The 71,235-nt window shown below is 49.6% G+C and overlaps 1 protein-coding gene across 2 annotated transcripts; it reads right to left on the reverse strand.

Annotated features, from left to right (window-relative positions):
* Positions 1 to 14,303: 14,303 nt before the first annotated feature.
* Positions 14,304 to 46,053, reverse strand: PMP22 (peripheral myelin protein 22). Of its 2 annotated transcripts, XM_053211646.1 has the most exons (6): positions 45,870 to 46,053; positions 42,818 to 42,966; positions 40,967 to 41,078; positions 39,510 to 39,609; positions 23,050 to 23,190; positions 14,304 to 14,548 (listed from the first exon to the last, which is right to left on the reverse strand). In XM_053211646.1, exons 3-6 carry the CDS (start codon positions 41,042 to 41,044, stop codon positions 14,385 to 14,387), a joined length of 483 nt encoding a protein of 160 aa, XP_053067621.1. In that variant the 5' UTR covers positions 41,045 to 41,078; positions 42,818 to 42,966; positions 45,870 to 46,053; the 3' UTR covers positions 14,304 to 14,384. The 2 variants fall into 2 exon arrangements, with proteins under 2 accessions (XP_053067621.1, XP_026903045.1); XM_027047244.2 differs by lacking the exon at positions 42,818 to 42,966.
* Positions 46,054 to 71,235: the final 25,182 nt, after the last annotated feature.

A 71,235-nucleotide genomic window follows, 5' to 3' on the forward strand; every position in this document is an offset into this window, starting at 1 on the left:
AGCGCTCATAGAATGCTCCCACCCCGGAGACAATGGATGAGCCCCAAGCTCGCACCTTCTTGCTGGTCCACACCTGGGATCCATCCTGCCCTTGACTTTACTCCTCTGAGGCTTTATCTGAAAACTGCATGGTAATTAAGAAGGTTTGGATGAATGTGATTCCAAGGTACATGCCAACCACCCATTCAAAGCCTCTTAACGGGTTAATAATATGTATGTATCTTTCAACTGCAAAATGAGTACAGTAAGCCCCCAGGACAGATGGACGGCGCTCAAATATTCGATGCTTTGTGGTCAATCACCAGGCACCAAAGCCAGGGTCCGGAATTGGTCCAATCCCAGGTTGGGGGATTCCTGCCCTGGGATCTAGACAAAGAATCAGTAATTTGGTTCCTTTCAAAGATAAAACAAATCTTGCGGTTAACGTACAAATAGACCCGAGGGGTGGAAAAATATGAAAATGAATTCTACCCTAAGTCTTTACTTTGTGAATTTTGATGAAGGTGACAGGGACAAGGATAGAAATGGTCCCCCCATTGTATTACCCGAGCAAGGGCTCCCTCTACTGGAAATCTATTTTGAAACCCGTGAATTGTAATTGACTCCTTGAAATGCCTATTTTGTGGTAGAAAAAGCACCCATAATTTAAACTTTTGAGACTGACGTCACCTGTCTACCTGGGTAATGATAGCTTTTCAAAATACTTTTGAAGCTAAGGCGCTGATTTAGTAAAGTAAAGAATATTCATTTGATTTAGGATGAACATAATGACTATAGGAAGACGCTCTAAGTCTTGGGAAAATGCTCCCGAAGAATGCCTTTTTGTTGTTGCTATCCTTAATTTGGCAGAGCTATAAAATTATCCCGGGAAATACTTTATGGAACTCAAAGTAGTTAAAAAGAGTGAAGGGCATGAGTTTTCACTCAACACCCTGATGGCTCGGCTGCCATCCATCTGAGATGTGGGCTCACTGACTTTTTCTCAGAGATTTAGATCTTGACTAAATGTGTAGGCATCCCAAGGTGGTCACCCTACCTCTCCAACTCTTAAACCTACATGCCTGCCCAACCTGGATCTGCACACTGAAGATTTTGTATTCTAAATCTATGACGTAGTGATAAAGGTTGGGCGTTTTAAAATCTTATATTGCCTTCCTCTGGGCTCCATTTGTAATTTAAAAAAAAAAGAAAGAGGGGCGCCTGGGTGGCGCAGTCGGTTAAGCGTCCGACTTCAGCCAGGTCACGAACTCGCGGTCCGGGAGTTCGAGCCCCGCGTCAGGCTCTGGGCTGATGGCTCAGAGCCTGGAGCCTGTTTCCGATTCTGTGTCTCCCTCTCTCTCTGCCCCTCCCCCATTCATGCTCTATCTCTCTCTGTCCCAAAAATAAAAAAAAAAAAAAAGAAAGAAAGACTGATATAAACTCCAGACAATGTCCACTTGAAATGCTAAACAGGTAGAGTGACATTTTGGAATCCACAGAATAGAATGTGAATGATTGCGTCTAAAAGACATTATCAATTATGTCAAACCAATAGGTCGATCAACCGTGAATTGTCTTACAATTCCCAGCAGTCAGGTGCACAGAAGTGTAGAAAGCCAGTCTTCCCATTTGTGTGGCCAACAAAACAAACTGACATTCTCTCTATACAGACTGAATTCATACCACATTTCCATCCTCAACTCACACACACACACACACACACACGCACACGCTAATAATACTCATGTAATCTAACCAGTTGAAAGCAAAGGGTCACAATTCAATTCAACAACATTCACTGAGAACTTTCTGTCAATTCCATGAGAAATTTGTTAGCAGGAGCGATGTCTAAAAGGCAATGAAAAGGACAGAGGGTGAGATGTGTCCACAAGTAAATAACATTTTTGAGTGTGAGTTAAGGAGTTCCTCATTTTCACGTTGACCTGGAGATCCATGACTCTATGAACACTTTGAGATTTTTGTTATGAACCAGTTTTGTGGCAGAGAAGTGTTCTCCCTCACAAAGAATATAGCCTTATTCCCGTAAATCTATTATAATGTAGTAGATAATCGGGGTGCCTGGGTGGCCCAGTCGGTTAAGCGTCTGACTTCAGCTCAGGTCATGATCTCCGGGTTCATGGGTTCGAGCCCCACAGCAGGCTGTCTTCTGACAGATCAGAGCTTAAAGCCTGCTTCGGATTCTGTGTCTCCCTCTCTCTCTGCCCCTCCCCGCCTTGTGCTCTCCCTCTCTCTCTCAAATATGCATAAAGCATTTAAAAAATATATAGTAGATAATCAATAAAAATGTGTAAAATTGAAATGAGCAGAATTACATTAAAATGGTGTTTTATAACCAGCTTTCTCCTTTTTACAATGCATTCTGATTATATGTCCGTTTTTATAAATATTCTTCTACATTTCATTTTTAATGGCTGTCTGGTAGTCCTTTTATGGGTGTATCATAATTTATTGAAACAGTTTATTATTGTTTCCAAGTTTTCTATTATAAACAAGTCTGACATTAATATCTTTGAAGCTAAATCTTTTCACACAGCTCTGATTACTTACTCTCTTAGAGTAAAACCCAAAATGTAGAATTGCTAAGGCAAAGGATATTTTCACATGTAATAATTTTGATATATGTTAACAAATTGCCCCTCCGTAGAGGTTATACCAACTCATAATTCTACACTAACTTTTTTGTTTTCCAATTCGGCAGACCACAAAAAAGGATCTTGCTTTAATCTTTATTTTTTGATTCATGTTTAGCACCTTTTATGATTTTTTATAATCACAAATTGCCTGCTTTTAACATTCAACCATTTTTCCACTGGTATGTTTGTTATTTTTTATTTATTAGCAAGACATTTTTACAGGCAGCATTGAAAATAAGAACCCTTTGGGGTGCCTAGGTGGCTCAGTCGGTTAAACATCTGACTTTGGCTCAAGTCATGTTCTCACGGTCCGTGAGTTCGAGCCCCGCATCGGGCTCTGTGCTGACAGCTCAGAGCCTGGAGCCTGCTTCCAATTCTGTGTCTCCCTCTCTCTCTGCCCCTCCCCTGCTCATGCTCTGTCTCTCTCTCAAAAATAAATAAAGGTTCCAAAAAAAAAGAAAAAGGAAAAACATGCAAAATTAACAAAAATAATATTTTTCCAGAAAATAGGAGAGGGAAACCACCACCATGGCTCATCAAGAAAAAGGAAGCACAGATGTGCAAAATTAAGAACAAGAAAGTTGATATGGAGGGTTTAAAAGTATAATTAGAAACGCCTGTATAACTTTAAAAAGTAAGTTAGAAAACCTGAAGAAAGTGGATGATGTCCTAGAAAAATATAGAAATCATCAAAGTAAATTAAGAGTCCAAACACTTCCATAGGAAACAAATTGTGAAACAGAAAACTGAGGAAGATACCAGGGCTGTTCCAAAGCTCGTAGGATCACTCTGCTAGAGCCAGAGAATTTCCATTGCTGACCCAATAATACTTGTATTTACAGAAGTCCCGTAACGAAACATAACAAACAGAGCTGTCTCCACTCCTGTGACAGCCTGTATAGAACCCTGAGACTAAAACGTACTAAGAAACCACACCAGAAACTTCAAAATCAATCTAGTTTATAAATATAAGCACCAAAAAAGCCTCAATAAACTACTAAAAATAACCCAACAATTCGTCAAAAGAATAATGGCCCCATGAAAAGGTAGCTTTTAGCTCGCTAGCAAAATGGATAAGTCGATACTAAGAAAAATGTGGATAGGATTTCCCGTCAGAGCTGATTGAAAAGAAAAGAAAAAAAAAAACTGGGTTCTTGATAAAGACTGGAAAAACTTGGTCACATTTAATATAACTTCTTAGAAATTAATTAATTAATTAATTAATTCTTGGTCAAAATTCCTATCGAGAATCAAGAAATACATACTTGTTGGGGTGCCTGGGTGGCTCGGTTGGTTAAGCAACCAACTCTTGATTTTGGCTCGGGTCATGATCTCATAGTTCGTGGGTTCGAGGCCCGCGTCGGGCTCTGGGCTGACAGCTCAGAGCCTGCTTCGGATTCTGTGTCTCCCTCTCTCTCTGCCCCTCCCCCACTTGTGTTGTCTCTGTCTCTCCCAAAATAAATAAACTTTAAAAAATAATAATAATAGGGGCACCTGGGTGGCTCAGCCAGTTAAGGATCCCACTTGGCTCAGGTCATGATCTCACAGTTCATGGGTCCGAGCCCCGCGTCGGGCTCTGTGCTGACAGCTGGGAGCCCGGAGCCTGCTTCGAATTCTGTGTGTGTGTCTCTCCCTCTCTCTCTCTCTGCCCCTCCCCCACTCGTGCTCTCTCTCTCTCTCTCTCTCTCTCTCTCTCTCCCTCTCTCTCTGCCCCTCCCCTACTCATGCCGTCTCTGTCTCTCCCAAAATAAACAAATAAACTGAAAAAAAAAAAAGAAACAAAAATTCAGACGAGACAGGTTAACAACAGAAGAAAAAGCCAAAGTTTTAGTACAACGGCATAGAGGCCCAATAACAAAATGGAGACCCAAAGAAATGACAGAGGCAGGCAGGTTTTACGCCTTCTGGACAAGGAGACATTAAATTTGTGAGAACTTTACAGGATCAGGAGAATGGGTGTTTGGGAGTTTTAATGACTAAGGAATTCTAAAGCAAAACTTGGGCTGAGTTAGTAGGTTAAAAAAAGTAACAAGGTTTGTTTGTACAGCTTTCTCAGCTTTAAAGTCCCTGTCTCTGGTGTCTTTTTTTTTTTTTTAAGTGTATTTATTTATTTTGAGAGAGAGAGAACGAGCAGGGAAGGGGCAGAGAGAGAGGGAGAGAGAGACTCCCAAGCAGGCTCTGCATAAGTGCGGAGACCAGTGAAGGGCTCGATCCCACAAATGGCGAGATCATGACCTGAGCTGAAACCAAGAATCGGATGCTTAACCAACTGAGCCCCCCAGGCGCACCCTCTTTTTACTTTGCAATATAGGGAGGATGTTTCCACGTGGGAGATTTATGTCCTGTTTTCAGGGGGAAGCAGAGGGTCCGAACGCCATTCCTGCATGGGCTGTCTCTTAAATAACTTTCATTTAATATAATCAACGTGACAAAGTGGCACATTTTGGGGCAGGCCGGGCTTGACCCCTCCAACCCACAAGGGAAGATACGGGTTTGTTTTTTTTTTTCCGAATAAAATCTATGAAGTTAACATAAACCCTTTCAAAGTAAATAAAGAATTTTTGTTTTCAAATTAAAAGGGGCTTCTTGTACAGCAGCTTGTAGCAGATAAATTCTCCTGGCTGAGAACCGTGAAAACAATCGGATCAAACTTCTCCAAATCTGTTTGAGAACATCATTTTGACACTAAGACCACCAGGATTTGCATCAGTAGATCAGAGAAAAGGAAACCCACTGCGATGAGCCCACCACCAATTCCGAATTTCCCCAAAGCAGCAGACCAAAGGGGGGCACTTGGGTGGCTCAGTCGGTTAAGCATCCAACTTCAGCTCAGGGCATGATCTCACTGGTTTGTGAGTTCAAGCCCTGCCTCTGGCTCTGTGCTGATGGCTCAGAGCTTGGAGCCTGCTTCCGATCCCGTGTCTCCTTCTGTCTCTGCCCCTCCCCTGCTGGTGCTCTGTCTCCCTCTCTCTCAAAAATAAATAAAGATGAAAAAAAATTTTTTTTTGAGAGTAATAAGCAGCAAACCAAGAGCTTGCAAAGCTGTCTAGAAGCAGATGGTAAGGGCAGAAAGACTAAGGCCGTTTTCAGGCCCTTGAAGACTCGCAGACAAAATTGGAGTTTAGGGTTTACTGAGACACGAGGGTACAAAATCCTGGAGAGAAAAGAAAATGGAAGAAAGCATGCCTGACGCCCTGAGCTGCTCCTTTCCTCCATCCATTTGCCATTTTGTAAACAGGACACTCCCCGAGTCTGAACGCCCGGCAGAAGGCGGCTGCTAAGAGGGCGGTTTCTAATCAAAACTCCATTTGTATAAATTCCTGACATTGAACTATTTCTCAGATGAGCTCCAGGATGGAAAATAAATGTCATCAAAACAGTCCCCTGGGAAAACCCAAGATTCTTAATTTTTTTTTTAATGTTTTATTTATTTTTGAGACAGAGAGAGACAGAGCATGAGCAGGAGAGGGGCAGAGAGAGAGAGGGAGACACAGAATCGGAAACGAACTCCAGGCTCCGAGCTGTCAGCACAGAGCCCGACCCAGGGCTCGAACCCACAAACCGTGAGATCATGACCTGAGCCAAAGTCAGACAGACACTCAACCGACTGAGCTACCCAGGCGCCCCCGAAAACCCAAGATTCTGTTAGTGAAGAAATACGTAAGCTGTTCATCTTCAATATCCTGCCTTGCTTTTTATTGCTTAGAAGAAATAAGAATCTTGTCCCTTTTGGATGGGGGGGGGGGGGGTGGCACCTGGGTGGCTCAGTCGGTTGAGCGTCTGACTTCGGCTCAGGTCACGATCAGGGCTGACAGCTCGGAGCCTGGAGCCTGCTTCGGATTCTGTGTCTCCCTCTCTCTCTGCCCCTTCTCCCCCCCCCCCAAAGATAAATAAAAATTTAAAAAATTAAAAACAAAAAAAGAATCTTGTCCCTTTAGGAGAAAAAATAACCCAAACCACAAAAATAAAAGGCGGATTACTTTTCAAACAGAAAGAACAGACTTAATGAGAGAACAAGGAACAGCGGGAACAGACAACCGTCTCTTTTCTTTCTTTTTATTAACAGCTTTATTGACATATAATTATCCTAGTACACAACTGACCTATTTAAAGGATACAATTCACTGGCTTTTAGTATATTCATTTCCAGGAGAAGATATGTAACCATTACGACAGTCAATTTTAGAACATTTTTATCACCTCCAAAGGAAACATGGTACCTGTGAGCTATTACAACACTGCGTTCCCAGCCCCGCTTCCCAGCCTTAAGTCGTCACTGATCTAATTTCTGTCGCTGTAGAGTTCCCCACTCTGGACTTCCAAGGAAACTGACTTATACGATATGCAGCCTTTTGCAACTGACTTCTTTCATTTAGCATAAGGTTTCCAAGTTTCACCCACGTTGACCACATATCCCGGCATTGGGATCTATGACGTTTTATTTATGCATTCTTCAGTCAATGGACATTTGGGTTGTTTCCACCTTTGGGCTGGTACCAATAACACGGCCATAAACATCCCTGTACCAGCTTCTGTGTTTTGTGTGTTTGTGTCTCTCAGGTATATTCCCAGGACAGGAATTGCTAGGTCATACGGTAGCTCTATGTTTAATTCTTTGAGGAACCGACAATGTTTTCCCAACGAGTGGTGCTGTTTACATTCCCACCATCAGTGTATGGGGGCTACAAATTGTCTACGTCCTCACCAACATGTGTAATCAATTGTCTGACTTTCTGATTCTAGCTAACCTAGTGGGGTATGAACTAACATCTCCTTCTGGTTTTCATTTTCATTTCCTTGATGACTCCCAATGCTGAGCATTTTGGCGGGGAGGAGGGTATTTACTTGCCATTTATATTTATTCCTTGGACCAATGTCTACTGAAGTCCTTCACCCCTGCTTTAATTGGGTCACTCATCTTTTTTATTATTGAATATAAACGTTTTTTTAAATTTTATTTTAATGTTTATTTATTTGTGAAGGAGAGACAGAGAGAGACAGAGAGTGAGTGGGAGGGGGGAGCAGAGAGAGGGAGACACGAAATCCGAAGCAGGCTCCAGGCCCTGAGCTGTCAGCACAGAGCCCGATGCGGGGCTCGAACCCATGAACCGTGAGATCATGACCTGAGCCGGAGTCGGACGCTTAACCAACTGAGCCACCCAGGTGCCCCTAAGGATTCTTTACAAATATATTCTAGATGTAGGTTCCTCATCACATATATGATTGGCAAGTACTTTCTTCTATTCAGTGGTTTGTCTTTTCACTCTCTGGATGGTGTTCTTTGAAATACAATAGCTTTTAATTTTGATGATGTCCAATGTATTGATTTTTTTCTTTTGTTGCTGATGCTTTTGGTGTTATAGCTACGACGCTTTGCCAAACCCAAGGTCACAAAGATGATGCCTAAGGTTTCAACAGTTTTATACTTTTAGCTCTTAAATTTGGGTCCTTGATCCATGTTGAGTTAATTTTTGCATATACTGTTAAATAAAAGTCCAATTTATTTTTTTTGTTGCATGTGGATGTTTAGCTATTCCAGCCCTATCTGTTGAAAGGACTATTTTTCCCCATTAGATGGTCTTCGCACCTTTGTGAAGACCCAGTTGATGGTATTTTATGATCATAGAATTCAATCAAATATATGTGGGTTTATGATATATGATCATAGACATATGGGTTTACCTCTACCCTTTCAACCCTATTCCACTCATCTATATCTCTGTTGTTGGGCCAATACCACACCGTCTTGATTACCATTGCTTTGCATAGTAAGTTTTGAAATCCAGAAATAAGGGTCCTCTACTTCGTTCCTTTGCCAGATCGTGTTGGCTATTTTGGGTCTCTTACCATCCCATTTGAGTTTTAGAAACAGCTTGTGAATTTCTCATAAAGAAGGCAGCTGGGATTCCGATGGAAATTGCCTTGAATCTGTAGAACAATTTAGGAGCATTTTCCTTCTTAACAATGGTAAAGTTTCCAATCCATGAACATAGACTATCTTCCCAATTACTTAGATTTTCTTTAATGTCTTCATCAATGTTCTATAATTTTCACACAGTAAGTTTTTCACTTTTTTGTTACATTTATTCCTAAGGTTTTTTTTTTTTTTGGATGCTATTCTAAGTGGGATTACTTTCTCAATTTCATTTTTTAATTGTTCATTGCAAATATAGAAATACAACTGATTTTTGTATGTTCATATTGTGCCCTGCCTCTTTGCTGAATCCATTTATTAGTTCTAAACGTTTTTGTGTTTTTTTTTTTGGATTACTTAGGATTTTCTGTATACAAGATCATTTACCTGTGAATACAGATAGTTTCAGTCTTCCATTTTAATCTTGATGACTTCTGTTTGTTTCATCTAATTTGCCGAATTGCCCTAGCTGGAACCTCCAAGTTAATGTTAAATAGAGACAGACACACTTGTCTTCTTCCCAATTTTAGAGGGAAAGCACTCACTATTTTACCAATACATATGATGTTAGGTGAGGGCTTTTTTTTTATAGATGGACTTCATTAGGTTGTGGATATTCTCTTTCATTCCTAGTTTGTTGGCTGTTTTTATCATAAAAGAATGTCAGGGCCCCCAGGTGGCTCAGTCGGTGGAGCGTCCAGCTTCAGCTCAGGTCATGATCTCACAGCTCCTGAGTTTGAGCCCTGCGTCAGGTTCTGTGCTGACAGCTGGGAGCCTGGAGCCTGCTTTGGATTCTGTGTCTCCCTCTCTCTCTGCCCCTCACCCGCTCACGCTTTATCTCCCTCTCTCTCTCAAAAATAAATAAATATAAAAAAAATTTTTTGGGGGGGGGTGCCTGGGTGGCTCAGTCGGTTAAGCATCCGACTTTGGCTCAGGTCACGATCTCACAGTCCATGAGTTCAAGCCCCGCGTCAGGCTCTGGGCTGACAGCTCAGAGCCTGGAGCCTGCTTCAGATTCTGTGTCTCCCTCTCTCTCTGACCCTCCCCTGTTCATGCTCTGTCTCTCTCTGTCTCAAAAATAAACATTTAAAAAAATTTTTTTTTAATTAAAAAAAAATTTTTTTTTAAATTTTTTTTTGTCAACGTTTTTTATTATTTATTTTTGGGACAGAGAGAGACAGAGCATGAACGGGGGAGGGTCAGAGAGAGGGAGACACAGAATCCGAAACAGGCTCCAGGCTCTGAGCTGTCAGCCCAGAGCCTGACGCGGGGCTCGAACTCACGGACCGCGAGATCGTGACCTGGCTGAAGTCGGACGCTTAACCGACTGCGCCACCCAGGTGCCCCTAAAAAAAATTTTTTTAAGAGCGTCGGGGGGCACCTGGGTGGCTCAGTCGGTGGAGCGTCCGTCTTCGGCTCAGGTCATGATCTCGCGGTTCACGAGTTCGAGCCCTGCCTCGGGCTCTGTGCTGACAGCTGGAGTCTGGAGCCTGCTTCGGATTCTGTGTCTCCCTCTCTCTCTGCCCCTCCCCTGCTCATGCACGGTCTCTCTCTGTCGCAAAAATAAGTAAAACATTAAAAAAAAACAACAACAACTAATTTACTGCCAAAAAAAAAAAATGCTATCGTCTGAGATTTTAGCAAGGCACCATCCCTGGTCACAGATCACCGTAACAAATGTAATACTGAAGAAGAACGGACATATCGCAAAAACTCCCAAAACCTGACACAGAGGCACAGAGTGACCAAATGCTGACGGGAAAGCAGCATGGGGAGACTCGCTCAACGCAGGCGCCACAAACCTGCAATTTGTAAACGACGCAAGATCTTCGAAGTGCGATGAAACAAGGTATGCTTGTATTTAGTAACCGACTGGATTATTTTGGTGAGGTCTCTCTCCTCCGCACAGTGTTCAGCCTCTGATGTTCCTTGGGAGGGGGGGGGTTGGGGGGGGGTTAGGGACGCTTTGGAATGTTCACCGTGACAGGGGATTCATAGGGCTCTCTTGCTCTCTTTCCCAGACCACATCCCGTTGTTAGACGCCATTCATTTACTGCCGGTTTCTCTGCTGTTTTCAGCAACGCCTTGGGTCATCAACCGGTCTACGAGTTCATCCAGTCAAACTTTAACTCCTTTGAAGGAACAGTTTCTCAAGTCAGGGTCTGATTACTTGCTCTGACCCCAGGAGGCTTCCTCCTACCGTTAGTATCCACATGTTCCGGCCTGCAAACCAGTGGCCTATAATGCAGCCTGGGCCTTCAGCGTCCTCCCAGCTGCCCTCTCCGAGCACTGCCACCGTTCTTGGGCGCACTCCGAGGCTTGAACTTCACTCTCCAGGGCAGCTGAGGTCTGCTCCTCGGAAAGAGAGTAGCAGCTACCCGTTTTGTGGATGCGTCTCCACCCAGGCAAAAAGCGCTGAGCCAGGGCTTAGGGAGGCTTGACGAAATCGATGCAGAAGCTGGCGAGAAATCCGGAGCTCGTTGAAAAGCATGAGGTCTGTGCTGAGGTAGAAAGATCTCCAATTTGGATCATTAAATGAAAAGAACAGCTTGGTGCAAAACAGTGCGGGTAGTCTGATCCCTTTCAGGTACACGTTTTATTGATTTCTTAAGTTTTTTTCCTGCTTATTTATTTTTGAGAGAGACGGAGCGCGAGCGGGGGAGGGGCAGAGGGAGGGGGAGACACAGAATCCGAAGCAGGCTCCGGGCTCCGAGCTGTCAGCACAGAGCCCGACCCGGGGCTCGAACTCACGGACCGCGAGATCATGCCCTGAGCCAAAGTCGGATGCTCAACCGACTGAGCCACCCAGGCGTCCCTTGATGTGCACTTTTTAAATAAATGGATGGATGTGTCTATGTTGGCATCGCCTTTTTCTCCCGGAAGACATCATAAGCTATGTCTTACGTTAGCTTTGACAAGAGACTATGGGGAGGTGAAAAAGAGGCTTTCACGTGTCACTTTTCCCTCCAGATGCCTTTAGGATGTTATGTTCCTTGATATATATTACTTTTTTTTTTTTAATGCCAAAAACATTACCTAGGCGGGAAGATTTGGACCACTTTTGGTTTTCTTCTTTGATCTCACATATAGGCATGTTCAACTTTTAGGCAAATATTATAAAAACAAGTTTGTGACATGCAAGCCGACTTTTCCAAGTACAAGTTGGTGAGGTTCCCAGTGTTCCCAACCACCTACGTCTCCCGGGCATAGGAATGGCCGTCTGTACCACCTGACCCGTTCTACCCAAGTCACAAGCAGAGTTAGCTGGTCACTACTGAAAACCTGGGAAGGGGGACGCCCTCCTATCACCGGGGTTCAGGGACAAAAGAGTATGACGTGCCTAAAGGTGGTTTCATTGTGGCCCTCGCTACTTAAAGCATGGTCCGGGGTACCTGGTCCCGGGGCGTCAGCATCACTTAGGCAGGAACTGGAAATGCAGAATGGAAGTCCTCACCCCAGACCTCCAGAACCAGGATCTGCATTTGATAAGCTTCCCAGGTGATTCATCGGCACACTGAAGTCTGGAAAGACCCGTAGAGTCTTTCAGATCCATCAAGGCAGGTGGGGGCCAACACAGACAGAAGGAATCCAAATCTCTGGGGCGGCCCCCCGCTTGGGAGATTCTCGCGTTGGGCCTGAGATTGACAATCCCTCAGAAGAATCGAGATCTCCTCTCGGTTACACCCCTATCGTCACATCTGTGATAATCACTGATGTGCTTTCGAATTACCGATCACTGTGCTAAGCACGTTACACATTTCATCTTTTTCCTGTCTACCATCCCATAAACTTGGCCTTGGCATCATCTTTCAGGTGAGGATGTGGGATCCTAGAGTCGTAATAACCTGTCCAGCTTCCTACAGCAGGTAAGGGGCAAAGGGCAGGTTCAAACCTAAGGTGCCTAATCTGTATGCTCTTTGCTGCCGTATGCCTGTCTGCATACGCCTCTTCGCGAAACCATCACCCTTTGCGATTAAGAAGTATGCGATCCTTTCTTGATCCCTGGTGCCCAGTTTCACACAGATGCTCAATGAGAACTGGGAAAATATGGAACGCGCCGGGAGCTTGATGTATCGCGAACGCGCAATAACACGTCAACGGGTAAACATGGCTATGAGCGAGACGCAGCCCAGAAACCTAGAGCTAGAAGGCACGGTTGGCCCTTTCCCTCCCTCAGGACCACACACAGAGCGGGAGCTCTGTTGGTGCTAACATCTCACCTGAAAGACCAGTCTCAAGTCACCAACTTGTCGCCTTTCCACTATTAACACATCTCCCCTCCTTGTACAGGTTACGGTCTGTGCCACTCACGCCAACATTCCCTGAACGTTAGGTTGACACAGACGTGACACGTCCCCTGGTCCCCGTGCGGGTCACCAGAGGACAGCACGAGACAGAGAGGGGGAGCTGAGCTAAATGAACACGCAAGCCCCTTCCGGTCCATGTGGTTTCTGTTTCAGCTGCAATTCCTGTTCTTCCTCAGTCAGGAGACATCTGCACGGGCTTACGGAAGGCACACTGTGCTCCCTGTGGCCTGTTAGGGAGCCCAGACCACGAGCTCAGCCTTGCTCTCTGCTACGGCTCTAAAGTGCAGCCCCCCCCGCGCGCCGAGGTCCCCACAAAATCCCAAGAGAGATCGTTGAGTTACTCTGATGTTTATTTGAATGCATCTTAGTCCACACTTGGTATAAAATCAGAAAAAGCAAAGCCAAAAAAAAAAAAGAAAAGAAAAGAAAAGAAAAGAAGAAAAAAAAACAGGTCTGGAGTCTTAGCATCAGAAGGGCACCTTATATACAGGTACAGTCGGTGGCCAACACAAGTCATTGCCAGACAGTCCTTGGAGGCGGAGAACAGTCTAGACCCAGAGGAGTCCTGGGAATGCACGGTCCCGAGGGGTCTAGAGGCTGGTCCCGATGCTCCGACCGTAAGAAAAATGTGGGAGCAGTAAACGCTGTGTTTATTATTTATTTATTATTGTCATAACTGCAGCCTCGCTAGGTACAAAAGCAGTTATAAACCATTTATATGACACAGAATTACTCAGGTGTCCATTCTACTTTATGTCGTAAAACCGTTAATTGAATTTCCAGTGAGTAGTTTAGACGATTAGTGATAATAAGGAATGGTAAATCCATAGCACCATTTCATAGGTTTGCTGTCACCGATTTCTCATCTAGACGTGCGGCTGAGACACTCACGGCCAAGGGCAAGTGTTCCAAAGCCGAGGGCTCCAGTTTGGGGGTTCTGTCCATGGCTTCGCATGGAGGTGTGGGCAGGACCTGTCTCTGTGCGACGCACCAGGTCGCCCACCAAGTAAAAGGGCTTCTGGCCAGTCGGGGCTCCCACCCACGCTTTGGTTTTCTGAATGAGGTGGAGCGAAGGGAGGTATCTACTTTCCGATAAAAGGGAAGGGGCAAGATGGGAAGTATTTTACGTCCGGGCCAAACAAAAAGAACAACAAAACAGAACAAAAGAACAGAGCTCGGTTATACGGTTAGGAGGTAAAAATTCCTTAGCTACTTCTTTAAGATTCAACACAAGGCTGATGGTCAACATAAAAAGCGAACGATACTATGTACATATATGTAAAAAGTGTTATAAATAGGTTTTATAAACCATAGATATTATATACATCTTCAGTCAACACGAACCCCCCCCCTCAACTGCTTTCTGTTTGATTTGGTTTGAGTTTGGGTTTTTTTGGCTAGCTCTTTTGTTTGGTTGGTTGCTTTGGGTTGGGTTTTTTTCTTTCTTTCTTTCTTTTTTTTTTTTTCTGGTTTCCTTCCTCCCTTCCCCCGATGTACGCTCAGTGCCTCAGACCAAACCGTCTGGGCACCTCATTCGCGTTTCCGCAAGATCACGTAGATGACGCCGCTGAGAAGGGCCAGAGGGAAGGCCACCCAGGCCAGGATGTAGGCGAAGCCGTAGGAGTAGTCAGAGTTGAGATGCCACTCTGGGTGCCTCACCGTGTAGATGGACGCTGCACTCATCACACACAGACCTGGGGAAAGACAGGGACAGGTAGGGGGAGGGAGGCGGGGAGGGGCCCCCCTGTCCACCTCCCCGATGCAGATTCCACAGGACTCCGGACACCTGCCCACACCATTTCCTCTCTCTTGACACACACACACACACACACACACATACATACACACACATACCAGGAAGAAGGTCACCCAATCTTCCGCAGATAACGCTGTGCTCAAAGAGCATGTCTGAGGGGCGCCTGGGGAGCTCAGCCAGTTAAGCAATCAATCGACTCTTGATTTCAGCTCAGGTCACAATCTCGCGCGGTTCAGGGGTTCAAGCCCCGAGTCAGGCTCTGCGTTGATGGCATGGAGCCTGCTTGGGATTCCGTCTCCTTCTTCCTCTGCCCCTCCCCCCTCTCGCTCTCTGTATCTTTCTCAAAATAAATAAATAAGTAAGTAAATAAACTTAAAAAAAAAAAAAGAAGAAGAAAAGGGGCACTTGGGCGGCTCAGTCAGTTGGACGTCTGACTCCAGCTCAGGTCATGATCTCACAGTTCGTGGGTTCAAGCACTGTGTTGGGCTCTGTGCTGACAGCTCAGAGCCTGGAGCCTGCTTCGGATTCTGTACCTCCCTCTCTCCCCGCCCCTCCCAAAACGCACACTCTGTCTCTCTCAAAAATAAAGATTTAAAAAATTAAAAGAAGGAGAAGGAGAAGGAGACAAGCATGTCTGATTCTGGATCTCGCAGCAGAGGAAGGGTCTCGAAGATACAGAAACAGGGGAAAGAATCTGCTCTCTGCTTCTGATCGAGGGGACCCAGACCAGCATCTCCAAGGTCGCTTGTCATCTTTTCTGCCCTATTTCTCTTCCTCGGACTGTCGCCAATGCCTCGTCAACAGAAGGATGTGGCCAGCAAGAATTCGACTCGCAAGATAAACCCACCTAGCGCTCTCCAGGGAGGGTTGGGCATGGGAGCACCCGGAAACCCGTAAAGCGCTGTTCAAATGGGTGGTGATGTCATCTGAACCAGTAAAGCGAAGGGGCACTTGGCCACAATCTGAATTGTGCCAGGGCAAGAGCACTGGGGTCCAGGCAGACCCCAGAGCCCCTTGGCAGGACTTCCACTCAGGAGACCAAGCAAGCAATGCCAACGGGCACCGTTAGGCAGACAGAGGATACAGAGAGAGGAAAAAGAAGAGGGGGGATAGGATATGAGTGGGAAGCCGAGAGAGGAATCTATCAAGCTCCATCACACTCGGTCCCTTCTAACAGTTCCTGGTGCCCTCAAGGTCGGGTCTGAAGCCCCAAGAGTGCAAGATTATTGGGTCCAGAGATAAATCAGGTGGCCCTTCCCCTGCCCACCTCTGCAGCCCTTTGGTGTGGGACTCTTGAAGCAGGCAAGTTCAAGAGCGATGGTCCGCGCCCACAGTGACAGTCAGCATCCCCGTGCAGGGAGGGGTCCCGCGATGTCAGCACCCCAGCCTGGCGCCCCACAAAGCCCGCTCTGTTCCCTCTGTTCCCTCCTGAAAACAGGGTCTTTGAGAGGCTCTGAGTGACTCTATTATAAACCCAGCGTGCTATGTGGGATTCCTGTGGTTCCAAAGCTCCCAATGTCCCAGACCACCTACATCTAACCTCCCTGCTATTTCGCTGGACACTGTAAACTTTGTTTGAACAAAGCACGTAAGTGGGAATATACTACATTCGCCACCCTGATAAGACCGTCCTTCTCCCAGCCAGAGGAGAAAGCTCCCACTTGAGTGGCCCCTGTTGAGAAGGCCACACAATAGTCCTGCAGCTCCCGCGGGATCGGATCCAGGACCCGCTACCTACAGAAAGTTAGGGGGACAGCGCGGATGCCCGGGGTAGAGGGAAAACCAAGGGCCGGCAAACTGCCATTCAAGGGCTCTGCTGGGAACGCGCTTTATTTGCCCTGGCGTCCACGATCCCCGATTATCTTCCCCAACGGCTCCGTGGCTGACCTCCACAAGGTGCAAATTCTGGTCTTCAAGAAATACTTGAACTTCAAGAATACTGAAGTTGTCGATACCCAGCTACCTCCTGGGGGCAGGGCTATAGAAAGACAAGTGTGACCCAGGGAACAGAGTGCCAAAAGGCCAGGCCCATGCTCGTCAAGCTGGCGAGGCTTCCGAATGGGGCCCGCGTCTACCCAGCACGGGCAGGAACAAAGCCGCGGTGGCTGTGCAGACCAGCTGTGCCCAGATTTCACCGGCAGAGAGCACACGTTCCGTCGGCGACCACGGGGGACAGGGGGAGGTGGGACACGCAAGTGCGGTGACTCACTAGATGGCCTTGTCTGTAGGGTATCCGCCGAGGAGTATCTCGGGGGTAAAATGACCTTGAGCTTCGCTGCCACGAGCCACCGGCCGAGACGCTTGCAAAGCCAAAGAGCGGATACGCGCTTCATAATTACGGTTGTCGGGAGACTGATGCTTTAGGGTATACGCAACGACGAGGCGGTCTGCGTGTAATGCCATAACGGTGCCCTGGAACACGGGGAGTTAATGCCATACGACAGACCTCCCAATGTCACACAGGTGTTCCCATAAATGGGCGGTCCCCATAAAGTCGCTTTCTCAATGACCTGTAGGTGGGGGCGTGGTGATGAAGGTCCTCCCCACCCCCCCACCTCGTGGGGAAGGTGAGGGAGGTTGCGGTCACACCAGCAGTGTCCTGCCTTCTCCAAGGACGAGCGGCGTGTGCCCTGGCAGTGACAGGGATGCCCTGGGAGGGGCCTGAGTCTGGGAGGGCAGGCAGCTGTGAGTGGGGGACTCTGACCCTCTCCAGACAACACAGAAGAGCTGGCCACTCAAGAGTTTATCCCCATCACGGGGCGCCTGGGTGGCTCAGTCAGTAAGTGTCCGCCTCTGGGTTTCGGCTCAGGTCACAATCTCATGGCTTTGTGGGTTCGAGCCCCACGGAGGGCTCTGTGCTGACAGCGTGGAGCCTGCTCGGGATTCTCTCTCTCTCTCTGCCCCTCCCCTGCTCGTGTGTTCTCTCTCTCTCTCTCTCAAAATAAATAAACTAACTTAAAATAGAGAGAGAGAGCGTGTGGACATCAGTGACCTCAGTGGAAGCTGTTCATTGGAGGGCCTGGAGCGGAAGCCTGAGAGAAGTTGCTAGAAAGCAGCGGTGGGGGGGGGGGGGGGGTTGCCTTGTGGCGATGGCTGGATGAGTGAACACCTGTGAGTCACGTCCTCCCCCCCCTCCTGAGGGTGACAAAACGTCACGGGAAGAGGCTAGAAGGTCCACTCCTCTGAAAGTGTTGGGCTCTCTGTCGGACCCACACAGAGCCTTCTCTGCATTGCCGGGCCGGTTTCTGCTTTTGGCCCCCAAATGCTGCTTAGAAAATCACCCCCACAGCATTACTGGCTTCTGACCTGGGCATGGCTGGAGCAGCATCTGGAACAGTTCATCCCTTTTTTTTTAAATTTATTTGTTTTGGGGGTGGGGGGAAAGAGAGAAAGAAAGAGCACAAGCAGGGGAGGGACAGGGAGAGAGAAAGAATCCCAAGCAGGTTCTGAGCTGTCTGCACAGAGCCCAACGTGGGGCTCAATCCCACGGACCGCGAGATCATGACCGGAGCGGAAATCAAGAGTCGGCCGCTTCACCGACTGAGTCACCCAGGCGCCCCTGGTTTAGTTCATTCCTAAGGGGGGGGGGTTCTTTTTTTTCAGCGTTTATTTTTTTTATTTTTGGGACAGAGAGAGACAGAGCATGAACGGGGGAGGGGCAGAGAGAGAGGGAGACACAGAATCGCAAACAGGCTCCAGGCTCTGAGCCATCCACCCAGAGCCTGACGCGGGGCTCGAACTCACGGACCGCGAGATCGTGACCTGGCTGAAGTCGGACGCTTAACCGACTGCGCCACCCAGGTGCCCCATAAGGGGGGGGTTCTAAATGTGGTGTCTGACCACAGCTGCCTTTGAGCCCCTGGGAACAGGGAGGGCATCGTGCTTTTATGCATCCCCAAAATCCTTTCGTTCTAAAGCCCTAGATCTCTATCAATCTGTTTGATGAAACAAACAGAACAAATGGAAACCCTCCCTCGGGAGTCTCCTTTGACCGGGTTTTCTGTTCCTCTTAATCACAATAAATAGTAAGCTATACACACGTGACCCGAGTTCGCGGCAAGGGAACACAATTATCCAGTAATCCAACAAGCGGGTTATTCAGGGTCTTCTATGGAGCCTTCGATGCACGGAGCTCGGTGCAGGGCATCAAGTAACGAAATCAGTCAAAACGTGGATCTGTCTTTCGGGTCTGTACTTCTGCGAATTTCTTGATGTTCTCCCATCGAGGGCAACCCAGCCCAACAGAGCTAGGGCCAGGGTAAGCGCTGTCTGAGAACAGACGGCTGCAGGTTCTGGAAATAAAAAGGACTCCGAAGTCCAGACACTGATTCAGAATGGCTCTTCTCTAAGAACGGGGTTTGGAACAATCTATGGCTCCTGAGTGGGAAGAGTCATCAGCAGAGAAAGTCCAATAAGACCAGACCGAGGGATTACAAAGAGCTCGATGGCCACACCAGTGGTTCCTAAGCCCTGATCAAGAGTCACCCAGGGAGCAGCCCCTCCCAAGAGCTCTCCAGGGACAAAGGCTGAGCACTGGAATTTTCTAAAAGCACCTTCTTTATTCGGGGCACCTGGGCGGCTCAGTCGGTTATGTGCCCGACTCTTGATTTCAGCTCAGGTCATGATCTCACATAGTTCATGAGTTCAAGCCCCACATTGGGCTCCAGGCTGACGGCTTGGAGCCTGGAGCCTGCTTCGGATTCTGCATCTCCCTCTCTCTCTCTCTCTCTCTCTCTCTCTCTGCCCCTCCCCCGATTGTGCTCTTTCTCTCTCTCTCAAAAATAAATAAACGTTAAAAAAATTTAAAAAGATGGGGTGCCTAGGTGGCTCTGTTATTAAAAAAAAAAAAAAACCCTGGGGCGCCTGGGTGGCTTAATCAGTTAAGCATTCAACTTCGGCTCAGGTCATGATCTCATGGTTTGTGAGTTCGAGCCCCGCATCGGGTCTTGTGCTGACAGCTCGGAGCCTGGAGCCTGCTTCGGATTCTGCGTCTCCCTCTCCCTCTGCCCCTCCCCTGCTTGTGCTCTGTCTCTCTCTCTCAAAAATAAACATCAAAAAACATGTTTTTAATATAAAAAAAAAAAGCAATGAACTAGATGAAGACACCTGTTGCTATATCCCCCAAAAGCAGCCAACCTGCGAGGTATGTAATCAAGGGAAGACAACTCGTAAATGTTAAAACCTGCTAATTACGACACGTGGAAGGGAATCAGGCGGCAGACCAGGCAGACCAATAAGCACACACAGACGTGTAATCTGGAGAAAGGCAGAGACGGTTCCCTACATCGACAGTCAGCCCCGAGAGCCCCCCACACCTTTCATCCGCCTTTCCTGCACCCTCATGCGTGTGATCTATGAAGACCACAGCTGGATCCTTCCAAGGGAAGCGAGGCAGAGGCAGCGCAGAAAGTATTGGGAGACTCAGAAAATATTCCAAGGGCTTCCGCTTAAAACGCCTCAGTGCTTTGCAGAAGCACGGAAATCTTCAAGTGAAGCCTCTTCTCCTTGAAGTTTTCAACCTGAGTGGGAGGACCCTGTAGATCAAGTTCGAATGCAACGTTCGGGGGGTGGGGCGGGGAACCTGTGGCTCCCAGACCACCTGCTTTCAGCTCCCGATAACTGGGGTGAACAGTTCAGAACAGAACATTCCTTAGGGCTGGTAGATTACAACCGCTCCTGTGGCTTGACTTTTCTCATCCAACACCACTTTCTATTCAAACCGGGGCCGCTAGGCTGATGAACTGATAACTGAACGTTGGATCCCATGATAGATAAGAAGCTACATTGGAAGGGGAGAAATGAAGAACGAATCATGTGCTTTTAGACATAGAGGGTTTTTTTTAAATTTCTTTTTTACATTTATTTATTTTTGAGAGACAGAGAGAGAGCGCCAGTGGGGGAGGGGGAGAGAGAGAGGGAGACACAGAATCCAAAGCAGGCTCCAGGCTCTGAGTTGTCAGCACAGAGCCCGATGCGGGGCTCGAACTCACGAACCGTGAGATCATGACCTGAGCCAGAGTTGGATGCTTAACTGATTAAGCCACCCAGGCGCCCCAAGCGTTTGTTTTTTTGTTTTTTTGTTTTTAAATAGCAGCATTCTAAAAGGCTTGTATCGAGTTCAGAGGCGATTCAAAACAGAGAAGTGAGGGTGCATGAGGAACTATATTTTGGAAAAAGTGGAGTGTCCGCCCTGCATTTTCCGTTCTGTAGCAATTCGGGCGGATTCCGTTGTCTCTAACCATAAGGAGGTTGCTAACTATATCGAGTCCGCGTGGTGTCGGAGGAAGTGTGGGCTTCTGGTTGTTCCTGCTTGAGCTGGGTGACCTTGGCTATTCATTATCCTCTCCTGATCTCAGTTTATCAGTAAAATAACACCCTTATATAGGTCTCATATATATATACACACACATATACATGCATATATATATGCACACACACATATATGTATATATATACACACACATACACACACACACATATATATGCATATACACACACACATATACACGCACACATATATATGCATATATATGTGTGTGCGTGTATATGTGTGTGTGTATATATATATACATATGTGTGTGTGCATATATATATGCATATGGGTGTGTGTGTGTATGTGTGTGTATATATATATATTTTATGAAAGTTCTGGTTCCTAAGTCTGTATTATTCTCTCTTGAGGACAGATCCACTGATGCAACAGCTATGATCATCAGTCGACTTGATATCGAACTGTAAATGGTAAGCCAAAAAAAAGAAATCCCCAGACCATGTTCCAGTTTTGTGTATTACTTTCAGAAACGGGAATGACTAATTGATAACTCTTCTTCTAACATACCTAGGAATGATACCGTACCGCATAATTAGTAACTCAATAAAACCAGCACCACTCTAGGAGCTTGGCTTGCTTGGTCTAACTAAACCTATGCAAGCAGCAAAGCCCTATCTGGTTTTCACATCCTAAAACTGCACGTACCGGAATGCCGTATTGAAGTATTTCATGAGAAGTAGCTGTCCAATTTCCCTCCTTTTTCCAGGGAAGGTGGGGGGGAGGGGTACTCTCTGGCTTCTAGAAAAGATCATCAACATCTAACCTCAGCCCGTGTCTTACCGTACTGCCGTGGGTAAGCCGTTACATCTGCACTCACCAAAGACGTGTGGGCTGTTATCAACCCTCCAATGACTGCCGCTGAGCACAAGGTGGTGATTCAGCACCACGGACATTCTGACAACCAACTAAAAGAAGAGAGGACAGCCTAGCCCTCCGCCTACTCAGCCAGCCGGCATCTAGAACATCTCACAGTACATAGATGCTCTCTGGTGCACCGGGAGCGTGTGACTTGTTAACACGGATTATAGGATCCACCACCACATCTCTTAATTCTCTCCAGTGCCTTCTGACTCAGTCAACTGGCAGTCAATAGACAGGAAGAGAAGAGTCAGTGAAGGAAGACACTGGCCAGAATCTAGAGACAAAGTCGGAAGCTGTCACCCTCTATAAGAGAAGTTGCTCGGACTCTGCGCATCGTACATACAGATAACCTATCCAGTGGGGGAACTGGAAGGTGGTTTAAGGAGGAGAGGAATAGGGTGGCTCAGTCGGTAAGCGTCCGACGTCAGCTCGGGTCCTGATCTCACGGTTCGTGAGTTCGAGCCCCGCGTCGGGCTCTGTGCTGACAGCTGAGAGCCTGGATCCTGCTTCCGATTCTGTGTCTCCCTCTCTCTCTGCTCCTCCCCCACTCGCGCTCTGTCTCCCTCTCAAAAATAAATAAACATTAGAAAATTTTTTTAAAAAAAGGAGGAGAGGAACGAGACCTCTCGCGTGTTGTCACGGCCCCATGTTAGGAAATGATGCCGTGTGGGGGGTGCCAAAGTGAAGACACCTACGAAGGACAACAGTAAGCCAAAGCCCAGTGGAGCCCCGGAGCTGGAGTAAAGGAGAGCAAGAATGTGCCGTGGCTTCACCACTGCTTGGAGGTGGGAGACACGTATCCGAAAACAACCTCAGCCGCCCACTGGGGCCACTTTCCACGCTGAAGGAAGGATGGTTCCTTGGGGCTTCGCGCAACGTGCAGGGATACAACCCTCAAGCGTGGCCTTTGCTCTACTCCTGTCCTTATTAACATTCACCTCCGATGATGTGTCCAGACCGTGGCTCCGTCCCCGGTATTAGGTCTGGCTGGGTTATGGACCTTTGTTCTCGAGTCCTTAAGTCCTATTTCCCATCTACCCTGTTCCCTGGGGAGGTAGAGAGTTCTCAAATTCTAAGGTGCATGCGTAGGTACACACACACACACACACACACACACACACACGCACACACGCACCCATGTGCTTTATAAAAACCACCCAGTGTGCAGACTCACAAACATCAGTCACTCCCCAGCCTTGGAGACCCGGGAACAGCTTCCCCCATGGAGTCTGTCATCCCCAACTCACCGGCAAGGATCTGGAAGACTCCGGTGATGTAAAACCGGCCCCCTTTGGTGAGAGTGAAGAGCTGGCAGAAGAACAGGAACAGGGACAGAACGCTGAAGATGATCGACAGGATCATGGTGGCCTGGACAGACTGCAGCCATTCTGGAAGGGGAGAGGCACCGGGGTTAGGAGAAGTCAGCCTGAACTCAGACGATCCACTTGTGGGACACCTGCTTACTTGTGGCCGTTTTAAGAAAGGGCTGCAAGAAAATACTAGCGTCCCGGAACGAGGAGCTAAACTCCAGTTAAAATCTACTGAACGCCTTCCCAGTCTTTTCGCCAAGGGTCTAAGCCCCACCCACCGCCTCTGAGCCCCGCCCACCGTCAGCTCTCTTCTTGCCCTCAGGGGCTTGCCAATTGGAACCCCTGTCTTCCAAGCACAGTTCAAAACCACCGTTCAAAATATCAGTAACCCCCCCCCCCCCAAGGAGAGGTGGAGATCGTGGGGTTGGCTGGGAAGAACAAACAGTGCTGGTCAGAGCCAAAGCCAATTCTGCAGGAAACAGGAAGAAAATGCTGATGGAGAAGACCCTGCAGCGAAAACCCATTTGCTCAGCCGAGCTGGATCTTGGCCGATCTCGATCCTACTCATGAACCTCAGCGCAGAGCAGCCCGTGCTCCGACAGGTCACCGGGTGGGACGCTGGATGACAGTTCCACATCTTTGTTGAATGCCTGACCCGCCCCCCCCCCACCAAGCCTCGGATCAAATCTCCATGCTTCCGACTAAACTTCAGGCAGAAAAGAGAATTCTGTAGTTCACCATCTATGGTAAAATAGTGCCATTTCCGGAAGGAAGGGAGAGGAGACGGCCTGGGTTCAGCCTACGGAGGGAGCCTACGGTGTCCTACTCGAAGACCCGCATTTGGCATTGCCCGCCTGTCACCCGCGTCCCTTCTTCCAAGTGCCAAAGAAATCACCGGGGTGGGTGCTCCTCTACACAAGGCAAAGCAACTGGAGAAGCCACAGGGCCTTATCTTCTCCACTCAGTAACTGGCTACTTCGTAAAGGCTTAGAAAAACACACACTGGTGCTTAACGCGGTACTCAACGCTACGAAAGCTGCATGATTTATAGTCAGTCACTGAATGAGATGAACTTGGTTTGAGTTACCAAGAGATCATGGCAGAATCTTAAGGGTGTTGGCTGGGTTAACAGTCACCAGAGTTTCAGCATAAGATTTTTCCAGACACGGTTGGAAGAAGTGTCGGATCCGGATCAACTAATCCAGCTCCTTCGTACGGAAAGAGATTTCCGGAGATGTTTGGATGGGCCCAACTGGGCACGATCAAACCTGAGAGGCCCTGGATTCCAGTCTAGCATCCTTTTCACCGTGACAGAACATAGGCTTCTTTTGTGTTTTCAGTCTCTGTGTCAACTCAGGTAAGAAAAAGATGTCCCGGGTTGGGTGCCATCTTTCTCCAGCACATTTAGTCCCTCTAGGTGAGCCTGCCATGAAGTTAATGCTGCCGGAATACTGTCTTTTCGAGAGTAAGCCAATTATCCGGGACTCTGGTAGGTGAGTCTGGAAACACAAAGATACGTGAGACCCAAATCCAGAACTGAAAACAGTGATTCAGTTCTTCAGTTTCCCTCCCAGGGAGCATGGCTGATGCAAACAGTACTCTGGATTTCCTCCCCCAGTTCTGAAATCTTTACCCCCCACCAACCCCTAACAACAGACCTCACACTTCGAGTAGACCTCAAATCTTTGACATTAAATCTACACGAAGAGAAAAGATCCCTTAGAATTAAAAAGGGAACTTAAAGCCTTCCTGAGAACTTCTTTTACCAATAATTTGAGTGTTAGTCCCAATCCCATTACAATGGGGGGCTTTTGCCATATGTGGTCAAATCAGATCAGAATCCAGGGGTCAAGGAAGGTGTTATTCGATGAGCATTTGTTGAACATCTATTGCTGCGAGCCCAGCTCTCAGGTTGGCTCTGGGAGATACAGAGTTGAAGAAGAAGCTTTTCAATCATAAGTACAATAAATAAATCACATACATGAAGATAGTCCAGTCAAATCACCGATCACAATACACGTGAATGGGTTCGAGTCCCTCGTTGACACAGAATTTCACCTTGAATTACATTAATTCCTGTCTATAGTCTGAGACAAGAGATACATCTCAAACAAACAATGGTAGAAAAATCAAAAGATTTTTAAAAGAGGCTCCAGGCAAATATTAACAAAAAGAAAGCAATTATAGTAATCATAGCAGCAGAAAAAACAAACAGAATTTAAATTGAAAAAGATGAGGGGTGCCTGGGTATCTCAGTTGAAGCGTCCGGCTCTTGATTTCTGCTCAGGTCATGATCTCACGGTTCACGAGTTCAAGCCTTACATCGGGCTCCACACACTGACAGTACGGAACCTGCTTGGGATTCTCTTTCTCCCCGACTCTCTCTGTCCCTTCCCCGCTTGTGCAGGCACACACGCATTCTCTCTCTCTCTCTCAAATAAATAAACTTTAATAAATAAGTAAGTTGAAAAAGATGAAAGGGGCCAAAGAGAGATACTTCCTAGTGAAGAAAGATCCAGTTTACCATAAGGAAATGGCAGTCATAAACCTTTATGCATATAATAACACATCCTGGAAAATGTATAAAGCAAAAGATAATTGGAATACGAGAAGATATTGACAAAGTCAAAATCACGGTGAAAGACTTTGGCACACTTCTGTCGGAATAGATAAATCAACTAGCAAAAAACAAAAACAAAAACACAGAAGCAGAGAGATTATTCATAACAGGGCTAACAAATTCAACTTAGTAGATATATAGGAAATTTGCATCCAGATAACAAAGACCGTGAATTATTTTCAAACGCACGAGGAACAGTCTTACACACTCCGTATCAGGCATCAAAAAAAATCTCAATAAATTTCAAAGGAAGCAGAAGTCATACCGGCACAACTTGAGGCAAACACAAAGTAGAAATTAAAAACAAACTGGCCAAGATAACGTTGGAAATTTAAAAAATGGTATCTGGACAGAGAAATCGAGACAAAAACCAAAACTTTCTTCAGCAAGGATTGCCGCTGTACCACGTGACAAATCTATAGGCGGGTGGCCCAAGCAATACTTAGCATTTAATAGACACCCTTAGAACAATTACTGAACAATAAAAAATAATGACAAAGAATGAACTTTCAACTCAAGAAATTAGAAAAGGAATAATGAATCCAGAATCAATGGACTCATTACTGAGAAGGGCAGAGATGAATAGAATTTAAAAATGACAAAAATACAATTGATTAAAGAATCATGCTCTTTGGGGAATCCAAAGAACATGGGGAATCCATGTTCTATTGGAATCAATAAGGCAGACAAATTTTACTAAATCACACAGAAGACGTGCTGAAGACACAGAAACATATTATGTCCCCAGACAGAAACACTCCAAGTCATAAAGATGCCGCTTTTCCCCAAAGCAATCTACAAGTTCAATATTATCCTAAATAATATCCCAGCCAGAACGTGACACGTGCTTTAACAACTTACCTAAAGGACAATAGAGCAACAAGAGCCAAAACATGTTGAACCAAACACAAAAACAACAGGAAAAAACAAAACGAGACAAACAAAAACAATGAGGCAGAACATCACCTACCAAATATCAAACATATATTATATATATGTATATACAACATATATACATGTATTATTATATATGTATACATAGTATGATTATAACCATAAATTATATAATATATATTTTTATGTTACTATATTTATATTAGATTACACTATATAGTTTATGCTACAAGCTTATATTACACTTATATTATAAAGTTTTAGCAGCTCAAACAATGTGGTATTAGCCATGAAAGAAAAATAAAACAACAGGACAGAATTAAGACTTTGAGAGTACACCTGTGAATTTAGTATATAATAAACACAACATACAACTCAGTAGGGAAAGGATACAACAGATACCAAGCGGTGTTGGCCATCCATTTGTCAAAACACCCAAGTAGATCTCTAGCTCACATCATCCACAAAATTCAATTCCAGAGGCATCAAAAGGCTCAGTGTAGAATTATAAAGCCACAGAGACACGCGATTCACAAAAGAGAAATACGAACAGCCAATAAACATATTTGATGGTGCTCAACTTCATTAGCAACCAGGAAAACACAAGTGAAATCCAGAAGGGATGGGATGCCAATGTTTACCTATCACACTGGCTGAAATCAAGACGATTGATCATGTCAACAGAGTGCATGTATGAGAGATACGTCTGTGTACCGTTCAGAGGGATGATAATATAATAATTGTTCTGTGCCCAGCAATTTGGCAGAATCCATTTGAATTTTTAAATGTCAGGGTGCCTGGGTGGCTCAGTCGGTTGAGCGTCCGACTCTTGATTTTGGCTCAGGTCATGATCTCACTGTTTGTGGGACTGAGCCCTGAATTGGGGGCTGATCGTGTGCTGGTAGTGTGGACGGAGCCTACTTGGGATTTTCTCTCTCCCCCTCTGTATGCCCCTCCCCGATGCGTGCCCCCCCCCAAAGTAAATAAATAAACATTTAAAAAAATAATAAAAAAATAAAACTTTAAATGCCAATACCACGACCCCACGGTTTAATCACTACACCCCGGATAAACATTTAAACATAGGCTCCAAGAGAAATGAATAAGGATGCTCACTGTGGTACCACTCTTCGGAGTGGAAATAAATTAAGGTAAATCCTTGCAATGGAATGTTTTGCAACAGTTAAAAAATCATGAGTTAGAAAATGAATAACCACTGAAAAGCCCTCAAGACAACGAAAAGACTCAGGTATATACACGACGTGATGTCATTGTGTAAATACACACCAAAACACTATATATGCGTAAATGCGCATGCACATGCGTGAATGTGTGTGTGTGTGTTTGTGTGTGTGTGTGTGTGTGTTCATTGAAAAAAGAGCCAAGGACGTGCCAGATTGATATCAATGATTGCCCCCAGGAACTAGGGCTGGAATGGAGAAGAGTCTGGTCTTCTGTCAAGGTCTGTACCGTTTTGGGGGCGCCCGGGTGGTTCAGTAGGTTAGACGTCCGACTTCAGCTCAGGTCACGATCTCACGGTTCATGAGTTCGAGCCCCATGTCGGGCTCTGAGCTGTAGAATTAGCTCAGAATCTGTCAGCAGGTAGCCTACTTCATATCTTCTGTACCCTTCTCTCTCTGTCCCTCCCCCACTTGTGCTCTGTCTCTTTCTCTCTCTCAAAAATAAATAACCATTAAAGCTATTTTTTAAATGATCTCTATCAGTTGGTTTATTTTTAATACGAGAGAATACTCTCATGTAATCTTTGAATAAACTGAAACTAATTTAAAAGATCAGAAGGGGGGCGCCTGGGTGGCGCAGTCAGTTAAGCGTCCGACTTCAGCCAGGTCACGATCTCGCGCGGTCCGTGAGTTCGAGCCCCGCGTCGGGCTCTGGGCTGATGGCTCGGAGCCTGGAGCCTGTTTCTGATTCTGTGTCTCCCTCTCTCTCTGCCCCTCCCCCGTTCATGCTCTGTCTCTCTCTGTCCCAAAAATACATAAAAAACGTTGGGAAAAAAAAAATTTGTTTAAAAAAAAGAAAAAAATAAAATAAAATAAAATAAAAAGATCAGAAGGTAAAGAAAACCTCGCAGGCCCCAATAAGTGAGGATTCCGAAACTCAAAGAATGGCTGGAATCTGGACAGGACCGGTTTTCCACCTGCGAAGAGTAAAGGGACTTCACCTTTCTTCAAATGCCATCAAATCAGAAGCCACATGTTGACAGAAGGGAAAAACCAGCGCTGAGCCAGGAGGGAGAAGTTTGCGTTCCAGCCCCAAACAGGCCGGCTGAAGGTTCGAGAGCCCTGTCAGTATTGTTCCAAAGGAAGCCAACGATGTCCTGAGGGGATTCTGAAGTACACAGGACATTGGTCCAGAGCCAGAACCCTTCATCTGGACTGAACTAGACCCACGGCGGACAGTAATGGAGAGCAGGTATCTATGCATGGCAGGTGTTCGATCCTCTATGAGGATATATGAAGCCTGACCACCCAGCGGTCATTCAGTCCAGTTACAGAGGCCCAGGGGATGGCTCTGTCACCCGCTTCTGCTGACCGCCCCCTTCACTACCACTTGCCATGTTTGGGGCTCTGAATTTCTCTTCTCTAACATGATGTACAATCTCGTAGAGCGGTCGCAAGGATCAAACAAACTGATATAAAAGATCTGTCACAGGACGATACAAATAACCCGATTTAAAAAGCCGATGTTGGGGTGCCTGAGTGGCTCAGTCAGTTAAGCATCTGACTCTTGATCTCGGCTCAGGTCATGATCTCATGGTTTATGAGTTCAAGCCCCATGTCAGGCTTTGTGCTGGCAGCACAGAACCTGCTTAGAATTCTCTCTCCCTCTGTTTCTGCCCCTACCCTACTCATGCTGTCTCTGGCCCCTCCCCTACTCATGCTCTCTCTGTCCCCACCCTACTCATGCTCTCTCTGCCCCTACCCTACTCACACTCTCTCTGCCCCTACCCTACTCATGCTCTCTCTGGCCCCTACCCAACTCATGCTCTCTCTCGCTCTGTCTCAAAATAAATATATAAACTTTAAAAAAAAAAAAAAAAAAAAGCTGATGTTGAAGATCAGGGTAAGTAAGCATTTACAGACTGTTCCAGGGTTCTGGGGGTACCTCCATCCGGGTGAATCCAGTCACGATAAGGGGAGGACCACAGGGCTCACACCAGCCATTTTATTAGGGGACCAACCAGAACTCCAAAGTATCCTGGAACAACGTTGACATCACTCCAGAATATGTCACTTTCAGCTCAGAGTTCCGCAGACTATTTGTAAAGAGTCAGACGGTCGATATTGTTGGCTTTGCAGGTCACACGTACGGTCTCGGCAGCAACCATCGGGCTCTGCCATCTCAGCACCAAATCGGTCTTGGCCAATGTGTACGTTTCATCTGACGAGGCCTTACATACAAAATCTGGGAGCGGTGGGCCAGGTCCGGCCCACAGCCTCTACGTGGCCAAGCTCTGCTATCGCAAAGCCAATCAGACGTACAGGAAATCATGCTTAGGGTGGAGGGACGTTTGGTATAAGGCACAGAGCTATCGATGACAGATCGATGTCAGACAGAAAGCCTGATTTATACGGAGCACGCCTAACGTGAGGCCAACAGGCCAAGTGACAGATCCGCACCCCCATCCCGGCCCCAGCGCGGGGACACGCTGTCTCTCAAACTGCAAGTTGAGCCCACGTTGGGCACCCACGGTCTTCCTCACTCGGTGGCTGGCCCCCAAGCAGACACCCGGTAAATCCTGGCAGAACTCCGGCGACAGCGTTTGGGGCAGAGCACAGGGATTTAAAGCCCTAAAAACTCTTTGGAGACCTGGTTCTAATGAGAGTGCCGCGTCCAAGAGCTTTTGGACAGGTTGCGGATGTGGGCCGTGGAGGCAGGCCGACCCAGCGTCCCCGGCAGAGAAGGGCAAGCTTGAGTTACTCCGCGATCAAAGCTCGCTTCAAGGTCAGATTCCTGCTGCCGGGGCAGCTAAGCAATGAAGGAAATACATCTGCCCCCGCAGCTGTATTCTTAGCCGGGGCCTGGAGTCCAGTGAGTTACGGGCTCAGAAAGGATGAGGCGCTTTTCAAAGCACCAGATCATCTGGGCCTTTCTGCGGCTTTCATTACCGGCACAGAGTCAGTCCCCTGCCCCTCTCGTCCCCTGCCCCCCCCCCCCCCGGGGTCCCTCTCTGAGCGAGGCACAAACACTTTCTGTTTCCATCGAGAGAACAGGTTTTCTTGGCAGGGAGAGGACAGACAGCTGAGGGAAAGTCAGAGCACACACCGGGGAGGCCGTGAAAGAAACAAAGCCTCCAAGGAAGAGGCCACCAGAGGGGCTAGATCCCAAATGCAAGAGGTAAGACAGGCACGTGCACACCTGGGCATAAGGCTGGGCTGTTCGCAACAGCACGTGACCAACAAGGCCGGGCTCTGCGCCCTCAGACCGCCCCGCCCACGGCCACCACACAAATTGCCATTGTCGTCGTTGGTCACTAAGAATGCCACTCCAGGAATCGCTGACACGCCGAGGGGCCTCTATCCTGAACAACGTGGCCTTTGCCCTTAAGGCTTCACCCACCCGCTGGAGCACCTGCACGGCCCCCCGCGTGGGTCTACACCCTGGCGGGTGGGGGGGGGGTCTACACCCACACACAAGAGGATACAGAACCGCCCAATACGGAATCGTGGGGCCTGTTAATTAGAAAAAACTAGCGAACACGCCCATGTCAAGCAGGTGGAAAGAAACTTTGGGTCAAGGTGTTCCTGCTTAAGCCTCATTAACTGGCTCAGGGGTGGACAGAGGAACCACTCAAACTGGGGTCTGAGACCACAGTTTCATTCTGCTAACGAGACCTTGGGCTCCAAAAGGGAACGTAATATGGCACACAGGATACCCGCAAACACTTAAGGCGGCTTAGGTTTCCTTTGGAAAATGCTCCGACTGGAAAAGTCTGGAAACTACGGGATCAGGTGAGGCTAGGCTCTGTCCCTCGAAGATTTATTGTGCTCTCTCTCCCCATCTCTCCGTCTGCCTCTCCCCCCTCTCAAAATAAATAAATAAATATTAAAAGGAAAAAAAAAGAGAATTGTTGTGGGACCACTTACCCACCGGTTGACTAAAAAAACAGAAACAAGGGACGGGTTCCACGATCAGGTACGTTAATCTCCCCCCTCGGATGTTAATTACAACCTACAACGAAACGTTAAAGGCTAAGAGAATTCTTGCCATCAAAGAAGCAGCCCTTAGCTTTTAGTGTTTCTCCGATTTTGCCAATGGACTTATCAGAAAAAAAATGTTTTTTTTTTTTTAGAGCGGACCACTTGGAAATGTTGGGTTTGGCCAGAGAAAATGGCAGCAGGGGGACAGAAAGGCATTGTGCGCGAGCTGTAGTCTCCGATTAGCCAGGAGTGTGTAAGGGGTGAGGGGGATGCCCGGGTTGTTTGCAGGATCTTTGGGTCTGAAAGGCTTTCTCTGCAAAATAATAGCCAGAAGCCCCCTCTCCTTTTGATTCCTAAAGCCTTTTCGAAAAGGCCAAGCATCGTGGCGGTCAAGAGCTAGAACAGAGCCCGTACCCCATCAATCGCGGTGATGGCCCTCCGTCACCTAGCACGACGTCCTTCTCTCCCCTGCACGCCTACTGAAATTCTCCCCAACGTCCAAGGCCCAGCTCAAAGGTCACCTCCACTCTGGACACTCCCCCACCATGTCACAAGTGTACCCGGAACGTGAAGACGCTCTGGGACACGACGTGGTAGCTGCCTTTCCATGCTCACTCTATTCGGCACCCAGGGCACCTGCCCCGGATTCCCAGTTGGTCAGAGGCAGGCCCGGTGCAGACAAAAGGCAAGATGCCCAGGCTACTGGGTTTTCAACTTGGACACACACGGGGAGGGGTGCGGAGAGGGTCAATGGCGTGTTTGAACTCTCTCTCGCGATTTAAATGATCCTACGGCCTTTCTGTAGGTTTAAATTCACGGAAGCTGGACAGGGAAGAGGGAGCACAGTGTGAGCTTCCCCGACTCTCTGCCCGCCCACCTGGCAAGCCCACGCACTGCCCCAGCTCCAGAGGGACAAGGAGAGGCTGGGTGCCTGCCCTCTACAGGCGGTACTTGACGAATCTTCCAGCCCGGCCCTCTGCCATGAGCTACAGACTTCTGGATCCCAGTGCCTGGCCGCCAATCCCTACTCTCAACCTAACGGCCAGCCTGAGCCCTCGAAACAAATCGAATCCCGCCCCTCTTCTGCTTAAGATCTTTCAATGGTGTCTCACTTGTCCTTCTCAGTCTGTGGCCTCTGGGGCCCCCCAAGCCCCTCTCCCCCATCACCTCACTCCCCTTCGTCCAGCCAGCACGCTCAGTCACGCCGGACTCCTCCCCGCCTCAGGGTCTCGCCCCCTTGCCATGACCTCCTGGAATATTCTCCCTGTGGTCCTTCACGTGACAGGTCCCTCCGGTCTTGAAGTCTGTCCATGAGAGGGCAAGAAAGAGGCCTTTCCGTAACCAGCCTCCCCCACCGTGGGTGACTTTCGAGGCCACCATCCCGTCTCCTACAGGGTCCTTTCCACTCCCCGCCCTCGTTTATTATCTATTCTGTGCCTCCCCCAAGGACCCGTGCGCCCCACTAAAACAGAGACGTGGTCTTTCTGGTTCGGTCTGTGGGGCTGGTTTGTGGAACAGTGCGTGATACACAGGATGTGCTCGGTATGTTCAAAAACTAAATGAAAGGATGCTGCTGTCAGCGCTTGGAAAATCCAAGAGGTTCTCTTGAAAGGTAGTGAGTTCCCCATCACGGGCAGGAGGCGCGCGTGGCGGGCGTACTGGAGTGGGGCCTGAAGTGAGGTGCGGCGGGAGAGGGGCGGGCTTGATCTCCCAAGTCCTGCCCAACACTGGGAGTGCCCGTGCGTGCCCACGATGGATGACACGCCCCGGAGGCTTCTCGCCAGACATCCTTCTCTCGGGCACCGAAAACCCACGCCCACAACCTCGCGCCACAGTACGGCCAGGCCCTGCTCCCCAGATGCAAGAGAGACGCCTTGTCGACCCTGCGGAAATCCTGGGAACGCAACTTAAATTTTTTTTTCCAGAAGCGAAGACTGTGAGCGTCAAGGGCCACGTGGCTCAGGCACGGGTTTGCACACGCATTCGGAATTAACTCCTGGATGCTGGCGGCCGACAGGGAGCTCCGGGGGCTGAAACATCAGCATTACGGCACCACCTCCCCACCTCCCCCCACCCCCGGCCGCTCCCTGTCCCACCAGGGCCTTGGCAACAACCCACACGGGCCTGTAAAAGCGAGAGCCATTACTTGGGCAGAGACTGTGGGTTGGTCCACGGAGCCACAAAGATTTTAAATTGTAAAACACGACCCCGTAAGGGCAGAGGGCCTCTGGTGTCCTCTAAAATCTGCCCAAGCACCGAGCCACAGACGAGGAAATGCTCTGATGCCCTCGCTGGAATGACGATGCCACCAGATGGATAGGTCTGGAACCGTCGAAAAGACCCAGAGAACGAGTGCCCCCGAGAGGCTCAGGCTGGGGGGGCCTCGGAGACTGGCGAGGCTTAGATTGTTCTAATTCTCAACGCAAAGCATCCATCGAATGCCGCCCACGAGCTTGACTGCCACGAATTTATTGTGGCCGTCGTTGCTTGGCAGGGAAAGGAAAAGCATCGAGGGCTCATTTTCTTAGCTTGCGATCCTGGCCCCAGCCCACACTCTGGTGCAGGAGGCCAGCCTGGGGTCACTGGCAAATGGGGGCACCTGTGTGCGGCGTCCTTCCTTATACACCGGAGGGGACGACGGAGGCTCCGGGGGACAGACTGCAGGAGGGCCTGACTTTTTGCCTTCATGCTTTCGTGTCGACCATGGGCCCCTTCTTTCAAACTGCACACACACGGGGCACCCGGGTGGCTCAGTCGGTTACGCGTCTGACTCTTGGTTTCGGCTCAGGTCACGGTCTCACGGCTCGTGAGTTCGAGCCCCGCGTCGGGCTCTGTGCTGACAGCTCGGAGCCTGGAGCCTGTTTCGGATTCTATGTCTCCCTCTCTCTCTCTCTGCCCCTCCCCTGCTCATGCCCTGCCTGTCTGTCTCTCTCTCTCTCAAAAAAAAAAATAAATAAACATCAAAAAAAAAATTTACAAATGCACTTATAGGCGCCAAACTGTTTATTAGGCTCTAGAAGGACCAGATAGGCCTGCCCTCTGTCCCTCAATGCTGCCAGGCCCCTTTCCTACACGACATGGTCCCCTCTGCCTCGAATCGGCCCCAGATGCTCCTGTGGCTGACTCCCGGTCACCCCAAGGGGTCACGCCCGCATGACGCCTCCCTTCCCTCGTTACACATTACCCTGTTTTCCTTCTCGTTGTAGTTCCCATCCCTGCCCCCAAATTTATTCATGCTTATTGGCTGTTTTGCCCAGTAAAATGCAAGCTTTTGTTCATTCTTACATCCTTGCTGTCTACAACAGTATCTGGTATATGGCAGGCAGCCAGGGAGTAGCTGCACACGAAAAAACAGGGGAGGGGAGAAAGGCGGGGGGGGGGGGGGGTGGAGGTGGGAAGTTCATGATCAAGGAACTAAGAGAAGGCAGAAAATTCCAGGAGATGAGGTTTCAAGGGAATGGGTCCATTCAGGTAGATTCCTATGGGATTTAGTAAAGATTTCCATCTGAAGTTTAAGGCCAAGGACGGGCCCTCTGAAAGGCTTGAGATCGAGAGTGACAGGGCCGGCTTTGTATTTTTTTTAAATATCACCCTGGATTGGGTGTGAAAACTGAGTTATAAAGAAATAAGCAAGGTGACGGGTTAGGGGGCAGCCTCAGTGGCTCTGATAAGTCCTGCAGGCGTGGCGACCCGCAAGGAAACAGCCAGCGCCCGGGGTGGGGGGGGGGGCAGGCTGAGGAACCTGAAGGAAATACATCCACACGGACTGCAGACATTAGCAGCATTCTCTAAAATACTAGGAATTGTCCAAGAGGTAGATTTGGTGGAAGAGAATGGAGACTGACTGGTTTGGGGATGCCCCTGAGACATCCCAGTGGAACCGTCTAGAAGGAGGCTGCATAGGCAGATCTGGAAGGTCAGGAGAGGAGTCCAGGCTGGAAGGAAACACAGATCCGAGAGACATGATGAAACGAGGAGACTTAGGGACTGGAGGTGGGGAGAACAAGAGGAAAGCCCAAAGGTCGCACGCTTTCCAATATGGATCTCTCTGAGAACGGCCGGTGCGGCTCTTAGAGCCCAGGATACAGGAAGGAGGAAATATTTGAATAATCCTAAAATAACGGGGCTCTGCCCAGAAACTGCCTAGGACCCAGCGGAGCTATGGTGAAGAGTATGACGGGGTACAGAGGGGGGAAAGGTCAAAGCCCCGGAGAGAAGTGTTTCAAGCCAGGCTTACAGGAAGTGCTTGCTGTTAAATTTCTAGGAATCGAGAAGCCGTGCTTCCCATGAGGCCAAGTGACTTGGCCTCCCTGGTAACTAGGTGTGGCTGTGTGACTAAGTTCCTGTAAAAGAACACACACAGCAGTGTGAGTGAGGTCTCTCTGGAGACATTTCATGGAAAGGGAAGGGTGCACATTCTCCTCCTCCTTTCTCCGCCCTATCGCTTGAAGCCTGGATGAGATGGCTGGAGCATCGGCAGCCCTTGCGACCATGAGGATGAGGACCACATTCAAGAGAGAGCAAAGGAAAGAGCTAGAAAGTGCCTGGGTCTCTGACAACCTCACGAAAGCGCCATAGCTCTCTCTTCTCAGGCCGCCGACTTCCCAAGAGAAAGGAAACTGTCTTACGGAAGCCACGGCCACTTGAAGAGGTGCTGTTACATTGCAGTCAATTTTAATCCTCATCCGAATACTAGCCGACAGATCCAACACGTCCCCTGCACTGCTGTCCCCTTGCTGCGGGTCACGTCATTGCCTCGGTAGGGATATCCTCCTCCTTGCCTGTATTTATTTAAATCCTGCCCATCCTCTGGAGGATGGATCAGATTCCACCTCCCACACGAGACTTCCTCCCTTGAACTCTGGCGCTGTCTGCCTGCCCCCACTCTTTGGGCATCTGGCCTATGCTGCCTTCCCAGTGATTCACGCCCCCCCCCCCCCCCCACACTTATCTGCTGGCTCCTCAGAGAGGCTCAGGCCCCTCAAGGGCAAGGTCCACCATTTCCAAGTGCTCGTATTCCCTGGGCCCAGGGAGGCCGTCAATACAAGGTCATGATGAACAGGCCCCCCCTAAGGTTCTTCCCGCCCCCCACCTGCAGCCAAGTTAAGGATGGACCCAGAAGGTATGGAAACGAATTCAGAAAATGAGAAGGCAGGTAAGACAGTTAAAACCACTTCTCATAGCAAGAGGTAGCTTGACGGAAAGATCTAAGACTTCTCCCTCAGACTATACAACCCAGCTGGTTGACCTCCATGAGGTTCACGCGGCAGGGGGCACCATTCACACAGAAAACGAGGGGCAGATGTCATGCCCCGGGCCCCGCACGTACAGACTCAAGTCCCTTCGGTAAAAGCCAGCCAGTCAGGTCAACCGACACGTTTTCACCTAACGCGCCTGTAACATACTTCGCGATCTGTCGCTCTCGGTAACAAATCACTTTGGAGGACCTCATCCCAGAGGATGTTTGGAACAGCCTGAGCACAAACGCACACCTCAGTTCATTCGTCAAGGCAGTCTAATGTTTGTAACTGCAGATTTTTGCGTCTGTGGCTTGCCTCGGAAATTGTTAAACTCGATCGGCAAAGCACATGAGGCCCAGAGGATCCCCCGCCCCTGGTCAGAGCTGAAGTCGTAACACAGGCTGACCGGCCGGGGAGCCGTCAGCGGAGATAACAACTACTGGGGAAGCTTCCATGGAAACGTCTAACTTCGAAGAAGCCCAAATCCCTCAAAACATCTGAGAAGGCAGGCGCAGGGGAGAAGGCAGCCTCCCGGGTGACCCTCGGAAAGCGACCACGTGGACTTGGAACCCATGCGAAAGACGCCAAAGCTGTCGTGAACGGACCCAAGAGGCGAGCTTGGCACATCAGGAGCCAAATGAGAGACGAGAAGGGGCCTGCTGAAAATAACACGAGATGGGCTGCTGGCCGGAGATGACAGCCATTCACAACCAGGTCAAGTGCAGCACCCGGGGTCAGTAACCGGTCCCGAGGTGAAGGCTGCCCTCCTTCCCATGCACGGCTGGAGCGCAGTCTAGACAGCTGAGCCTCTGCCCCCGTCCGGACGTCAGAGTCCAGGATTTCACGCCAACCCCGAGTGGCATTTGACACCTGGGGAGGCCTGGGGAAAAACCACTCTCTGGGGCCGCGTCACCACTGGTGACCACCAGGTGTCAGTAGTGAGCGGGGGCGCCACCCATCTGGAGTCTTCAGAGAACTTGAACCAGATGGGGGGGGGGGGGCACCGGATGCTGTGGCTTTGGGGGCAAACAGGGCTATCACCGCATTCTCAGGCATGCACGAGTATTTCATTTCAGTTACTCGGCTGTCAACTCACCATGCAAACGCGCTGCGCCCCGTCTAGGATGTTTTTCATCCAATATCCTTCACGCACTCCGAGAAAAGATTCGGGGCTGCTCACGTGGACAGAGGCCTTTCTGTTTTCGCCCCGCCCCCCACCCCCAGGGGAAAGCGAAAACATAAAGCAGGGTTTTCTACTCCTCGCCGATCCTTCCCCCACAGACACTCTCCCATAAGTGTTCTAGAAGTTTCTCTTCATACAGAGGTTCGAGATGTGGGTTTGCAATGCTTCAGTGACAGCTTGGGGGTTACTGGGTGCGGAGCCCGCAGGGACACAAAGCTTGTGCACCGTGCAAAAGCCAGAGCGGAGGGCCCCTTCCCTGCCTGCTTTATGGAGCTGGACCCAAACTGGTCTCTGTCAGCAGCTGTAACATCTCCAACGGAAATACTAGATCATGAGTAGCTTCAGCAACAACGGAGGCTGTCCTTGCTCAGTCTTTTAAAACCCGGGATGTCAGGAAAGCTTTGTCAAATCCTACAGCGACTTCCCTCTCCAGGCTGGGGACATATCCTTTGGAGCACGGGCCCATGCCAAGCCCAGCCCACGATGTCCTCAACACCAAGCACTAGGGTCCCTTTCAGGGTCCACAGTGACACTCAACAGCACCCAGCCACCCCAGAGAAGGCACCCCATTTACCGCTGCCTCTCCGCATCCAAAGATGCGTCTGAGCACTCCTCTGAGTACAGGCGGTGTCTAGAGGGTCCCTCACTGCCAATTATCCCTTAACTGGAATCAAAGTAAGCCCCGCTTCAAATATCTCACAAGCAATGATACCGAGGACAAAGGAGAAACACAGTCCTCCGCATGAAGGGCATTCCTAGGCTTGCGTTTAGCCTTTTGCAAATAGCTTTGAGTCGCCATCTTGCCGCAAGGAAACACCCAAAGGTTGGAATGCCAAATGGCATCACCACTGAGGCCCACGACCTCGAAAAGCAGTCTTGCCAACGGGGGACCAAAAGCTGGCCCAACTACCCCCTGGGACCGTCACTGAAACAGGAAGTGGCAGGACCTTTCTGGATAGAGACAGCCACCAAAGCAAAGATACCAGTGGGGTCAGAAGACCCAACTGGGTCTGCCTAAGGTCCTGCCATGGTGCCACATTTATGGCTTATCTGTGCCCACGTTTCTTTGCTGACAAGAAGCACTGTGCTTTCTAGGGCATCTTTCCGGGGAGAGATCATGTGCAGTGAGAGCCGGGGTCTTAGGTTAGCCAAGGAAACTTCTGCCCTTCTCCTGTCTCGGATCCCCGGTCCCCTATTGCATTCTGCCCCACCCCAGCAACAACTTTTGAGCTGCGTCTTCCAAGAACAAGGGTTTCCAGGTCTGGACTGAGAAATATGGAGCAAAGACCCAGTCTCACCATTTGCTGATGATGAGTAGCAGTGGTGGACGTTTCCGGAAGAAGAGGTGCTACAATTCTGCCAGAGGTCGGTTGCATGCCCATTGCCCACGATCCATTGCTAGAAAGAACCAGACATCTTCGATCAGACAGGGTGGTGAGGAGCGAAGGGAAGGGGAGAGAAAGGGGAAGGGAAGGCAAGAGCGGCCTCATCCGCCCGTCTACCTGGCCTGCCCCTGCCCTGCCCAGGGTGGCCCAGCCAGAGGCCACGGTCACGCTGGGGAAAGGAGAGAGGTGGGGGTCTGGCTCAGACATGGTGTTGGGCGGAGGGCCAGCGTTTCACAAATGAAAAGCACTTTGTGAACAGAAAAGTTCACTCACACACACACACGCACACAAGCTAGTACGTGCAGAAGTATGTCCTATAGCAGAAGGAGCCATGAACTCAAGCCAGGACACCTGCATTCAAGCCGGCTCTCCTCACCCCGGATCTCCTGGGTGTCGCTCCCCCAAGCTACTGCCTCTCTGAGCCTGTCTCCTGGCTCCTAAGTCCTATCAATCCCACAAGATTAAGAGGTTGTAAAAATGCTTACAAACGATGAAACAATCCACAGATCCCCAACATCACAATCTCTCACTCTGACATATTTCTCAACCTTGGAAACGGACAAGAATATCACGTCTGGGATACGCCTCAGTTAAGAAGTTAAAACCACAGTAGGGGCACCTGGGTGGCTCAGCCGGTTAAGCGTCTGACTTTGGCTCAGGTCGTGATCTCAAGGTTCCTGACTTCCGGCCCCTCGTCGGGTTCTGTGCTGACAGCTCAGAGCCTGGGGCCTGCTTGGGATTCTGTGTCTCCCTCTCTCTCTCTCTCTCTCTCTGCCCCTTCCCCACTCACGCTCTCTGTTCATACAGAGCAGGCTTTAGAGTGGAAGGTGCTATGCCCACATCACAAAGCAGACCGGGGGCTGTGAACTCTTTTCCGGAAGAGCCTATTTTAACCTTCCCATTTCCAGCCCTAAAGGGTGTTCCATGACATGTGGAGAAAAACAAACCTTCATAAATACTCCACTTCCTTCCTCAAGGAACCTACGGCGCAAAAAAAAACAAAAAAAAAACCAAAAAAAAACAACCCTGCAATTTTATCAAATGAAGGTCGGGAAACCCTGAGGTCTCTGCACTGAAATTATTTGGCTTAAATGGAGGCCTGCGCCGCTCACCTAGTCTGGCGATCGCCTCCCTCCTACCCCTGAATCTGCTCGGGTTTTCTCCAAACAACTGAAAGGGGGCAGCCTGCCAGAAACTGCAAAAACGCCCCGGGGGCCGCCCGAGACTTTCACGTCGTTTGCAAATCACGACGCGGCGCGGACCTGGAGGAATCGCCGCCCGGGAGGCCCGAGCCCTGGGCGTTGGGGGTGGGGGGGGAGGTCCGGGTGCCCCGCCCGCGCCCACCTCCCCGCTGCCCGCCGGGCACTCACGCTGACGATCGTGGAGACGAAGAGCAGCACGAGCACTGCGACGTGGAGGACGATGATGCCCAGCAACAAGAGGAGCATTCTGGCGGCTGGTTCTGCTCAGCGGAGTTCCTGCCTGCCGGGAAAGAGAGCCGAAGCTGGACGTGAGGCCCAACCAACTGGCCCCGGCGGGCGAGCGAGGGAGGGAGGGAGGGAGGGAGGGAGGAGGAGCGCGCGGAGGGAGGGTCCCCGCGCCGGCGGAATGCAGGGGCCTGGCTGCGCGCCCGGCCCGGGTCGCGGCGCCCGCACGCCTCCCGGCGGCCGGCCGAGAGAGGGCAGCAGCCGGCCGCAGCATCCCCGCCCGGCAACCCGCGGGGGGCCCGCCGGCCACACGACACCTCTTGCTTCGGGGACGAGACGAGAGGGTACGCACGTCTAAGTCACCCCGGGGGGAGAGCTCTTCCCAGAATGACCAGCGGAGGCCACGGCACACCTCCACCCACCCGGGGTTGCCTCCGGAGCACAGCCCCACGTGGGGAAGGAGGCAGGAGGAGGAGAGAGCCCCCTTTCCCTACGGGGTGGCGGCTGGGGGTCCGCGCGTGGGCGCCCCGATTTCTGCCGGAGGCCCGGGGACGCCAGCGGCACGCTGCGAGGGAGAGCGCCCGGCGGGGAGCTGGTTTCCCAGGCCCGGTGCGCTCCGCGTTCCGTTAGTCTCCCAAGTTTCCACCGGGTTCTGCCAGCGCCAGGGAGCCGTCCTGGCCCCGGCTCAGCCTGGCGTCCACACCGGCGGCTCCGGAGAGGAGGCGCAGAGCCGGGGGAGTGTGGGCAGGAAAGAAAGGCCCAGAGAGTGGCCGGACCCCTGCGCTTCCCGCCCACCGCGCGCTTCACCCCCCCCCCCCCCAAGCCCCTCCCGCCGCAGCCCCTGCGGGCCGGGCCCTGCGCTCCCGGGCTGGCCTCTCGCCGGTTCTCCCCCGACACGCGGAGCCGAGACACGACCCGGTTCGGCCTCGGCGCGCCGGGACGCGCGCCCAGGAGCCTGCACGGAAGGGGGGTGGCGGGGGGGGGGGGTGGCAGATGTCCGGTGGGAAGGAGAGGCGGAGGGTGGAGGGCTGAGTCCCAGAAGAACCGCAACCCGCCAGAGCCGGCAGGACAGCTTCCCCCACGCAGCTGTGTGGTCCTAGCCCCTCGTTTTACAGCTCTTGGGGGGAAATGGAGACTGGGGTGACCCGTTAGAGGGTACTATGGCTGTGGAAAGCCAGCTGCATTTGGGGGCACCGTCTCAGCACAGGGCCAGGGGAGACCACGTTTCAATAGCTCCGTTTTAAAAGTACCCAATACCAGGCCCCTCCGCTGCTCTCCCTAAGCAACACAGTCCAAGGAACCCCTGGAATGTACGGGAAGAAATGAGCACGGCTTTCGGACTGTCTCCCAGACGGTTTAAATTAAATCCAACGGCTCCTAGAGCCGGGAGGGACAAGAGAAGGATAATCGGGTATATGGCTAGAAATGGGGGGACCACGGGGGGCCAGCAGCCCCATCTCCGGGGTCCACCGCAGGGACTGCTTTGCCAATGAGTCCCCAAGTAGGCGCGTCTCCAGCGAGACCCAAAGTGCTCAGCCCTTGCCGCATATCCCCACACCGCCACCCGCGCCCCTTACGACTTAGGGACCGTAAGGCAAGGCCACACGGTGTCCCTACAAGCCCCGCAAGAACCAGACGAGCCAGACCGTGGTCCGCCTGTCCGAGCTCGGAAAGACAGCTCGCGGGCCTGGCCAGTCCAGTGCCCGCGCCTGCTCCGCGCTTTCTGGCACCATCGACGGAAGATGCCCACGTTTCTCCTGCATCTCCTCCACTTGTCCCTACCAAAGCACTTACGGCCCAAAGGGATAGTTGTCCCCGTTCCTCCAAGTGGCCTCCGGCACAAACTCGACGCGGCTGGCTCGGCGGCTGGCGTCCCCAAGACAGCTGCGCTGCGGGGCTGCGCGCGCGAAGCGAGGGGCCAGAGGGAGGCTCCCGGCGTTCCCCTTTAACGGGAACAACGCCCTGTCTGCGTCGCTGCAGTAGGGTGTGTCCCTGGGTCAGCGTGTGCAGGGGGGCGGGACTCGGGGGAGGAGAGAGGGAAGGAGGGAGGGCGGGCGGGCGGGAGACAGTTACTCGGCCTTCAATCCGCCTCGGGAGAAAGTCGATCACTGCAAAACCGCTGGGACTTTTACTCGCTACTAGCCGGCGGCTGAGCTTTCTCACCTCCGCTTCCTCTGGCTCCCCGAGCTCCTGGAGACCAAGTGTCGGCCAATAAACTGGCCCTTCTGCCCCCTCGGCCACGTGGGAAAAGCCCTCCCGAGGTCGCCCCCGCCGGGGCGCACGCACGTGCACTGCGCCCACGCGGGGACCGAGGCCGGATTCCTCTCCTCCGGGGAGGGGGGAGCCGGCACTTAAGCGCAGGAAGACGGCCCTCACCTCTCGGGTCCTGGCGCGCCTGGCCTGCCCTGGCATTTGTGCTGGCCACACCTGCACCGCGCCCTCCCGCGCTGTCCGTGTCTGTGCCCAGGCCGCGTGCCGGCTCCCTAGGACTCAAGGGACCCACTTTGCGGGCCCCGCTTGGGTGACAATTAGCAGGAGGAAGGAGAGTTCCACCGACTACAGCACAGCGCGCCCGGGGGAGGGGGTCTGGCTCCTGCTAGCCCGGACCACAGCCGGGTATGCTCCAGGCGAAGTTCGCCTGGCCAGGCTCCCAGCCTCCGCTGGCGTCCCCAGGCCATTGGGTGGGGAGTTGGCCATCGAGGTGGGGGAAGATCAGCCAGGGAAATCCGCTGATTCATAGTCGCCTGAAAGTGGTTCGCCCAGCGTCACAGGGACGGAGGGGCTAGCCCTTCTGGGCGTGGCGCAGGTGGGCCCAAATACGACTCTCGATGGGAGAGTGGGCGCCCAAGCCCAGAGCCTTAATGTGGATTTTAAATGTCTTTACTTACTAATGCAGCAATTCACACACACCCCGACTGCTAGTGTCCTGTCATAAAACCTCATCATTCCAACTGATTCAGACAACTCCATACTATTTTACTATTTGAAACCAGCTGTTTAGGGGCGCCTGTGACTCAGAAGGGTTGAGCATCCGACTCTTGACTTGGGTTGAGGTCATGATCTCTCGGTTCCGAGTTTGCCTCTCCTGGGGCTGACAGCGCAGAGCCTCGGTGGGATTCTCTCTCTCCCTCTGTCTGCGCCTCCCCGGCTCATGCTCTCTGTCTCTCTCTGCTTCTCTCTCTCAAAAAATAAACAAAAATAAATTTTTAAAAAGTACCTGCTTATGGTAGCTGATTGCATATTCTTGTCTTTAAGTCAAAATACATTATCTGGGGGCGCCTGGGTGGCTCAGTTGGTTGAGCGTCGGACTTCAGCTCAGGTCACGATCTCACGGTCCGTGAGTTCGAGCCCCGCATCAGGCTCTGGGCTGATGGCTCAGAGCCTGGAGCCTGCTTCCGATTCTGCGTCTCCCTCTCTCTCTGCCCCTCCCCAGTTCATGCTCTGTCTCTCTCTGTCCCAAAAATAAATAAACGTTAAAAAATTAAAAAAAAAAAATACATTATCTGAAATACTCTTCAAACCACGGTCTTTTAAAAACTCTTATATTAGCCAATTAAAAAGATGACATATGAAAGTTTGGCTCAATGCGCATTATATGACGGGTGCACACATGGTCTGGGAGAGGTGGTGTGGGGCAACGCTTAGGCACGCTGGCTCTGGGCTCAGACAAAGCTGACTACTCAGAGTCCTGAACTGGGGCAAGTACCTGAAGTTCCACGAGCTTCCATTTTTCCATCTACAAGCAGGACTGACAATGCCTACTTTAGAGGTGGTGAGTAGGGGGGGACAAGGTGTGTGAGGCAGTTTGCATAGTGTCCGGAACGTAATAGGGACCAGGACCCAGTAAACTGTCACCATGGTTACCGTTATATCACATTTTGCCCTCACATCAAGCAAGGCTGAGCCCCCACCCCCCCACCCCCGCCAGCCCACCCCATGAGCTAAAATAGCTTATGCCAATAGCATAACCAACCACAGGAATGACAGTGTGCTCTCTCTTCCTGGGTCATTTTATAGGTCAGGTGTGCCCCAGCAACTATGGCCTCTCTTTATGCCATTCAGAATTTTATTTTATTTATTCCACCAACACTGATGTGGACACTATGTACCCAGTACTGTTCTAAGCACTTTCCAGATAATTAGCGTATTTAACTCAGGATTTTCTTTCTCTTCCTTTTCTTTTTTTCTTTTTTTTCTTTTCCCAAGTAACCTTTTTACCGAAGCGTATGCATCTAGGAAAGAATACACGTCGTAAGCCATAAGCGACAGCCTGCCTCTTCCTCTTCCCAAGATTTTAGTCCCTAAGCAGGTGACACCACGCTGTGAGCTTTGGAACCCATGAGCTTGAACCCTTTTTTGCTCCTCCCTTACTGCCTCTCGCCTGTCTCCTGCCCGCTCGGCTCCCAGGGTGGAAGACGAAACACCGCCCCGGGCAGTGTCCACCAGGCTTGGCCACACCCAGGGCCAGGCCAGGGCTTGACTACCGGTGGAAGCTTCTCCCTAACCTGCTTCCCAACCCAAGGTCCCCTGCCAGCCAGCTGTGTGTGCAGAACTCCGTCCCATCAGGAAAAAAAAAGCATCTGGTCCCCTTTCTCCCTTCAAATCTGGACGTGCTGGGGTTTCCAGAGGCTCTCAGATAGAGCCTCTCCCCTCCCCAGCCAGAGTATATACCCAGCTTCCAAAGGAGGAGTTGAAAACCCTCTGACTGTCGGTCATCTGCAACACAAAAGCCCTGTCTCCCTGCAGCCCTTCCCATTTGTGATTTGCAGGGGGTGGGGGACTGGGCAGTTCTCGGAGAAGCATAAGCTTCCACTCTGCAGAGGGACAGTGTGCCAAGAAAACTCACCGGGCCGAATGGTGTAACCCCTTCCTCCACGCGGATTTCTCTGCTCCAAACACGAGGGATGCCAAGGCGGGGCCCTCCCCACAGGGCAGCCGAGAGACCAGCAGCTGGCAGGTTGTAAGCCCCACTGCTTCCAACCAGGCTCCCCGAGATGTTTCCCCGGGGGTGCTCTGTGTAACTGAAGCCAGGCCAGGCGTCTTTCCAGTTTATTCAGGGGCTGGTCCAATGCTGGGATATGTCATGGTGGCCTGAGAGCTTCTCAGCCTCTTCTGCTTAAAGAGACAGCGCCCAGCTTGGTCTACAGTGATCCCCAGAGGCCCTGCTCTTTTCCTCCGAGGAGGAAACGCGCTGTGTGGGGTATCCTACGTGTTAATTGCAGATAAGTTTCTTTTTTTCTTTTTTAAATCAGTATCATCATTTGAAAGAGCGCGGGCATCGCGCGGATGACATTGACCTCCGTGAGATCATTCGGTCCAAGTCAACAAGACTCGATTGAAGGCATTCGAACCGTCAATAGATAGGAACAATAGGCTGGGAGGACAGTTGCAAAGTTACGGAGCGTTGGACCAAGGAGGCCACCAGTTTCTTCAGGCTCTTTGCACTATATGTGTCCTCCAGTCTCCTGGGTGGAAGTCCCAAGACAAGGGCACTTAGTTTTATTGAAGGAGTCTCCTGGAATTCTGGCGGTTTCCCCACCTCTTAGGACAGGGATGCCAATCCGTAGTGCCCTGTAGAGTCTGGGGAAGTCTCTCTTGGCCGCAAACACCTTACGTTTTGTCGGGCTCCACAGTCCAGAGGGGGGTCCCAGAGGCCCACTGCCCGTTCTGCTATCAGCCAGGATGTTTCCAGGTGCAGTGAAACAGTGTAACCCGGCCTGGCCTCGGGTCTCCTTAGCTCCGACTGCTCATTAAAATTACGGACAGCTTTGCACACAGCCTGGCCTGGGCCCGTGTGCGAGAGTAGCAGACTCAGTGGTCCGGGCTGGGGCTCGGGTGTGGGTAACAGACGGTCAGAAGGCATCAGACAGTCACTTGTTTCTGCCTCGCTGCCTTCGGTCACGGTGCCCAAAATGGAAGTTATGCCCAGTGAGGGCTGTAGCGTCAGACAGGTTATGCTTCAGAGCCTTGCCAGGTACAAGGGGGCGTAGGTGTATATTTGGTGTGCGTGAGAGAGAGAGACAGAGAGAAGAGAAAGAGAGAGGAGCTCCCTCAATCCTCCCCAGCGAGGAGGTGAGGGAGGGCCCAGCGAGCAAGGTTTTCAGCTTCCCCAGACAACCCCCTGCCTTGATGTCCCCAAGATCCTGCTTGAAGGCTGCAGCTGGCCCTCAGGCCGGACTAAGCCTGAAGATGTCTGAGAGCCTTTGTGCCCAAGGGCTACGAATTCAGAGGAAAAAAGGGTGGGGTGGGGCAGGGTGCAGGTGGGAAGCAGGGAGTTTGCTTCTGGCTGGATAGTGCCAATCTGATCAGCCCTCCATCCTTCCAAGAGCTCCTTGTCCCAGGACCTGCTGTCTTGGCCCCGTGTGTCCTTCGATCCCCGCCCCCCATCTCCTGCAACCAAGCCCTGAAAACCAGCGGGCTTTGGCTGAGCCCTCTTTGATGAGCTCCTCGAAGCTTCCAGCCCCCAGAGCTGGTCCCTGCTGTGTTCCAGCGGCCCATCCATCAGGCCCCCGCACCCCTGTGTCTACCCACCTGGGCCAGGCCCTCTGCCTCCTCCTGGGCCCCCTCTCTCCTCGCTCTGGTGGCCCCCCTCAGCCAAAAGAAACCCCAGCCTCTCTGTTTGGAGCTGTGTGTCCTCAGAGACATGGAGACTATCCCCCGGGGTCCCTCGAACTGCCGGGCACCGTTCTGAACATTCCATGTGATTATTAATCTTTACAACAACCTTATGAAATAGGCGCCCCATCACCCTTTTTTCATAGGAGGGGAAACTGAGGCCCGGCAAGACACTGAGTGGCTTTCTCCAGACACCCCACGAGAACATGACAAAGGCCATGTACGAACCAGGCATGGATCCTGATACAGTATACCTATCGTTACAGCCACCTTTCTTTTTCCCGTTAAAAAGGCAAGAAAGGGGGCACCCGGGTGGCTGAGTCAGCTGAGTGTCTGACTTGAGCTCAGGTCATGATCTCGCGGTTTGTGAGATTGAGCCCCGTGTCGGGCTCCATGCCGACAGCTCGGAGCCTGGAGCCTGCTTCTCTTTCTCTCTCACTCTCTCTCTCTCTCTCAAAAATAAATAAACATTAAAAACTTATTTTTAAAAAGGCGAGAAAATATCCCAAAGCCTCCACTGTTTCCGCTAGTCCTGTGAGCTCCCCTTTGAAGGTCCTGCCTTGTTGTGCCAACCAGGCCTCCGGGTCGCACACCCATCCAGCCCTGTGCCGGGTGGATCTCGCGGGTGTGACAGGTTGATTTCCTAAGACCATCGGTATTGTCCACGGGGAGTGGGATCTCGGCAGCCCCTAGAGGTGGAACACAGCCCATCCTTCCTTTTCCTGCATTTAGAGCCGCTGCCCTGCCGTTGCATATAGCGTCTCGTTCAACAGGGAGGGACCAGGGCCGTCTTCCTCGCGGAGCGGTCAGGGCTCGGGGCATTTGCAGCGTGTCCCCCGGCCACGGGCGAGTACAGAGTTCCTCCGCTTTCCAGACCTGTGATTTTTCCATGATGTGGACGCCCCTCCCCCACAAGTGAAAACCAGAGGTGAGTCTTAATCGGGCACTGGTCCTGTTGATGAAGCTGTCGTCAGAGTGTCTGTCTCGCCAGGCACTGACTGGGTCGATATCTGGGGAGTGTTTACATGACAGATGAAGCCTTTCCTGTTTCGGTGCAGCCAGCAGCCTGTGTGGGCGTTCTTGGCCAGGGCTGGACACATCTGGTCGGAAAAGGTCCTCCAAAGTGAGGTTACTGCCTCATCAAGACTCAACTGGCTCTTTTGAGCAGCTTAGTGTCAAAAGCTCAAACACGGCGGTGGCGGGGGGAAGGGGGGGAGGCAGAGGGGAAGGAAGGAAGGCAAGGAGGGAAGGAGGGAGGGAGGAAAAAAGAGAAAGAGAAGGAGGAGGAGGAGAACGGAGAAAAGAAATGGAAGGACCCTGTTTGACTTCCCTGAGCGGATCTCTGTAAACAGACATGTTTGGAATTTGTGGCAAATCCAAGCCCCCAGAAGACGTTCTCTACGAGCAGCAGGAACAGGTAGAAGCAGCTTGAACACACATCTCACACACACACACACACACACTCAAGCTGGCACAGGGCTGTTCCCTAAATTACCTCTTTAAAAGTTACAAATGTATCATCTCCAGCGCCTTCACCTGGGGGGAGCGCGAAAGCACAGAGCGATCGTGTGGTGCCATTGGAACGATGCAAAGTACAAGGGGTTCTTTGTCCCCGGATGCTTGTTGCTTAGGAAAGCCAGATTCCACTAATGCCAAAGGAAGGCGAGGAAGTGGGCTTTTCTGACACGTCGAGAGCCAGCAGAGAAAGGATCCAGGAGCCACTGAAGCAGGAGAGGGTCCGAAAGTGATTTGGGCTGGAGACGAAAAACTCTGAAACTTTTCTAAGGCTCTCCCTCCTCGGGGATGTTTTTCTGCTCCAGGAGGGAGAGAGGCCCCCCGGAAGGTGGGGAGGGTGATGGATCTTGCCACCCAGCAATGGCTAGAACAGGCGGGAATGGACAGATCTTCTGGGCCCCACAGTCCAGGCAGGACAATGCCAAGGACAGCAGCCTGGGCTTCATGTCAGAGGTTGTCCTGTTGGAAGAAGGTGGACAGAAAGGTCTGTGATAAGCCAAGGCAATGAGTGATTCAGGTAGAGGAGGCCACACCGAGCCGGGGGGTGGGGGGTGAGGGGCATCAATCTCCCGCAAGAAGAGCGAGGTATGCACAAGCCATCCTGGAAGGCAACCCGAGTGAACAAGTCCCAGGGTGCATCGAGGTATGGCATCTCTGAGCTGCAGGCACTTGCACTAAAAATGAACTTGGGCACAGACGTTTTCTTCATCTCGGAGTCCCTGAACCACATATCAAGTGTGAAACCTCAGCTCAAGCCAGAGAAGTTCACGGGCAAAGGTCAAATCCCTTTGTGAAGTTCAAGGCAGTTCAAGTATCTCTGCTCTTGGTTGTTAAAGGCCAGCGAATATCTATCCAGGGGATTTCAGTGGTAAGCCTGGGTTTCATGCAGCAATTACCTTAGAATTCTGTTCCAGAAATTAAAATCCTGGAACCGTATCTTACAACAGGGGCAGATATGCAAAAATGTGGCTGTGACAGCTCTTTTTACGATGAAGGAAAATGTGAACATCCCGAATCTTAAGCAATGGGGAGAAATTTGGGTGCGGTCATTAGACGAAATATTATGTAGATAGTAAAACTAATGGGGAGGGGGCGCCTGGGTGGCTCAGTCAGTTAAGCATCTGACTCTTGATTTCAGCTCAGGTCATGATCGCACGGTTCGTGGGATCGAGCCCCGCATCGGGCTCCGCACTGGGGGCGTGGCACCTGCTTGGGATGGTCTCTCTCTGCCCCTCTGCTCCTCCCCTGCTAGCGCAGTCTCGCTCTCTCTCTCTCTCTCAAAATAAATAAATAAACATTAAAAAAATAATGCTGAGGAAGGGTATTTAATGAAATGAGGAAAAGTCAACAATGCATGCTTAGTGGAGGGAAAAGTTACAAAGTGCTATACCTATAATTTTGGGGGGAGCTTGCTTCCCGGGGCGCTGTGCTAACCCTGTCATTTAATTCCTACAACAATCCCTGGGGCACCGAGAGGTTAATGTAGTGCCAAGGGCACACAGCTGGCAAAGGTAGAGCCAAAGTGTCAACTTGGCCATTCCGAAGACAAGGCCCTGTCTTCTCAACCTCTAGAGGCCAACAGATGTATACCTTCAGACATATCCCCAGTTGCATGGCGACAAAAACGAAAGCCATATCTGCAAGACTGCGGAGTTTGGAGAGTGGAGCGCAACACGATGTTTCCAAGTTCAACATAAAATGGGAAAAACACATTTGCGTGGAATGGAACGTACCGCCGGGCGAGTTGTGGTTGATTATCACACGTCTCAGTCTTGTGCCTCCATCAGACGAATCTGTGACGTTCTGGCTTAGACGGAGGAGGTGGGCACTGGGCCTACCCCAGGGAGGGGTCACGTGGCCCAGAGCCACGGGCAAAGTCTGGCTTCATCTCTTGACTGTCCCCAAATGGAGTCACACACCCAGACACAGGGGTAGCAGGTCAGTGTTGAATTAAGTGGCACATCTTACGGTGAAATCGATTGTACATCTTACAATGTCGATGGTGAAATGTAAGCATTTATACAGACCGTGAGTTTGGCAACCTTTTTTGGTACTTATGTAAATACATCAGGAGACTCAAGAATTCAAAACAAAACAAAACAAAACAAAACAAAAAAAAGGAAGTGTCCTGGAACCATGAATGAGCCAACAGTCCATTGGTCTAGTTATGAGACTTTGAGAATTTGTATGACTCACAGCACAAACATGGTCAGATGTAGATCAGATGAGTAAAAGTGCACTGACCAGTTATGGTCCATTTGACCAAGGGGGGGAGAGTCTTACATGGTTGTCAATGGTCTGTCACCCACCACGTTGTCTTCTCTTCCTGTCTTGCTCTCTCTCTCTCTTTTCATGCCTCATTCATCCATCATGGTGTGCAACCATAATGAAATCAAGATACAATTACTATCTGAGTTTCACCACCTCGTGAATTCCTCAACCTTTGGGAGACCTCAAGACCCTTTTGAAATGTCCTTCCCAGCAAGGTATTTGCAAGAGACTTCCGGGGGGTGGGGGGGGGGGCCTACTTGACACAGTCTTGTGCCTCACTCCTATATGATCTTGGATCCCTGAACACACAACTCTGTCTTGGGACCCTTTAGGCAGGGACCGGATTACGAAGCATTTTTAAATTTACTAGACCACACAATTTTTGTGCCCAGATTCTCTCCAAGAGGTAGGTTCCCTGGAACCTTTTCTTGGAACACTGGGCCATGTGACTTCTCCAGCTCTGACATTCTTTCTGGTCTTTACCAAGGAGGGAAAAATGGAAGAAATGGCATTCCTTCAAACTGACTATAGACATTTCAGAAAAGGAAGAGACCAATTTGAAGGCAGGAGCCTTCAGCGAAGGACTCCAGGCCAGCTAACTTTCCCCCAGCAGGGAAGAGAAAACATCCACGGAGGCCGACCAAGAGATTCATCAGTGTGATCCCGAGTAAGGAATTGGGTGGACATCCTCTGAGGTCATGCCGTGCCACGTCACTCCCAGTGGCCATTCAGGACCTCCCTTGTCACTTGTTTACTCTTCTATTGGAGAAGACCACGTTGTTTCAACTCCGGGCGGTGGCCTCATCATAGTCTTTGGAAGAACACCGCGGAACCCAGTTATGGTGTTATATGAGCCTCCCAAAGGTGGCTTTCTCACTGCAGACTGAGACCTGTTTGCCCAAAAGACTGCTGTGTCTAATTCAAACTTTTGCACATCAGATTATTTTTTAAAAATAACCCCAAAGAGCAGATTCTTATCTATTTAGAACCTGTCTGCTTTGCATACCCCATGCGACCATCTGGAGGCCATCGATGACATGGAGGCTTAGAGTTCTAAGACCCCAAGCTGCTATGGCCCTTCAGAGTTCTGACCCAGAGGCTCCCCACTGTGTTGATGAGCAACATCGCAGAGACACGTACGCCCCCTTTTGGAATCCTGTCTTCCAGGACTTTCTTCTCCCTCTTCCTTTTGGATGGCAGCCTCTGGGCCCACGACAGCCTCTGGACAGTCTCATGCTAAGAGGGACCTACCCGAGCACCACCGAATAAAGTGTGTTACATGTTACTCCCTCTGTTGACCCTGTCTTTTTTTTCCTAGATCCATCCCAAAGTCCCTCACACGAACCCCCACCTATGCAGAGAGCGACGTGAGTCACAGAAGATACTGGAGCAGACACACGGAAACTCAGCGATGACCCCAGGATCCATGCACGCAGAGAAGGGCAAAAAAATCCTCCAGAGAAACCGAAGAATCCCAGTGGTAGCATCGCACAGGCCGTTCCCAGCTTCCTAAGATCACCCAGCTTCGTGGCTCCCGTTTCCAGAGAGGCCGGAGTGAAAGTTGTTGACGTGGATTGCCGGGGTAGACTGCCAACCGGAAGACCCGAAGAAAGATCTTCTCGCTCTCGCGCTGAGGGAGAGCACCTGTTACGAGGCTGAAGGCATGAACTATTCAGCCATGGAGCTCTGACAAATAACAACGTAGTACATAGACCTGTACACAGTCTCCTGACAGTCCAGAGAGCCCTACCCCATTAAGGTGGTCTCCAGCTCAGGGGACCGATGGACCCATTGTGTATCCAGCAATTTCAGGGGCAGATCCTTACCCACACGGCTACGTGTGAATGCCTGGTAAGGCTGAAATCGGCTGGTGGCATCAGCAGCTGCACAACTGAAGCATCAGTTCCCAGGCTACACTGGTGGTTGCTTCTAGAAAGGAAACAAAAGCCATATAGTTCCTCTCACTAAGGTCACCGGACTTTGCTGGCTTCTTCCCTGATGAGAGAGTCAACAGAAAATGACTAAGTGTTCTTGGCACCCCAAGCCAATATCCACAAAGATTCCCATCCCTACAGACCTGCCTCTGTGCTAGATAGCTTTTCTATTTTCTCCATCCAAAGGCATGAGCTCTTCCCCCACTCTTTGAGTCTGGACCTGGCCGTGTGAGCCGTTTGGGCCGGTGGAAATTTCTTGGCAGAAGCAGAAGCTTAGAGAGTGCTTGCTCACTGGGGCTTGCCCTCTTACTACTGGAGACTATTCCCCCATCATCCGAACAAGCCCAGGGAACCTTGCCGGATATTGACAGACCAGCCATGCCAGCTGAGGCCCCGGAAACGTGAGCCACCCCAAGGGAGAACAGCTGTGCGTGGCCCAGACCTTCAAGCCACACAAAGCCCAGCCAGTGGTCGGAATGTGAAACCTAGTAACTTGTTGTTCCAAGCCGCTAAGCTTTGGGGCACTTTGTTACACAGAAAGAGCTAGCTGATACATTAAGGATCCTAGAGTTGGGATTAGGTGCCAAATACATTCTTTAGCAGCGGGACTTTACGCCCACCGGGCAGAGGCAGTCAATTTCCTGCTGTAGCAAATTGACTTGCACTCCCCTTTGGCGCTCCGGGGCCCCGGAAAACTGACTTTAATTCTTGGCTCAGCGGATTCCCTGAGGGAGGAGAGGGGTAAGGTCAGTGAGATGGAGCAGATTCCCCGGGCTCTGTGGGAATCACTTGACCCGCTGGAAACTCTCCGGCATTTTCTGAGAGTCTTGTGATTCTGTGGAGAGGCTACGGGTCTGTAAAGAGTCCCGTGGATTTGTGGGGGTGCGCTGAGATGCAGAGTCGAGCAGGACCGCTCACCCTAACTGAGGCGAAGCACCGTGTTTGGTTTTTTCTTTATCTCAGTAAGCTGCCTGACCCCACTGGACATACCAGATGGATGCTTCCATTGATGGCGGACTTGGGCGCCATGCAACGTGAAACTACCGTGAAAGCTTCTAAATTCGTACTCCCAGTTTCTGGACTTATCCCACAGCAGCCTTATACCAGTTCGTGAGCTGGCAGAGGTCTCCTGGGCGGACCACACTCGGAGTAGAATTTCTGCATAGACAGCTGAGGCCGGCCCTTACATACGTAGAGCCCCTGGCCCAGGACCGTGAACTCTCCTCGGTGGCGGGAGCCTGACTATTAAAGCTTTGCTTTGGACACTAAGCCGAATGGCATCTCTTCCACCCCCCCGGGGCAAGGCCTATGGAAAATCAAATAACAGGACAACTTTTGTGAAGAGCAGAACCCTCCCTTGGGCCAGGTGCTGAATAACAAAATAATAACTCTCGACGTGTAGCACCTCATTGGCCAGAAGAGGCAGTTGTACTGAGCCCTTTGTTCCGCAACCGCCCGTGAGTCACCGTCTTGACAGAATGCCCGTCTGCGTGCCAGCCTTGCCCTGATTCGCCAGGGCAGAGCCTGCAGGAAGGGCGCTCCAGCCAGCGAGATGACCCCCCTCGGCTCCCAGCAACCATTCTCCTCGATGGAACCACCGCTTCCTTAATCTGCGGACGGCAGGAGCATCAGTAAATCCCAGAAAAAAAATCTAGAGGGCATTAGGGAGCATCCCCTGCAGCCTCTTCCTGGGGGAGGGGCTTGCAACATTGGAAAGGGGTACCGGGAACGTGCAGAAGGCAGATGCTGAGGACATGTATTTATTTTTTTATTTGAGAGAGAGAGAGGATGAGTCAGGGAGAGGGGCAGGGGGAGAGGGAGAGAGAGAATCTCAAGCAGCGCTCAGTGCTGAGCCCCGACACAGGGCTCGATCCCACGACCACGTGATCATGACCTGAGCCAAAACCAAGCAAGCGTCAGATGCTTAACCCATGGAGCCACCCAGGTGCCCCCGAAGATGCTAGGGAGATGCTGGGATGTCCCAGAAGGACCTTTAGTGAGCACCAAGATGCACCAGGCCCTAAGTGCCTAACGTACTATTTCTGTGGTCTTTGTGGCAACCAGACGCTCCCAAGCTAACCGAGGCTTGGAGAAATTCAACGAGATGCCCAACGGCGCACGGTTACCATCCGCTTATAAAGAACAACAATTACGACTTCTACACGAGCCGCCAACAAAATGACTCTCTTTTCCACCGATCGGTGACACCGCTTTCAAAACGTTTTCCCCTTCAACCTTTTTTGTGCCTAACGTGGATCGTGTCGGTGCCCCCGCTGAAATACAGTCAAATCCTATTTTACCATTTCTGGGCGTTTGCGGCTCAACCTGCCTTGTCATCGTGTTTCCAAGGGCCAGTGCCTACACGCTCTTCTTGTGAAGGGCTGTCCTTGGGCTTCTGGACCACTCTACCTGCAGGTATGGAGAGTCAGAGATGCCCGGGAGCTGCCGCACCGGCCTCCCACCCCCATCTTGGCCATCAACCAGACTGCTAGGCTGAGGACAACGAAAGCGCACGGCCCTTGCTTTGAGTTGGGGCGTTTCCGAGGTGCGACTTACCCTCCAGTGCTCCCTACAGAGTTAGGAGAAAGCTGCCCTCCACAGGACGTGGAGCATACACATCTTCACCCCATGGGGCCACGATGTTTTCAACCCGAACTCACTGCCAGCGTTTCCAAGCTGGAGTCATGCGGAAACCTCCATTTCTGTCTGGCTTCCCTTGGAAAACTGGGACGCTTGGGCACACCAGCCAGGATGGTCATTTCCAGCTGAGCAGCGGCTCACCCCTGCCTTGTGTATTGATGAAGACAGAAGGGACTCCGATCTTAGTGGCTTTACCCAACAAAGATCATTTCTCATTCACTCCTGGGCCAGTCGGGGTCCATGAGGGCTCGACTCCCAGCTATGTCTCCAGGACCCAAGACTCCTGCTTCTTCCTGTGATACGTCATCTGAATAAGTAGCATCTAAGATCAGTGGGGGAAGGAAGTTTGAAAGAGGCACGCTGGCTCTGAACCACCCGGCCTGACATTTTTCTTTGGCGTCCATTGGCCAAAACTAATCAAGTGAATCCCATCGAGCTGTGCAGGAGACAGGATGATGTAAGACAGTCCTCGGTATCTGGTCAGCATCATCTCTGCCACACACAGATGTGTCCTCTGTCTGGCCAAATATCCATGGACCCCATTACCTACAAGACGCTGCCGTTTAACCTCTAACACCAGTCTCTTCGCTCATCCCATTACCCTGGGTTAGAAGGAACCGTATCAGATTGGAAAGCCTCTGGATCTGTGGGTCTCTGGATCTCCAGCTCCTCCTTCAGGACTGACGGCTGACGGAAGTGGCCAAGGGCCTCGGACAGGCGTCCCCAGGGAGGAAAAAGCCCTCAAGCCCTCGGATGAGCTCCTCGGCCATTGACCAAAACATGCCCGTCCCTGAGACGGAAGTGACGCCCAGCTGTTCCCAGAGGCCAGACCTGTCACCCACACCTCCCTGTTTCTATTTCAACAGACATCTGGCAGCTGGTTCAAGGACTTTTTGAACAAACATGGTTTCTTCTCTCTGCGTGTAAGCCCACTCGTCTCCTGGGAAAACAACGTATAAGATGGTGATCGTGTCTCCAAACCAGGCCACACAACCTACTTAACACAGCATGTGGTGGGTACTTCCCGCATGTGGCTGAGACCGGCCTTTGTGGGTTAGCAAAGAATGACACTACCAACCAATGCCACAGGAAAAGACCTTCTGGGGCGCCTGGGTGACTCAGCTGGTTGAACGTCTGACTTTGGCTCAGGTCATGATCTCGCAGTTCGTGGATTCAAGCCCCGCACCGGGCTCTGTGCTGATGGCTCAGAGCCTGGAACCCGCTTCAGATTCTGTGTCTCCCTCTCTCTCTGCCCCTCCCCTGCTCATGCTCTCTCTCTCTCTCTCTCTCTCTCTCTTTCAAAAATAAACATTAAGAAAAAAAACACATTTCAAGAGCAAGCCACCAACTTATGAATGTTTCTTGCCATTACCGCATGATAAACTAGAATTTACCTGTACTGAACAATCTGAAAGCAGCTCACGGAGGGTCCATCTCTCCCCTTAGTGTTTTGTGTTAAAATTAGATTTCAGGGGCGCCTGGGGTGACTCATTCAGTTAAGCGTCCGACTTCAGCTCAGGTCATGATCTCACGTGAGTTCGAGCCCCACATCAGGTTCTCTGCTGTCAGCACGGAGCCTGCTTCAGATCCTCTGTCCCCCAACCTCTCTGCCCTTCCCTCCCTTCCTCCCTCCCTCTCTCTCTCTCTCTCAAAAATAAATAAACATTCCAAAATAAATAAAAAATTAAATCAGGTTTCAGACGTTCCTTACCCTCAGAATAGGTCAGAATAGGAGAGGCTTTTAGAAGCTGCTAAGTATCAGTCAAAACATGAAAAATTCATTTGCTGTTTTGTACAATTGCAAAAAGAAACTTAAAAAATCCTCTGTATCAATACTGTCTAGATCATAACAGCTTATTTCACTCACTTCCAAATACTTTCTAATTTCCTGGACCTGTGGGTTGTTTAGAGGTATGTCATTACTTTTGCAAATACGTGAGGACTTTCCCCAGATCTTATGACTGATTTTTTTATTGACATTTTATTTATTTTTGAAAGACAGAGAGAGACAGAGCACAAGCAGGGGTAGGGCGGAGAGAGACAGGGACACAGAATCCGAAGCAGGCTCCAGGCTCCGAGCTGTCAGCACAGAGCCCGACGCAGGGCTCGAACTCACGAACCTCAAAATCGTGATTTGAGCCGAAGTCGGACGCTTAACTGACTGAGCCACCCAGGCGCCCCTGATTTTTTTATTTAATTCAGTTGTCATAAGAGGACATACTCTGTCTGACATTAATCATTTTAAATTCATCGAGACTTCTTTAGGGTCCTAATATGACTTATTTTGATTAACGCGCCATGTGCACTTGAAAAGCTTAGATATTTCCAGTCTTTGTATTTTTTAAAGATGTTTTATTCCTTAATGTACAATGACTGCCTAATTTTTTGATGTAAACTCATTAAATTCAAAGAAAAATGGTTTTAAAAAGTTTATATATTTTGGGGCGCCTGGTGGCTCAGTCAGTTGAGCGTCCAACTTCGGCTCAGGTCATGATCTCGTGGTTCGTGAGTTCAAGGCCTGCATCGGGCTCTTTGCTGACAGCTCAGAGCCTGGAGCCTGCTTCGGATTCTGTGTCCCCGTCTCTCTCCGCCCTACCCCTGCTTGTGCTCTGTCTCTCTCTGTCTTTCAAAAGTGCATAGACATTAAAAAACATTTTTTTGAATAAATAAATAAAATAAAAAGTTTATATATTTTGCAGTTTCTGGGCAAGGAAATGTTAATTATAAATGTTACCTAGATCCATTTGTTGATAGTGTGGTTCAAGCCTTCTGTATCCTTTCTGATTTTCTGTCTATTTTTTTTTCTGTCAAATATTAAGGAAAGGGGGTTGTAACATCTAATGCTAATGGTGGACGTGGCGTTTCTGTTTTTGCTCCCTTTATTTTGGGCTTCTTTTATGTGCATACACGTTTATGATTGTTGTGTCCTCTTGATGGATCAATCCTTTTATTATCATAAAATGTATCTCTGCCCTGAAGTCTGATAGTAACTGTCTGATGTTAACTTAATCACCCTGGCTTTTTATTTATTTATTTATTTATTTTTAACATTTATTTTTGAGACAGAGAGAGACAGAGCATGAATGGGGGAGGGGCAGAGAGAGAGGGAGACACAGAATCGGAAGCAGGCTCCAGGCTCTGAGCCATCAGCCCAGAGCCCGACGCGGGGCTCGAACTCACGGACCGCGAGATCGTGACCTGAGCTGAAGTCGGCTGCTTAACCGACTGAGCCACCCAGGCGCCCCTCCCTGGCTTTTTAAAAATTGGTCTTAGTATATCATATCTTTTCCCCTTCTTTTCCTTCTATGCTAGTTACGTCCTTACATATACAGTGGGTTTCTGAGTTCAGTGTTCTTTGTTGCTTGATGTCCAGGGTCCAGTTTACACGTATTTTGTCTGGGGTTGTTTTTTTTTTTTTGAGAGGAGGGTGTTTCTGGCCAGAGGGTAAGTCCAGTTCCTAGCATGCCTTCTTGGCCACACGTTAAAGTCCCTCTGTTTGCTTTTTGGTCAGTATTTTCCAAACAGCCAAGGGTCCTTATCGCTGGTCCGTACATGACTCATCCGCCAAGAATCTGCTCCCAGATCACCTCCTTCGTGAAGCTTCTCCTGATATTTCCCCGCAGCCCCATACCCTTCGTAGAGAATAGAGTTTTTCTATTCGCAAGAATACATTCCAAGCACCTCATGAGTTCCCACAGTGGGGTCCCCCAACACAGCATACCTGTTTTTCCTAAATGCAGTTTTCTGGATGAGAACAATTGCTTCCTTAGGGATCTTTGCCTTCTGGTTTCCATCATTGTCATTAGCAACCGGCCTTTTGTCTCAAGATTGTTTTCCATGACAGTACTGAGATAGGATTTTATTACACTGCGAAGATAATTGTGCCGGGGCCCCTCCTCCCCCCCCCCCCCCTAGAGAACCCAGCCTCTCTGGAACTTGACTGATGTGTGATCGGCTGGTCTCCTCACTAATTTGGTGACTGGTTCCTGCCCATACATGTCACACAGCGCCCGCAGCAAAATTGAAATCATTGCGTGTCTAAGTAAGCTGTGGTCCATCTAGACAATGGAAGATTATTCAGTACAAGAAGGAAATGAGCTCTTGAGCCACGAAATGACATAGAGGAAACTCAACTGCCTATCACCCAAGCGAAAAAAGCCAATCTGACCGTATGCCATTCTGAAGAAGGCAAAATTATGGAGACACTAAAAGGATCAACGATTGCCAGGGGCTTGGGGAGATGTGAGGGATGAACAGGCAGGGCTAAAAAGATTTTTAGGGCAGTGAAATTACTCTGTATACTATGATGTTGATATTGGCAGAGGCGGTCTGTGTGTGTGGGTAGAGCTCTACGAGAAATCTCTGTACCTTCTCCATTTTTCCGTAAAACTGCAACTTCTCTAAAAAAAAAAAAATGAAGTCTTGTAAAAATCGTGTGTGACTGTGTGATTACTCACAGGCTGTTGACACTATGAATACCAAATCCAGTTGTTAAGAATCTAATTATACTTGGGGCGCCTGGGTGGCTCAGTCGGTTAAGCGTCCAGCTTTTGGTTTCGGCTCAGGTCGTGATCTCACGGTTTGCGAGATTTGAACCTTGCGTCGGGCTCTGCACTGACAGCAGGGATCCTGCTTGGGATTCTCTCCCTCCCCCTCTCTCTCTGCCCCTTCCCCGCTTTCTCTCCATCTCTTTCTCTCTCAAAAGTATATTTTAAAAAAAACATAAAAAAGAAGAATCTGATTACACTCGATTACGTTTTTATTTCTTCGCGTTATTTCTTTACTGTACTCCTCCCTTAATCTAGAAGGCTTGGAAAACTGAGACTTCTCTTGCATTTCCCGATCACTGTGCCTAATTATAGTCCCTGGCATCAAATAAGCACTTCACTGATATTTGTTGAATGAATGAATGAGAGTATAGTTAGAAAGACACACGAATCTCCAAACCTCCATGTATTTCTAGAATGCCTGCCATGTGGTGACCTGATGTTTATATGCACCACCCTTTGGCTGCTGAGCATTGCTTTGAGCTCTTTTCCAACTCACTTATTTACATCCCTTTGAAACATCTAATATTTCCAACCTAATGGTGCACCTTGTGTCCATCCATTCTGTCACTTCGACTTGAAGACTGGTTTAAAAAACAGAACAAAACAAAACAAAACAAAACAAAACAAAACAAAAGGGGCACCTGGGTGGCTCAGTCGGGTAAGCGTCGGACTTCGGCTCAGGTCACCATCTCACGGTTTGTGGGTTCAAGCCCTGCGTTGGGCACTGTGCTGACAGCTCGGAGCCCGGAGCCTGCTGCGGATTCTGTCTCCCTCTTTCTCTCTGTCCCTTCCCTGCTCACGCTCTGCCTCTGTCTCTCTCTCAAAAATAAACATTAAAACAAAAACAAAAAACAAGAAAGTAGTAGAGTAGAATCATAGGATGTCTCAAGAAGGCCTAGTGTCATGACAGCCACAGGGATAAGGGCCATCAGGACATTATTATCCTCCTCCCATCCTCTATACTGCTTCCTGAACACCCAGCGCGTGCCGGGACTTTGAGAGCCTTTCTATGACAAGGTCGAACCCTTTCTGCTTTTCAGTCTGATTAAACACTTAGGAGCCATGCATGTAAAGACTCACTGTTATCATTATTCTTATTCCCATTTTAAACATGAGGAAAAAGAGGTTCAGGGTGTAAACACATTTCCCAAGTCCATTAGCCGGAAGACCAGAATCAGACCTTCCTGTGAGAGCATAATGCCCCTGCCACTAGCTTTCTCTAAAGCTTTCATTTGGGGGGTCGCCCGGGTGGCTCAGTCCGTTAAGCGTCCGACTTCGGCTCAGGTCACGATCTCACAGATCGTGGGTTCAAGCCCCGCGTCGGGCTCTGTGCTGTCAGCTCAGAGCCTGGAGCCTGCTTCGGAGTCTATGTCTCCCTCTCTCTTTCTCTGCCCACCCCCCCCCCTTGCATTCTCTTTCTCTCTCTCTGAAAAATAAATAAACATTAAAAAAATTTTTTAAATAAAAACATAAAGCTTTCACTTGCTCCCTGGTTCACTTTATCTCAAAAGCATGAACCCTTGCCAGTGTTGGGTCCCCAGAACGGTGGGCACGGGAACTCTCGACCAGCCACAGCTTGGAACAGGGTCAGGCTTTTCTGTGAACTATTTGAAGGCATCTGATGAAAGGCTGTTCGGTGAGAACATTCAGTCATGCTCAAAACATCTGAGGGACGGAACTATGTTTATCCAGACCTGGCAAGTTCTGTGCTCAAAACTATTTTCCTGGAGCACTCTAGAGGACTTCGTCTTTGCCAGGGAATGTTCCTATAACGTTTCTCTCTCGAGTCGGAGGGAATCACCAGCCCCACTCTCTACGTGCGGGGACAGCAGCTGCCGGTGTCACTGGACTCCCCGGCAGGCTCGCGGGGGCTGTGGGAACATTCAGTTTTCATCGAGGCTTATAAACACCTCGTTCGTTGTGCAGCCCTCCCGGCAAGTGCATGGGGACACTGCGGCCCTACAGATTCCCAGGATGTCCAGACTGGTTTATTGGTTGCCGCGCTGGATTCTGTCGCTCTTTTTTCGGCCGCACACTCCAGCCGCGGGCCGTCTGTGGCCTGAGACTTAACCCCTCTTTCAGCACATGGGGACGCGTGGCTCCATGACAAAATGATGGAGCTGGGCGGTGAGGGGCTTCCCTTCTGATCAACAGGATCCAAAAGCATCAATCCCTGGACGGATACTTTGATGAATGGGACGGGCTGCTAGGGTCTTAAAAAGCAAACCATTTCTCGCCAGCTCGATTGCCTCGTTGTGTCTTAGTTCGTGCGTTTGGTCCCCCCTTGCTGTCCCCCAAATTTTACTTTAAATGTCCTCTCTCGGCTATGCTATAAATCGTCACTAGTGCCCGACAGAAAGACCGTTCTTCTCTATCTTTTCTTATTTTGGTTCACAGAGGATGGACTGCTCTCTCCTCCTCCTGGAAGAGTGTTGAAGAGAACGTGGCTGGCCTTTCTCTGCCCCTTCCAGGGTCCTTCCTCTGTGAGGAGTGGTGATCGTGGACTCATCGTGATTCACCATGTTATGAGTTATAAAGTTAAAATGAGATCAATTAAATAATTGGGGTGTTTCTTGCAATGAAAGCCAACTCCCCCCACCCCCAAACCGGTTGGGGGTATTTAGAAGGACATTGTCGGGGCACCTGGGTGGCTCAGTCGGTTGAGCATCCGACTTTGGCTCAGGTCATGATCTCGCGGTCTGTGAGTTCGAGCCCCATGTCGAGCTCTGTGTTGACAGCTCAGAGCCTGGAGCCTGTTTCGGATTCTGTGTCTCCCTCTCTCTCTGCCCATCCCCCACTCATGCTCTGTCTCTCTGTCTCAAAAATAAATAAACGTTAATTAAAAAAAACTTTTAGAAGGACATTGACTGATAGAATGGAGAAAGGGAATCACCTTCTCTGAGATCACGAGCTTTGAACTTTTCAGATTGCTTACCATTTTTTGGAAATCAAAGACATACGGTTTTCCACTTTACCTGTCTCTGGAGATACAGAGTTCTGCTTATATCGTTTTCACGAATCATCCAAATATAGGTTCTCCAGGGCACATGAGGTACTGTTCACCTAAATACTTTACTCAGAAATATTCTAAATTTCATTTCTTGATAAATTAGCTTCTGGACCCACACACCCAATGGGAAAACATTTCTTGTTGAAGATTGTAGAAATTAAGATATACTTTAAATTCTTTTTAATGTTTTATCTACTTTTGAGGGAAAGACACGGAGACAGAGCACGAGCAGGGGAGGGGCAGAGAGCGACACAGAATCCGAAGCAGGCTCCAGGCTCCAAGGGGTCAGCACAGAGCCCGACGCGGGGCTCAAACTCACGAAACATGAGATCGTGACTTGAGCTGAAGTCGGACGCCCGGCGGACGGAGCCACCCGGGCACCCCAAGATGTACTTTAAAGTCAACCTGTATTGACTATGTCCGTCCTGTACAATGAGGTCTACCTAATTCATTTAAGTCCTTTGTTTTATCTTCTTTACACATTATGCTTTGTGTTTTCATCTGTTGTTGTTGTTGTTGTTGTTATCGTCGCTCTTCTGTTTTAAATCCTCAGTTCACAAAAAAAGAATCAATGACTCCAAAGCGGTTTGTTAAATAAGAGTGCAATGAAAATGGTAATAGAAACACTACAGCTCAAAATAAAATTATAAATATAAATAGGAAAGAGGATCCCAGTCTAATTCAAATATAGACCATGAATGTGCATGTGCAAGAAGTGATAGGCAAGGAGATCTCTTACAAACAACCCCAACTGAAGACTTGAAGGGGAAGTCTGACAAGTTTTAAAACTGGGTTTCACTGGGGGCCCCTGGCTGGCTCAGTCAGTAGAGCGTGTGACTCTCAATCTCGGGTTCATGAGCTCAAGCCCCACGTTGGGTGTGAGATTATTCAGAAATATAAAAAACAATAAATTAAAGTTGGATTTCACTGGACCAAGGGACTTATTTGTTCTACTCTGCCGTGATTTGTCTGTTTAGAAATTTTGTTAGATAGGGGACGGAGATTTTGCATCATTTTCCAGCAGTGACCTTTTTCGTAAACCTCCTGGGAATGAGTTTTTTCTGGAACAAGCACAAGATCTTGCTTCCCGGTTGTAAATTGAATATTTTTTTTTAATGTAAGGAGCCTGAAACTTCAAAGCCAACATTCAAAGCCGTCTCCAAAGCATAAACAGGCTCCACTCAAAATATTTTCCCGAGGTTTGGAAAACCAGCTTCATAGCTTTTGACACATTCGGGCTTGGCGAGGAAGTCCAATAAGCATGTGGAAGTCATTAGTGCTGGTCGCTACCTATTTCCCATTCTTCACCTCTGTGTGTCCAACAGCCCCGCATCTCTGTGCTGCCTTTGAAGCGAGGCATGGCCGTGGGCCCTGCGTTAGTCAGAGAAAGGGTAGTGGGAACACGACTTCAAAAGCCGGCGTGCCGTCTGCCATGTTCTCTCTCCCCCTACGTCCATGACACCTCGCCCACGTTCCAGTAGTGGCCCTTCCACCAGCCTGAATCCACGAGCCTTCAAGTGACGTGAGCCAGACTTGCAATTCGCCCGATGAGATGTGGGGATCCTTTGTTACCGCAGCGTAACTTAGCCCGTCTTGAGCAATACGTAGTCATGGAATTCTTTAATCAGTGGCCACAAGTTGAACGAAGCAGAGTAATAACAGCACGTGGCATGGAAACACAACGTCACGGCGGGGGGGGGGGGGTGGCAGCAAGGCTCGTGTTTGTTTTTGGCTTGTGGTTGGGTTCAACCACCGATGCGCCAACGTTTGAACTCACTCTTGGAAGATAAGAGACGTGTATTCAAGGAAGAAGAGGCTGGTGACGCCATTCTGTTGGAAACTACAGTGCCGGAGAAGACGTGTTTATTTTAGTTGACAATTATTTTGTGAGTCATGGTGGGGACTGGAAAATGCGTGTTGGGGTCAGATACACGGAACGCTAGCGAAGGAGGCATCGAGGAAGGGAGTTGCCCTAAAAATAAAAGAAGTTGCTCCGAAAGGGCAATCTTCTCAGTATTGCGCTCACTGAACACCCCGCAATAACACAGGAAATGCACTCAAACTGGAAATTAAAATCCAGTGGGGCCCATTTGAAATATTTCTTCAGTACGTGGTGTGACAGCAGTGGCAAGAAGTACAAGACTTTATTTCGGGGGTGCCTGGAGGGCTCAGCCCGACTTCAACTCAGGCCGTGATCTCACGGTTGGTGAGTTCGAGCCCTGAGTCGGGATCTCCGCTGTCCACACAGGGCCCACTTCGGATCCTCTGTCCCCCTCTCTCTCTGCCCCTCCCCCACTCACGCTTTCTCTCTCAAAACATGAATAAACATTGAAAAACAAAGACTTGATTTTCTACACAGACTGTATTGGAATAAAGGCACTCAAACGAGTGTTTGAAATTACAAGTGAGCTCTGTGTGTGTATGTGTGTGTGTGTGTGTGTGTGTGTGTTTTAAAGAATTACTTCATGGCCTTTCTAATATCAATCAATTCCTTAATTGATCAATTCCTTCAGTGATGTCAAATGACTTGTCCATGTGGCCAGTGGCATACCTTACCTGTATACTTGGCAATTTATGAGGATTCTTTTTTTTTTTAATTTTTTTTTTTAACGTTTATTTATTTTTGAGACAGAGAGAGACAGAGGATGAACGGGGGAGGGTCAGAGAGAGGGAGACACAGAATCTGAAACAGGCTCCAGGCTCTGAGCTGTCAGCACAGAGCCCGATGCGGGGCTCAAACTCATGGACCGCGAGATCGTGACCTGAGCCGAAGTCGGCCGCTTAACTGACTGAGCCACCCAGGCGCCCCAATGAGGATTCTTAAAGAGTTGGACACTCGATGCAAATAACTCAATTGCAAACCATTTGACTCCTCAATATTTGATGATTTTCTCCATTAGCTCTACATCAAATGTTTTCTAACAGAACCACCTAGAATTTGCTTCTAGTTTCGTTGGCCTAGAGCTGTGAGTTAGAATTTTATGCTTTTGAGGGATTCCTAGGTAGCTCAATTAAACGTCTGACTCTTGATTTTGGCTGAGGTCATGACCTCACCGTTTGTGAGTTCGAACCATGCGTCAAGTTCTGCACTGACAGTCGGAGCCTGCTTGAGATTCTCTCTCTCTCTCTGCCCCTCCCCCACTCTCTCTCTCCATCTGAAAATAAATAAACTTAAAAAAAGTTTTATGCTTTTGATATGCTTAGATTAATATTAAATTTACCTACGTTTTGAGTACTTTCACGGTTTTTAAGACTCCATGGGGCACCTGGGTGGCTCAGTCGGTTAAGTGTCTGACTTCCACTCAGGTCATGATCTCGCAGTTTGTGGGTTTGAGCCCCACATCAGGCTCTGTGCTGTCAGCACAGAGCCTGCTTGGGATCCTCTGTCTCCCTCTCTCTCTGTCTCTGTCTCTCAAAAATAAATGAACATGAAAAAAAAAAACAAACCTCTGTAACCAGCTACAATTTATGTTAGTGTATCACATGAAATTATAACCTAATTTTTTTGCAAATAGCCAGTTACCGAATAATCCATTTTTTTCTCCCGCTGTTATGATGCCTTGATTTTATCAGATCCACATATATTTGTGGGACTGTTTTTGGGCTTCCTGATTCATTGATCTGTCTGCCTATCCCACTTTCAATTACTACAGCTTAAAAATACTGCTTCAGGAATAATAAACAAGTAAGAAGGGTTGAACGAGTATTGTTTTTAATTTTTTTTAATGTTTATTTTTGAGTGAGAGAGTGAGCACGTGCGAGCGAGGGAGGGGCAGAGAGAGAGGGAGACACAGAATCCGAAGCGGGCTCCAGGCTCCCAGCTGTCAGCACAGAGCCCGACGCGGGGCTCGAACTCATGAACCTCGAGATCATGACCTGAGGGGAAGTCAGACGCTTAACCGACCGAACCACCTGGGTGCCCTGAGAGAGAGTGTTGTTTTTTTTTTTAAAGACTGTAGAGTGTGCTTCCTCTAGTCTGTGAAATTTGTCACTCTGTCCGCTGGCTTCTGCCCCTTTGCTTACAAATGTGAACATTTTTTTTTCTGTCTTGAAGAGACTTGTGTTGACCTCCTTGTGTTTTTCTGGTTATTGCTTTTCTGCCCTTCCTTTCACTGCCGGTCTGCCCCTGCGACGCATGGAGCATAGTCCTCTTTCCCTTAAATTCCTGTGTTATCTGGCCACGCTGTGCTCCCCAAAGAGAACTATTAAAAGTTATCAGCACCTCCCTTATGTCCTTCACGTCTATTTCTGATCTTCAACCTCCCGCGACCCCTTGCACAGTGTCACAGCAGTCACTACACCGCCCGGACTCACCTCGCTTCTCTCTCGCCACTGCCCCGCTCTGGAACCCCGCTGACTTTTTTGAGGGCAACCTCCCTGCCTCTTCGTTCTTCCTGTACTTTCTGTACACACTTCTCTTCCAAGACTGGCTGGCTGGTGGCCTTGAACGGGTTACTTAACTTTGACTCTCCCTTGATTCCAAAGAACATGGCTGGCGTGGTTTGCTCTGTGTTCATCAGGCGCCAGCGGGAACTTTGTGCAGCTTGGTCCACAGCCCGTTAAGGTCCTCCAGACCTAAAAATGAGCTGCTGACTTTCTGGCGGACTCCTAGAACAGAGCTTGGCTTTGACGTTCCAATGCCACCACTGTCCCCAGTGCCTCTAAGACATCTTCTGGGTATGAGAGAAAGGCCCCCCCTAAGTCTCAAAACCTTGATACGTGGTTATTGTTGAAGCCCTCGTATCTCTCCACTCCAACACCACTACTGACCCATTCTTCTTACCTCCCGCTTCTTCCGTAGCTTCCACCGAGAAGTTCATTAAAAGCTTCTCTGGCTGACTGTTGCCAGTGGATCAATCCGAATTTCTTAGCCTGGCACTCAAGACCACCCGAGTCCGTGTACAGACTATGTTTACGGCATCCGTACCCACCGCTACCGTAATTAATACTGGGGTCCAAAGGATCCGGATTTCAATTCAGACTCAGACTCTTGGTAGCTGTGTGGGCTTGGACGAGTTACTTAGCCTCACTGTCACCAAACCCAAAGACCTTGGAGTGTCACAGCAGAGGAGACTGACCGCATGTAGCTTGTGTGTGTCAAGCCCCAAAGAACCTCCAGGGATCAAAGAGACTTGTCTGCCGAGCACAAAGGCAGGACTCGATCCGTCTTGGGCAACAGCCATAGTAACACCTCTGGACTCTTGAAGGTGAACACAGCGACTGTCCTTCTTTTTCTTTGCTTTTAGAAGTCAACAGAGTGATCCTCTGCCCTTTTTGCTAACCCCTTTTCGACCCAATGAAGCTATCTTATTTCTTGGCATCCCCAAAATACCTAAGGCGCCTAATAGACACTCTATAAAACTTTGCAAATAAATGCTTGTTGCGACCACCCATCATGGTCTAGGGAAAAGATCACCCAGAGTCAGAAGACCCAGGTTGATTTCTGGAGTTGCCCTATGCTGGCTCCATGACATGGAACAACCAAACTAGCACTCCCGAGCTTTGGTGCCCTACATTTTCACGTGGAACTCTGGTCAGCGTTCAATAGCCACGCGTGGTTGGTTGCTACCATGTTGGATCGAGAAGCTATGGAACATTTCTATCACTGCAGAAAGTGCTGTTGGACCAGGCTGATAGATAACACGTCACAAGGATGGCGTGGCTGGCAATAATGTCATAAAATAGTACTTATCGGAAATGCCCGGAACGGGAGCTTCACCGGCAACAGAAGCGTAGCTGCATTAAGTGAAGGAGAGAGCCGAGTGACTCTGGGATGTGCTGCCTGTGTATCTGAGGAATTAGATTAGTGGAGATTCAGATAAACAACCGAGAGACCTCATCATAATCCTCTGGGAGTTATCTGGACTCACCGAACGATAAAGAGGAAGGGAGGAAAGTAGCCCCATCGTATATAGAAGCCTCTAGCATTAAGCTGAAGAAATGAGGCAATCCCAAAAGACATTGTGAAGCTCCAAGTGGGAAATGGCGATTTTCAGGCCTTTGAGCTTCTTCATTGACTTAAGAAACTGAGACTTGAGTTGCAGAGGGGAAAAAGTGCTGGGTGGGATTTAGCTCAGAGAAGAGAAGATTGGCGGGGGGGAGCCATGGAGGAGGTTACAGCTTTTCCCAACCATGAGACTGTTTTAGATGACCCTCCCTCAATTGTCCAGGATCCTTTTCAGTATATTTTCATAATGTATTGCTTTTATTTTTCAACGTTTATTTATTTATTTTGAGAGAGAGAGCGCGCGCGCACAAGCGAGGGAGGGGCAGAGAAAGAGGGAGACAGAGAATTCCACCTCCCTGCAGTGGGGCTTGAACCATGAGATCATGACCTGAGCCGAAACCAAGAGTCGGACACTCAACCAACTGAGCCACCCGGGTGCCCCTATAACGGATTATGTTAGTAATACCCTTCGGCCATATTTGGTTTTGCTAGCCGTATTCTAAGTTCCCAAAGGACAATCAGCGTCCAGTTCCATTCTTCACATCAAAACCAGAGTGGTCTTCCAGAAACTGAGGTATGTCCCTCCTTGCTTAAGACCTTCCCGTGCCTGCATATCGCAAGTGAAATCAAGCTCAAACTCCCACAGTCGGGACTGGCTACAGACTTTAGGGGACACGGTAAACAATGAAACTTCAGGGCTCCCCGTTCAAAAATCGTTAAGAATTTCAAGATTGTGACAGGAGAGCATTCACTAGGTACGAGCCTTTCTGAGCCCAGGGCCCTGAGTGGCTGACAGGTCTCCTGCCCGCAAAGCCAGTCCTGGCCATAAATGACACCTGTAGATAGCCCCTGGGTCTTCGGAAGCATATTTTTCCCAAAGAGCCTTCAGTCCCAGGTAGGAAATGATTGTGTTTACCGACCACATACACCAGCATTTTGGTGCTAGTCCACTAAAATAGGTTCTTTCCCGCAAACAGCTCCCTGACTTCCTCTGGAGGGAAAAGAGAATTCAGAACTCGGTCTCCCCCATTGTTACCTCGATTTGGATTCTATCTCATCGTGTGGATTTTGAGACCCTTAGTTCACAACATATTTCTTTGCTCATGGGGAGCTCAGGAGACACCGGGACACCTTAACAAAACGAACACTAAGCATTGTGTTGTGACCGCGATAGGGAATGTAGGAAGGAGTCTAAGTACGAAATATAGAGAGAAAGAGTCGATGAGTAAACACCTTCATAGTTTTGAGCTGTGTTTATTGTTCATCCTTCAAGAAGAGAAGGACGATGTTTATTCACCTCTTGAGGTGGAGAAGGCTCAGAGGCTCAGGGATGAGACAGAAAGACCCATCAGGGGCGAGATAATGACTGTATGGGGCGGTTTCCTGAGAGAACAATCTCTTCTAACTACATTAGACAGAAAGGGATCCAGATCTTCCCTGACTTACGCTGTGGTTGCATCCCGATAAGCGCATCATAGGTGGAAGATACCGTCAGAAAAATGCATGTAGGGGCACCTGGGTGGCTCAGTGGGTTAAGCCTCTGACTCTCTGGTTCAGGTCATGATCTCACAGTTCGTGGGTTCGAGCCCCACATTGGGCTCTGTGCCAACAGCATGGATTCTGCTTGGGATTCTCTCTCTCTCCTCTCTCTGCCCCTCCCCTGCTCGTTCTCTCTCTCTCTCTCCCTCTCTCACAATAAATAAATACTTTAAAAAAAAGAGAGAGAAGAA

This window comes from Acinonyx jubatus, chromosome E1 (assembly GCF_027475565.1).
Source record: "Acinonyx jubatus isolate Ajub_Pintada_27869175 chromosome E1, VMU_Ajub_asm_v1.0, whole genome shotgun sequence".
Taxonomy (NCBI): domain Eukaryota; kingdom Metazoa; phylum Chordata; class Mammalia; order Carnivora; family Felidae; genus Acinonyx; species Acinonyx jubatus.

Excerpts from the sequence above, each read along its gene's own strand:
- PMP22 (XM_027047244.2), bottom strand. The coding sequence starts at position 41,044 with ATGCTCCTCTTGTTGCTGGGCATCATCGTCCTCCACGTCGCAGTGCTC. Across the intron at positions 39,610-40,966 it reads TCGTCTCCACGATCGTCAGC|CAATGGATCGTGGGCAATGG; the intron begins GTGAGTGCCCGG and ends GGTTCTTTCTAG. Across the intron at positions 14,549-23,049 it reads AGTCTTCCAGATCCTTGCCG|GTCTGTGTGTGATGAGTGCA; the intron begins GTGAGTTGGGGA and ends GTCTTTCCCCAG.